Source organism: Lissotriton vulgaris, chromosome 1_1, assembly GCF_964263255.1.
Source record: "Lissotriton vulgaris chromosome 1_1, aLisVul1.2, whole genome shotgun sequence".
NCBI classification, from domain to species: domain Eukaryota; kingdom Metazoa; phylum Chordata; class Amphibia; order Caudata; family Salamandridae; genus Lissotriton; species Lissotriton vulgaris.
Genome location: NC_141685.1, coordinates 263,989,204 through 264,061,292, shown reverse-complemented (window position 1 = coordinate 264,061,292; position 72,089 = coordinate 263,989,204). Strand labels below are relative to the sequence as shown.

Here is a 72,089-nt window from a genome sequence, read left to right as displayed (position 1 = left end):
GCCCCCCCTGGGTCCAGATGCGGCCCCATAAAAGGCCAATCTGCCCCCAGGGGGGGCAGAAAAGTCTAAAAAAATATTAGGGCCACTAGGAAGCGACCCTTCCCCAAGGGGTCGCTTCCTTTTCAAATCAAAACAAATCCCTGGTGACTAGTGGGCTTTTCTGCTCCCCCTGGGTGCAGATCGGCCGAAAAAACGGCCGATCTGCCCCAGGGGGGGCAGAAAAGTCTGAAAAATATTGTATGCCCCTAAGGAAGCGACCCTTGCCCAAGGGGTCGCTTCCTTTATAAATAAAAATCAATCCCTGGTGTCTAGTGGGCTTTTCTGCCCCCCCTGGGTCCAGATGTGGCCCAAAAAAAGGCCGTTCTGCCCCAGGGGGGGGCAGAAAAGTCTGAAACATTATTTGCCCCCAAAAGGAAGCGACCCTTGCCCAAGGGGTCGCTTCCGATTTCAAACACAAAGTAATCCCTGGCTCTAGTGGGCTTTTCTGCCCACCCTGGGTGTAGATCGGCCAAAAAAACGGCCGATCTGCCCCAGGGGGGGCAGAAAAGTCTAAAACATAATTTGGCCCCCAAAGGAAGCGACCCTTGCCCAAGGGGTCGCTTCCTGCACATAAATAAACACACACACACAATCCCTGGTGTCTAGTGGGGCATTCCTGGTGCACGATCGCGACGCTGTGCGCGATCGTGCACCAGGAATGCCCTGCATTGGGACATCAGGGGAGAGGAAACACAGTTTCCTCTCCCCCGATGCCTCAAGGCACCGAAAACCGGCCCCCCCGCCCCACCGGAGCACCAAACACGCACCTTGCTCCTGGACGCGCTGGAAACAAATGGCTTCCAGCGCATCCAGCGCTTCCTGATGACGTTGGCGCGCGCTGTGCGCGCTTCCGCTGCCACCCCTGCACAAATAACTAACATCGCTGCACAGGGGTGGGAGCGCCAGCGCTCCCCCCCAGGGCTGTACTGATGACGGAGCGGTTTCGTCATCAGCAGAGCCCAACTGATGCTGATGACGGAACCGCTCCGTCATCAGCATCGAAGGGGTTAATAACTGTGGGTAGGAGAGTTCCGTGAGTGGGGAAGCAGGTGAGATCAGGGGAGGGAGGGGTGAGGGGGGAAGGGGAGAGCGGAGATCGTTATGGGTTCCGTTTGGGGGCGGCTGGAGTGGGGTAAGATGAAGTTGGTTGTCTCGTAATGTAGGATATTGGGCACGGGGGGCACTCAGTCATGACTTTTGTGGTAGTCTATGTGCGTCTACGTGGTGGCAACAGGACTTGTCGCCTCAGGTTATCCCTCGCTCTAGTCAGGCGCGCTGGTATGTCTTGAGAAGGTCATCCCAGAGCGGGGCGATGGGGAATTTCCGAAGCCCTGCAGTTTCCTCCCGGAGAAGGACTGTGCTTTCCGCGCGCGCCCAATTGGTGAAGGAGGTGTACCAGTGTCGGATATGCGGGGAGGTCGCAGCTTTCCAATGTTTAGTGAGCAGGCGTTTCGCCGTTATGAGACCCATGTCCCAGAAGCGCGCTTGTACCTTGTTAAGTTTCGTGCGTCTACGTAAACCCAGGATGTGGGGTAGTTCGTCAGCGTCCTGGTTGAGTAGCGCTGTGACGCCGTCCCAGTACGGTCGAATATTTGGACAGTGCCACAGCATATGTAGGAGGTCAGCTTTGCGTTGGGAGCAGCGTTGGCAAGTAGCAGTCATGGTCGTGTAGTATCTGTTAATTTTGTTGGGAGTGAGGTAAGCGCGGTGCACAATGTAAAATTTAATGATTTTAAAACGGGGGTTGCGCGGGATGTATGTAGGTCCAGCCAGGATCATTTCCCATTCTTTGTCGGTCCAGTCCCGTCCTCTGTCTGTCGCCCACTTCGCCCGTAACGGTGTCGTCAGTGGTTGTGAGTGTGTCTGCAGGGCTTGCGCTAGTCAGTGGATGATGTGTGAGCCGTTACCCATGACGTGCAAGTATTGCACAAAGGTGTGCATCGGCAGCTCCACTGTCATGTCGCCCCAGGAAGCGGTGAGCGTACGCAAAAGGGATGCATGTAACAGGAACTGGCCAGCTGGGAGGCCTGTGTCAGCCGCCAGGGTCGCAAAGGGGAGCAACTCTCCATCTGCATACAGGTCGCTGAGTGTGTCGACGCCAGCTTGCGTCCAAGCTGCTAGGCGTGTCTCCGTCAGCGCGCCTGTCGGGCTCGGAGTGCCCAGTAGGGGCAGTATCGGGGCATATGGTGTCGTTGTACGTGTGAGTTTCAGACACCTCAGAAAGCACTTACGTGCTACTGCAAGGTGCAACTGGGAGGGGCAGGGAGTCTTGGTGAATGGGTGGAACAGTGTGGTTGGGGTTGCGTCCAGGCAGCGGTGTCTGAGGCAGTGTCATCCAGATGGTTACCGCTTAGCCATCCCGTCACCCATTGTAGTTGCGCCGAGAGGTAGTACAGTTCCATGTTGGGGACCGCTAGGCCCCCCGAGTCAGTTGGCATATACAACTTGGTCAGCGCCACCCGAGGGCAGCCCGAGTTCCAAATGAGGCTCCTCTGCAGGACCTCCAGGTCTCGGAATACTCTGCAAGGCACGTACGTGGGAAGATTAGCAAAGTAATATAGCAGTCTGGGCAGTACAATCATTTTGGTCAGCGCTATTCGGCTAGGAACATTGAGGGGCAAGGTGCTCCAGAAGGTGATTTGTGCCCTGATTGAGGCGATCGTCCGCCGAAGGTTCCCTTCCAGGACGGCTGTCAGATCCCGATAGATTCGTATACCCAGTTACCGAAAGGTGGTAGGGTACCATTGCAGTCTCCCCCCGCCTAGGCGGATGTCGGACTCGAGTGTGTCAGAACTGAAGGGGTAGGCCCCAGACTTGGCCCAGTTGACTCGCAGACCTGAAATCTCCTCAAAAGTCCGGAAGACGTCAGTAAGGGAGGTCGGGATGTCAGTGATGTCTCTGACATACAGTAGCAAGTCATCTGCATAGAGTGACACTGCATGCAGGCCATCCGCCAGCGGTATCCCCCATTCAGGTCCCTGCGTCCTGAGAATCGTGGCCAGGGGTTCCATTGCCAGCAAGAACAGTATGGGCGATAAGGGGCAGCCTTGTCTGGTGCCCCTCCGTACCCGGATCACGTCCGAGAGCAGCGCGCCTGTGCGGACCCGAACTGTCGGTCTATCATATAGGAGGCCCACCATAGCCACGTAGTCATCTCCCAGCTGGCACTTCTCGGTAACTGCTCTTAGGAACGGCCACTCAACCGAGTCAAAGGCCTTTTCCAGGTCCAATATCAGGCACCCTGCTCTGGGCCATTGTTGAACAGCGTACTTTTGTACCCGGAAGAGGCGACGGATGTTGTGGGAGGTGTGCGGTGTCGGAACAAAGCCATTTTGATCTGGGTGAACCAGATGGGGTATGTGCGGAGCCAGTCTACGGGCTAGTATGGAGGCCAGAATTTTGTAGTCCGTATTCAGGAGCGCTAGGGAGCGGTACGAGCCCATCTGTGTGCTGTCTTTGTTCGGTTTAAGGATGGAGATTAGAAAGGCCTCATTTAACGTTGGAGGTAAGGCCGCGTCCTCCACGGCAGCGGCGTACATTTTCAACAGTTCCGGGACAAGGTTATCAGAGTTAGCCTTGTAGAATTCGGCCGGAAGTCCGTCCGGACCCGGGGATTTACCGTTGGACAAGTGAAATAGTGCTTCACGGAGTTCATCTGAGGCAAGTGTGACCCCCAAGTCTGTCTGTTGGGCAGGTGTGAGCTGTGACATGGGAAGGGGGGAGAGGTAGCCAGTGATGTCAGGGCAAGGGTTTGCTAGCCGGGCGCGGTATAGTGCTGTGTAGTGGGTGGTGAACGCATCGTGAATGTGACGCTGAGTATACTGGAGGCCTTGCACCTCCGCATGTATAGCTGTTACAGGGGTCACGCGATTTTCCTGCGATATCAGCCAAGCTAGGAGCTTGCCTGGTCTGTCGCCCAGGTGATGTGTTCTTGCCGAGTGTGCTGCATAATTAATGTTGCGCAGACGTTCCAGCAGTCGCGCGTGTTCCGTTTGTGCTTCCCCTAGCGAATCAGCATCCCCCTCAACGGCCTCCTCCTCCCTGTCAAGCAAGTCAGTTTCCAGTCTGGTTAGATCGCCCTCCAGTTGGTGCCCTATGCATCCCTGTGTTCTCAAGCAGTGGCCCCTAATCACCACTTTGAATGCGTCCCATTCCACCTGGGGGAAGGACGCCATGCCTGTGTTTTCCTCGAAGTATTGGGCAGTGCGGAAGGCCGCATCAAGCAGTAGTGCAGGTTGTAGCTGCCAGGTGGGTACATGGGGGCGCGGGCGTTCCCAGGACAGAGACAGGAAATGTGGGTTGTGGTCCGAGTGTGTGCGGCCCATGTATCGAGCATCAGTCACTAGAGGCAAGAGTGCGGCGGACGCCATGAACCTGTCAAGGCGGACATGTAGGTCGTGGGCGCCAGAGTGGTAGGAGTAGAGTCGCGCGCCGGGGTAGCGCGATCTCCAAACATCCTGAAAGTCCCATTGTGCAGCCCATCCGAGTAATGCTTTTGTGGCGGCTCGTGTGGGCGCATGGAGTGCGGGTGGGGAGGAGCAGTCCAGTGTCATGTCCAGAATGCAATTGTAGTCTCCACCCAGTATCCATGGGATCGCATGCCAGGTCGCCAATGCGGTGGAAAGGCGCGTCAGGAAGATACCCTGATCGACATTAGGGGAGTATAGAGAGACTAGAACCACCTGCTGCCCATCCAATCTGCCCTGTACAGCAACAAATCTACCTTCCCGGTCTATTATGGTATCGGTGGCTGTCCAAGGGGTGCCAGGGCGAACCCACACAAGCGCGCCACGAGCGTAGGAGGAGTAGTCTGTGGCATAGAGCTGGCCGCGCCATTTACGGTGTAGTGCGTGTACCTCTGCCTTGTTCAGGTGCGATTCTTGGAGTAGTGCAATGTTGATCCTGTGACGTTTCAGATAGGAGTAGATTTGATAGTGCCTAGCCGTGGTATGCATCCCCCTGACGTCCAGGTGCATAATCGTATATCAATGTAAACAACAAGGACCCCCTGTTCAAATACTGAATTTGTAATGCAGGGAAATAACAATATGTGAACATAATCGTATATCAGCCATATCTATCAAGTATGTGGTCTACCCTATCCCCTCCGCGCCTCAGCGTCTCGCGTGTAGCCCCCCGCCAAAGCCAGCGCCCCACTCGGAATACAAAGAGATTACCAGTCTTAAGTACATTGCGAATCAGTCTCCAGCAATTTGAAAGGGGGAGGTAGGGAGGGAAAACATATGGCCTCAACATGGCAATAAAGTCTAAAATACCAAAAGGTCGGCTGCACAACATGTCGCCGTCCAAACACTCTAATGAGCTCGTAAACTATACAGTCCTGGAGGGTTTCGTGTGGCTTATTCGTGCAGGAGCAATAGTCACAGCTTGGTTCGTGGGGAGTGCAGGGTCCCTCCCGGGCGTGTGAAAAGGCCGTCGGTAGAATGTCAATGGCATGCTTCAAGTGTCATTGGTGAGGGGGTTAGGGCCCCCGGGGAGAACCCTTTTCTCCGGCAACCAGGGCTGCGATGTCTGGTATGAGCAACACTGTAAATCTAACTCCAGTGCCCGCCAGTGAGCGGCCGGGCCAGGTGTAAAAAAAACCAAAAGAGAGTACTCACAGTGATTGGTGCAGCCCTGGTCCTTCGGGCCGGCTAGGCTGGGTCCATGGGTGAGCGCACAGGTTACCTGCGTGGGGGAGGGCATCCATATAGGGGTTTAGGTGCGCCAGTGCTGCATTCTGGAGGCGCATCATTTGTCTGGCCCCCTGGTTTAGCCAAAGAGGTCTGCTGTCTGTGGCGTGATGTCCCTCGGAGCCCTGTGTGTCCGGTATTCCGTACACTGCCTCATCGTCTGTCAGGGATGCAGTCGGGCTGGCGTTCGGGTGTGGCGATTGGGATGGTGAGTTGCTGATTTCCACCACCTTGCGTAGAGCGTCTCGTTGGTCCTGTAGGATTTGGTCCATGGGTGGAGAGTGTGTGGGTGTTTCACGGTTCCGTGGTGATGAGGGAGTCCTGCGACGGCGCCGTCTTCTCGATCCTCGAGTCCGTTCCGCGGTGGCAGTTCCTTGTGCTTTCCTGGGTGCGTCCGGTTTTCCCGCATCGAGCCAGGCCTCCGCTTCCTCCGGGCTTGTGAAGAAGTGTGTTTTATCTTGTGCAATAACTCTGAGTTTGGCCGGGAAGAGCAATGAATATTTGAGATCCGCTTGGCGTAGGCGTCTCTTCACCGCCAGGAATGAGTGTCTCTGTCTTTGCACTTGTACAGTGTAGTCAGGGAAGAACATCACTGTGGTATTGTCTATTTTAACTTCTCCCAGCTTCCTGGACTTGCGTAGTATTGCATCACGGTCCCTGTAATTCAGGACCCGGAGAAGGAATGGCCTGGGGTTCGAGCCAGGTGGCAGTGGTCTTGTGGGCACGCGGTGGGCCCGTTCCACCATGAAGAAGGGCGATAGCGTGTCCTCCGGCAACAGATCGCGCAGCTAGTCCTCCACGCGCGAGCAGGATCTGCCCCTTCCCATTTCTCCGGAATGCCCACCAGACGTATGTTGTTCCTTCGCGCCCGTCCTTCCGCATCCTCGGCACGGTCTTCCAGGAACTCCACTCAGTTTAGGAGATCCCGTATGTGTTTGTCCGCCTGGGTAATCTTCGGTTCGATGGTCGTTACCGTGCTCTCCAGCGTCGTGGTCCGGTCTTGGAGTTTTTTGTGGTCGGCTCGAAGGTGCGTCAGGTCGATGGCCACACCATCGATCCTGGTCTCCAGGGAAGTGCGTGTCTGTTGGAGGGATTCTTCCATCCCTTCCATGGCACGCTGTCCAGTTTCGACGCCACCTGTTCCGCGTCCATCTTGGGTGTTGCTTTCGACTGCTTCTCCTTCGTTGACGCGGTCCCTAATCCAGAGCGCGATCTCACCCCCGCAGACATGGGCCAGGCAGGGCGTGCAAGTGGTCTCCGCTATCAGGAGGAGGATAAGCGGCAACACGGAATATGTAGGCGGTGAGAAAGGATAATTTCCGTAGGCTTCAGGCTGTCTCTGCGGGTAGCCACTCAGTAGCCTCAGTCTCAGGCTTCCGAGCGATGTGTAGTGGGCACCTTCTGCCGCAGTGGCAGTCACTTCAGGCCTCAGGGAGCAAGTATCTTACAGGCGGGCGCGAGGCCTGCCCGTAGCTCAGTCCGTGCTTCTCAGGTGGCAGGACCTGGGGTGGGCAGGTGCGTAGGGTAAATCTCTCATCAGGCAGTAGGAGCAGGTCGGTGATTTATTCGAGGTAGGCAGGAGGGCTCTTTAATTCATACCTCACATCGTGCGAAGTTGTGAATTATAGCGTGGTCCGGTCATTTCTGCAGGGGGAGAGAACGTATGGGTGTCCCCAGCAATCATCGCGCCTTCCCAGCATTTTCTTTCGCGCCCAGGCACCGTCTATGGCAGTCTGTGGTGTTCCAGCGTGTGTAGCATGCAGAAGGGGAGGGACCCCCAGGTTCGGGGGGCGCTCGTACGACCTCAGGCGCCTTGTGGTCGCTGCGTCCTCCGCGTGGGTCCTCGTTCCTGGGCGTGCGCAGTGTGGATAGCGCGGGGCTTGGGCAGCCTAGGGTGGCGTCGATTCCTCGTCGCTGTGCCCCCGGTATGGGGTCCCCGCTTACCTCCGCCGTCAGGATGGGTTGCAGGGCCGCCGCCGGACAAGGCCGCCACTCTCAACTGCCTCCTGCCGCCTTAATGGTGGTCCCAGGTGTCGCTGCTATGGCTGAGGTGGGGTGCAGGGTTGGGAATGAGCCTCGACAAAGGCCGCTCAGTCCTTCCCGTAGGATCGCGGCGGTTCCGGCGCAGGCTGCACGCCAAGGCCTTAGTCGACCGTCAGGATCCTCGGTCTCGCCCAGCAGCACCTACCGGCTAGGTCGCAAGCAGGTCGGCTTCAATCCAGTCAGCCTTGTCGGAGCGGAGTCCCCGCACCGATCCTTCCCAAAGTCAGGCCACCGGCGGGGAACAAGTGCGGGCGGGTCCGCCAGCAGTTTCAGGCTGGTAGGAGAAGTGTGGACGGAGAAAGGACCCGGGGTAGGGGAGCTTATGCAGGAGCTCTACCCGGGTGCGACCATCTTCGTTCCGTGTCAAGCCATTTCGGTATTCACAGAAGTTAGGACTCCTAACTTTAGGCCTCCTAAATGCCTTCTGTGAATACCGAAAATATTCAAAATTAGGATTTTTCTAAATTTAGTAGTAGTAAAGTTAGGACTCCTAACTTTAGGACTATTAAATGCCTTCTGGGAATACCGAAAGCCTTAAAATTAGGATTTTTCTAAATTTAGTAGTAGTAAAGTTAGGACTCCTAACTGTAGGACTCCTAAACTGAGAAAAATCCTAATTTTAAGACTTTCGGTATTCACAGAAGGCATTTAGGAGTCCTAAAGTTAGGAGTCCTAACTTCTGTGAATACCGAAATGAGTAAGTGCCTTCTGTGAATACCAAAATGAGACAGTGCCATCTGTGAATACCAAAATGGTAGTAAGTTTAGGATTTTGTCTTAAGTTAGTTCTGTGAATCAGGCCCATGTATTTTATCATAACTGCCACTGTACAGGATGTCATTTGCAATTATTTTGCAATTTTTTTTCACAGTCCAGACAAGAACACAATGTCATCAGCTACACTACCAAACTATGCCCAGGCATAATAATTAAGGAAGTGATGAAGTCAATGGGGGTGCTGGTGCAGTTTTCAGCTCCATACAGGCCTGGGGGCAATTCTATAGTGGAACAAATGAACCATGACTTAATGCAATCTTTGACAGCTAGGGTCTTAGGTACTGGCAGGCTTATTTGTATGGAGTTCAATGTGCACTAAATATTCTCTCTAGAAGATCTCTGGGTGGGCGGACCGTCCCATGTGAAATGCTCTTAGACAGTTCTAGACCATGATGGTCTAGACGTTGTGGCAGCAGCCGCAACCTTTGACTTATTTTATTTATTTTATTTTGAAAGTTTTATATAGCGCGAACAAGATCTTTGCAGATATCAGAGCACTTTACAGACAAAGGAAGAGCGTGTGAGTGAATAACAAATGGGGTGGGGAAGGTACATGTGGGAACATAGTCAACCAAATACATCAATAATGAAACAAATACAAATAATTGATAGCGTAAACACTCAGACAGGTCAGTAACATCATTTTACTATGTTACAGGACCTACAAAAGATGTGTGACAGCTACGCAACTGAACATTTGCACTCTTCCAATGATTCAGCACTGCTGATTCCAGTTGCCGGCCCGATTTCTAAGATTGGAAATATGGTATGAGAAAAGCTGAAGAACAAAAAAGAATTTGGTCCCTCTTATCGTTCACCGGTTGCGGTACTTGGACTTAAGGGTACACGTACAGTGATTCTACCACCTTTGCCTGATCGCAAAGACAACAGATACATTTCAGTGGACAATGGCAAACTACACCGTCTAGCGGATTCTGAATAGTGTAACACCTTCAGTTTCATGCAAAGCTATCTTTTTGAATCCAGAGATTTCATCCTCTTTGACTAATCCCCATATCCTTGAGGGTAAGATAAGAAACTATTATTCACCATTTGCCTGTTCTGCCTCCATCCTCATCCAACGACGAAGTCGAGTATACTTACCCTGCAGATGAGTCCCACAGTGAAGTGCTTACCAGTCCTTGACTACATCAAGCTGATGCTGCCCTACCACCTTTAATGAACATGGGTGCAAGCGGTTATTTTGGGGACCGTTCAATCTTCTCTTATGACTCTTCCTCCTCGTCTTCCACTTTGGCACTTCCACCGACAAAAATAAGTATTTTCATCTCTTGGTTCAAAAAGACTTACCTGGTCCAGCCCTGGACCTACATCTGGTTTTTAATTCTCCTGATTTTCCTCTTAATGTCATTTGGATTTGTGACAGTATTTTTCGTGCACATCAATGATCATTATTTGTCAAATCGCTCTGCTGTGAAGTTAGTTGATGGAATTTGGGCCCCTCATACATCATCCCATATCATGAAACGTGATGATACTCTTGTAAATATTTCAGTTTTCCCGGTTGCAGATGGCATCGTTTGGGATAAGGTAGAATTCGGAATTCACGGCCCAACAGAAGTACTCAAGATACCATACATGTTTCGCGTTTCTTTGGGAGATGTGGTAACACCGGACATACATTCCGATGATTGGGATGTACAAGCAGTACATTCATTCTTTTCTGATTTCAAGTATTATGCTGCTTTTGCTGCTGTAGATTTATACTTAAATTCTGCCAATTATGCTGATTTATTCTGTTATCAACACTATGGGCATGATTTCTTACATAAAACAAACAAGTTAAGACTTGTTTTTAACTACGCGCAATGGGAACATTGTCCTACTCACATACAGGGGAGTTCTAAAACCCTTAGGAATAAGTTCACCTATTTCACAGATTATAACACGTCCAATCCTGAATCCTATTTTTTTAATTCTAATTGTCATCTCAGACCAAATTTATTCTAACCCACACTAAATTAATCTATTCCAATTCATTTAGAACTGAATTGGCCATGTAGGTTTATGATCACTGGAGAGATACTATTGATTTGAAATCAGTTTGGGGCACCATGGCTTGGCAGGTTCAGGGAACTGAACCTTTGCATCGGGCCTGTCTCACCCCGGCTCAGATATTATTTTTAAATTAAACAGTGCTCCAAACTACTTGCTTTGGCTTTGCCACGGCCAAGAATGTGAATATCCCATCCATTCCGTCCTTAGCAGAATATGACCATTGGCGTATGCAAACGCTTTATACGATAGTTCTATAACAAACTTTGTTTCGAAATGACACTTGCAATGTCTCTGATGCTGTTGACCCGTCTGGATGGTTGGTGAGGCAAACCAATTCAAATGCATGCCAACTGCGTTTTTATAATGTAACGCATGGTTTCACACAGACTAGACTGGATCCTTGTTTTCCACATTCACATTCGGTCACCACCATACTCGGTGGGTAAATTGTGCCAACAATGGTTGGAACCCTCCACTTTTGTATCAGTAAAACAACGCTTGTCACTCTTGTCGAGCGACATCAATTTAGCTGATTTTACCTTAAGTCCTAGGTTTCCTAGAACAAAGAGGTTTATCTATGCAGCTTACAATGAAGCATGGAAACTTTTGCAGATTTAGGCAGCGCTCCGTCTGTGCCAAATTGACAAAGCAAATTTAGAAAAAGTCCTTACAGTGGTCTTCAATAGTATCAATACACTGTCTACACAATTGTATACCTTGGAAAATATTGTTTCCTCTGTTATTGATATTGTTCAGAATTATATATCTGTGTTATATCATGGGCAAAATCAATTACGATCATTGATGCAGTTTTCATGGACGTTACATACTCGCAAAATGGGAAAAGTCCCTTGGGATTATTTGAATGCTTCTGATTTGTTTTTACCATTTAATCTAATTGATAAACAGAGCTTTATGTCCATGAAAGATGCTACATACACGCTAGTTCACATTGAATGATTAGAACACTTGTCATTCTCTGTGGTGGAGACAGATTCAGCTGTATGGTTAATTCATGTGGTTATCTCTCTATCTTTTTGCTGTTTCAGTTTAAATCTTGTATGAAAATTTTCCCTATGGCCCCTTTGAACCCTTAGGTAGTACATTTCTCAATGAATTATGGTCCCTACCTTTCACTTACAGATGTCAATAGGAGGATAAGAAAGTTTTCATAACAGGGGAGGATTCCACAGTGGGACATTCCCCAGTTTTTTTTTTTTTAACTTTATTTTTTCGTTATGCAATAAAGAGAACACAAACATTCCCCCCAATTGCGGCATCATATAAGAACTGTTGCTTACAGAGCGACAACCTCATTAAGGCGCAGTAGGGAAACAATATCACTAGACAAAAATCAGACCTTAGGGTTATAAAAAAGAATCATACATTACAATCAGGACATAGCGACAGTGAACGTGAGGTTGCGGCTGAGCGCAGACGACAACCCAGATCTACTCATCACCGTTACCCCCTCCCTCCCCATCAGTTCCGGACCCCTCTGGCGTAAACAGTTCAGCACTAGTCCCCTCAGAATCACTCAGGGACAGACCAGCGGCACACATTGCTCTCCATGCCAACAGGTCTTCCTGCAGTCTCCCATCCCTGCGCGCATATGAGTCTCCTCTGCCAGAGACCACCCTCGGACATCCCAAAGCCATGTAGAAATCTCTGGGGCCCTCCGCCCCATCCAGGTAATGGCTACTCTCTGCCGCGCCAGAACCAACATGAGTTGCAGTGGTTTATAAGGGATTTTCTTTTTCCTAGGCCGGGGAACCAGCGCCAGCAAGCAGTGGAGCGGTGTTAAGTCTATCGCAAGGCCGGTAGCAGCGGCTATACGTCCCACCACCACTGACCAAAAACTACGCACCAGGGCGCACTCCCAGGCCAAGTGTAGGAACCCAGCCCTCTCAGCTCCGCATCTGGGGCAGGTGTCCTCCCTATCTGGCGAGAAGCGCTGCAATGAGACCGTGTCATATAAGTGCGGTGCATAAAATTAAAATGTGTAAGCTTGAATCGTGCATTACATGACTCTTTACGTGTAAGACCCTCTATACGCTTGCGCTGCCCGGCCCCCAGGTCCTCCCCGAGATCCGTTTCCCACACGCTCCACGCAGGCTGGACCGGCGGCTCCGTGTCCCGACGCAGTGCAGAGTAAAGCAAAGAAATCAACCTACGGCCCCTACCACATGAGAGAATGATGTTTAATGTATGGGACGTATGAGGCGCCTCCGGTAACTGAGGCCACAACTCCCTGACCACCTCCTGAATGCCGCGATAATGTATAAAATGTCCACCCTAACTCAAAGGCTTCTGCAGCCTCCTCGTAGGAGACAAACGAGTCGCCCGGATAGAGGTCAGCCAGGGTTTCGCAGCCCCCATCGCTCCAGTCCCTAAAGGACATATGCTCCTCCATAGCCCCAATGGGCGCTAAGATCCAGGCAGACAATTCTCTGTGAAAGGGGGCCCGTCTCAGGACTCGTTCCACACACCTCTGCCAGACTGCAGCAGTGTGGCGCACTACATATGGTAGGGTCGCATCCGCTCCCCTCCCCTTCAATAAGGCCACCTGTAGGGCCCGACATTGGCAATTCCAAACAAAAGCTGCATCTCCCACCCGTCCGCCTCCGCGAACCACCTAGCCGCCGGCAGCAATTGTGCTGCATAATAATACAGATCAAACCTCGGAGCCTCCAGACCACCTTCCTCCCAGCTCCGAACCAGTGTGTGTAGCGCAACTCGGCTACGTCGACCCACCCAAAGCAGTGACGTTAGCAAAGTATTAAGGGTACGAAATATTCGCGGTGGGATAGGGCAGAGCGAGTTCTGGAGGACATATAATAACCTGGGAAGCATCACCGTTTTTGCAACAGCGAGCCGTCGCATAAGGGAGAGTGGCAACGTATTCCAGAAGACTACTGAAGACTTTAAGGACGTAAGTATCTGACCAACATTTCGAGCCAGTGGCTGTGTGTCCGACGGGGCCACCTCAATCCCTAGATACTGAAAAGCCTCCCGTTCCCATCGCAGTCCCAGGTCTGGGAGACCCACCGCCGGTCCCCCCTCGTATCCCGCCAGAGGGAATATCAAGGACTTGTTGCCATTAATTTGCAAACCTGAGGCCTCTCCAAAGCGGTCAAGGTGGTGCAACAATTACGGGTAGTGATTCCTCCGGTGCCCTCAGGTAGAAAAGAACGTCGTCCGCATACAGGGAGACCACGTTACACGTATCCCCTACCAGAATACCCCATTGTGCCTGATCTGGACCGCAAAGGGCTCGATAGCCAGCGCAAAGAGGAGCGGCGAGAGGGGGCACCCCTGCCGCGTCCCCCGACCCAGCCACCACTCCGCAGAACGCCCCGCGCCCAAACGTACTCTGGCACTGGGAGCGGTATACAACAGGCGGACCCAACGGCGGAAACTGAGGCCAATGCCCACCACTCGGAGGACCTCCAGGAGGTATCCCCAATCAACCGTGTCGAACGCCTCGCCAATGTCAATAGACACCACAACCAATGGCTCCACTCGATCACGCACTTCATGCAGAATATGGTTCAACCGCCGCAAGTTCATGGCGGTATTACGTCCCGGGATAAAACCTCATTGATTCGAATGGATCAAATGGTTCATGTGCGGTGCTAGTCGGGCCGCCAACAATTTTGTCAGAATCTTAAAGTCCGTATTGATCATAGCAATGGGCCTGTACGCCGCCGGGTCACATTTGTCGCCTCCTGGCTTCAAAATCATGCATATCTCGCCTTGGTTCATGGTAGGTGGTAGGCCCCCGCTCTCAAATGCCTCAACATACACCTGCAACAGGCTAGGGGCAACTTTATCAGCGTACTCTTGATAAAATTCCGGGGGGAAACCGTCACTCCCCAGAGCCTTGGCTCTCAGGAGACCAGCCATAGCAAGGCGCACCTCCCCCAACGTCAATGCTGCATCTAAGTCCTCCACTGGGTCCCTAGACAGGGACTGCAGGTGTAATTCCTGCAAATACGGCATGTATGTATGTTCAGTAACTGCAGGGTCGGCCGCATACACCATTTGTAGATGGGACTGGAGGACCCGGAGTATAGCCTCTTCAGAGTGTACCATGTGCCCCACCACGTCTCGCAGCGCCACTATCCTCTCCGGCGCGAATTCTCGCCTCAAAACCCAGGCCAGCATCCGGCCCGCCTTGTCGCCCTCCCTATGAAGCCACTGTCTAAATTGCCCCAAAGAGTACTTATCGAGCCTACCCAGAATGTCATGTACACAGGCTCGGGCTGCCCTTTCTGTCTCCTGTTGCGTCTCGTCCGGGTCCGGCACTGTTTGCTGTTGCAATAGGGCACCCTCAGCGTTTATGCAGCTCCCATAGGAGCTGTCTCCTGACCCCATAAGTGAGGCCCATACACTCCACTCACCTCTTACGACCGCCTTCAGGGCTTCCCACTTGGTGGCGTAAGCCATGGATCCCTCCCTCCAATTCAACTCTAGGTAGCTGGTGAGAGCATTCTGGACCGAGTCCTTCGCTATCGGATCCTGTAACAGATACCCCGGCATCCGCCAGGTTTGAGGGCGGGCAGGTCGCCCCTCCCACTGCACCACGCACGTCACAGGGGAGTGGTCAGACAGAAAGCGAGCCTGATGTGTGATCACCAGTGATATGGAGGTATCAACGTTGGCGACTAAAATCATGCCCAGCCTGCTATGCGTGTTATGAGTGGGGGAAAAACATGTGTAGAGCTGCAAGGTCGGGTGTCGCTGGCGCCATATATCCACCACCCCTAGGTTTCCCATTACCTCGTCGAGCTGTTTTGTCATACACGGTTTCGTGCCAGTGCGGGGGCGATATCGATCCAGTACAGGGTCTAGGATGCAGTTATAATCCCCCACTCAAAACAGAGGGGCCTCCAGATCCGGGACCAGAACCTCCTGAAGCGTTAGGAAGAATCCAGGGTCATCCACATTAGGAGCATAGGAATTCAAAAGCGTGAGGTCCCTCCCATCCAGCTTCGCCCTCAAGAGCAAGTACCTGCCTTGTATATCCGCCTCCATGTATTGAATAGCAAAGGGGATCCCGGGATCTACCCAGACAAGTACCCTCCTAGCATAGGAGGAGAAGGAAGAGTGAAACAGTTGGCCTCGCCATTTCCTCCCCAATTTACGGGCACCTTCATCATCTAAGTGCGTCTCCTGGAGGCATGCAATGGAGACGCCGTGTCTACGGAGGAATGAAATAACTCTAAGTCGCTTAGCACACGTACCCAGCCCTCTCACGTTCCACGTTAAAAACTTATAACCCATGACCTGTTGCCGGCCCCCACCAGGGCCCATCAGCACTTCCTGTAAGTTTCCCATTTCATGCCCGCACTGTAATACAACTGATGCCTGAAACAAACCCCCCAACCAACCTCCCCAACACCCCCCTTCCACCCTCCCACGAGCAATATTCCTGCAACAACTGAACTTGCTGAAATGCCCTTCCCCCGCTGGTGCCAGGACGTACACAGCAACCCCATCCCAAAAACCCTAGCAATCACCCCAACAATACTAAGGAACACACCCCCCTTTCCCCCCCCAAGCAACCCCCGGCACAGCTAGCCCCCTGAATATACTCTGCGCCCTTCAACTTTTCCGATTACAAAGGGCTCACCGCCCATGCACTCTCCCCCTCCCCCGGAGCCCGCCCCCCACACACACCTTATAAACAAGACAGGAGTATAACCCATAGACCAAGTCAGGACTGGGTAGGTAAGATGCAACTAGAACACAATGTCCTGAAAGTCAGTAGACAATTATAGATAGCATGCACATAGCATTACTTGGGTGGACAAGAAGGAGATTACTCATTTTTTAAGTCAAAAGGTAATTATTCATCTTAATGTGGTAGCCACCGCCGGCCTGGCGGGGACAATCCGCCCACCATCCTCAGATAAATACCCCCCACGCCCTATTAGTATAACTGGGGTGACCACGGCGGACGGAAAGACCGTCTGCCGCTTTTCTGCCCCGGTCGCCTTGCGAACGGGGCCGAAAATGTCTAACATGGTGGCGGTGTCTATTTGACACCACCAGCCATATTAGGATGGCCCAGGATAGATGCCGCCAGAGAAAGGCATGCGGTCTTCACTTCGGGGGCCCCCTGCGGGCCCCTGGAGTGAAGGAGAGGTGGGGGGTTCACAGGGGGGTACCTGTGGTACCCCCCTGCATTTGCAGTAACAAAGTGGCAGGCACTGCGCGGTGCCTGCCGCTTTGTTAATGCAAATGCATTCGTTCATGTTTAGCATTGTGGTGGGCGGTGCTGAGAGCCCCGCCGTCCACAATACTAAACAAGCAGGATGCGCCCGCCACAGTGGCGGGTGCATCCTAATGCCCCCCACGGGACCCCCGCCCTTATGGCGGGCGTTCCCAAAGACCGCTAGGATGGCGGGCGGACTAAGTCCGCCCGCCATCCTAATGACCCCCCAGTTACAATATTTACAACAAGGGGTGGTGAGGGACAGAGTCTCTGAATTAAGCAGAAAACTCTCACCCAGGCAAGAGATCAGGGCTAGATCCAACACCGTTTTTTAGCTTACTGCACCATCCCAGTTTCAGAACCTGGCTGTATGCAAATTAGTCTGTTCCTGTCCCAGTGCATGATGGGAACAGGGCAAACCAAACTACAAAAGCCAATTCTTACACTGGGAAGGAAACAAGCTCCCGGGGACCGGTTTCTGGCATTACAGCCGTCTTCGGCCCGGTTTGCTTGAATCCTGATGGTGCAATGAGCAAGGAACTCATGTCTGAGTATACCCTTCCACGCTTAGGGTGGACAAAAATATTTACAACAAGGGGTGGTGAGGGACAGAGTCTCTGAATTAAGCAGAAAACTCTCACCCAGTCAAGAGATCAGGGCTAGATCCAACACCGTTTTTTAGCTCACTGCACCATCCCAGTTTCAGAACCTGGCTGTATGCAATTTAGTCTGTTCCTGTCCCAGTGCATGATGGGAACAGGGCAAACCAAACTACAAAAGCCAATTCTTACACTGGGAAGGAAACAAGCTCCCGGGGACCGGTTTCTGGCATTACAGCCGTCTTCGGGCCGGTTTGCTTGAATCCTGATGGTGCAATGAGCAAGGGACTCATGTCTGAGTATACCCTTCCACGCTTAGGGTGGACAAAAATATGTACAACAAGGGGTGGTGAGGGACAGAGTCTCTGAATTAAGCAGAAAACTCTCACCCAGTCAAGAAATCAGGGCTAGATCCAACACCGTTTTTTAGCTCACTGCACCATCCCAGTTTCAGAACCTGGCTGTATGCAAATTAGTCTGTTCCTCTCCCAGTGCATGATGGAAACAGGGCAAACCAAACTACAAAAGCCAATTCTTACACTGGGAAGGAAACAAGCTCCCGGGGACCGGTTTCTGGCATTACAGCCGTCTTCAGCCCGGTTTGCTCGAATCCTGATGGTGCAATGAGCAAGGGACTCATGTCTGAGTATACCCTTCCACGCTTAGGGTGGACAAAAATATTTACAACAAGGGGTGGTGAGGGACAGAGTCTCTGAATTAAGCAGAAAACTCTCACCCAGTCAAGAGATCAGGGCTAGATCCAACACCGTTTTTTAGCTCACTGCACCATCCCAGTTTCAGAACCTGGCTGTATGCAAAATAGTCTGTTCCTGTCCAAGTGCATGATGGGAACAGGGCAAACCCCAGTTACAAGGCGCTTGTAAGGTATCCGCGCCTAATCTTGCTTGTAAGGAACACCCGTACTGGCAATAATTCCAGCTTTTAAAACACTTACTAATGGCAGTTATCTTATTTTGAATAACCACGACTGCTGTGGTTTAGGTTCGGGGATCTCGTATATAGTAACAGTTTCACAACATGTTACTTGTTGTAGCAATGTGCTCTTTCCGCCCCCGCATGGGAAAGTAGATAGTTCCATTTGGCCTTCCATTCCGACTTTGAAAACAGATTTCAACATGTTAAGCATACTCAAAGCGGTATTGTTTCAACAAGAAGTGGCTCTCAATTCGGCTCGAGAGACCTTCGAATTGCAGGTGGCTAGAACATCCAGCGAGATTCAGTGACTTCTGAACACGAACTTCCCACTTCACTTTGCGGAGCTTATACATCAAATATTGAATGCGTCTGATACCAAAGGCCTTGCTCATTTTTTTAAACTTGTGGGATACAGCCTTGTGACTTCTTTTCAGACGATATTTGGAGTAATACCAGCTTTTATTCATCCTATTTTTTCCAGCGTTTTTGGAGGGTTCCTTTTGTAACTGTTGCTAGATGCTGGAATCTTGATTCTTCTGCTACTGGTACGCAATGGCTGCTCTTCTTGTGGTAATGCACAGACCAGGCAACTTGCAACTGTACTGTGACCAAATGCAACGACTTTTTGGATGCCTGCCATTAGCAACGCTTAGCGTGAGTTATGGATTAACTTTTAGCTTTGCCTACTTCACTTGCGTGCAACCACTGTTCTACTGTCAGCGGTGCCCCTTCTATTGGGCTTTGGATTTATGCATCTCCAATACATCATGTTCAGACCCAGTTAATGGGTCCATTAGTAGCCCATGAGCAGGCCTGTTCTGTGAATAGCAGTATGGTGCGTGCTGCTATACTTGGAGTCTTGGCTGAGTGGAATATCTGTGCGGCTGCGCAGCACCTCTTGCGACGGAGTTTAATTGAATATCACACAAATTGCCCGGAAAGGCTCTTGGAAGCATTGGATTACAAGGAGCACGGCTGTTCCTTTAGCCTATTTGACTTGATGGCATCTCTTTTTTCTACTAACGATAGGGATAGAAATAAATGGCCAATGATAATAGGCCTGTGTCGGAGCGACTTATACAAGTAAGAAGTGGCAACGGTGAAAGTTTCAACCCCGACCATCATTGTACTCATGGAAGCTGTGGGGTAGGGAAAAGGGATAATTTTTACTTGTCCTCGGACACAAGGCAAGTATCATTCCTACATCTCAAACTATGGCAGTAAACACGACGACTGCCGTGACCCCATCCCGGCACACATTAAAGGATGGGGTCGGAACAGCCAATGCACACCAATCAGAGGGGAGGAGATCTATGTAGCTAACTGGCAATAACATTAACAGCACCAACCCCCTGACCCTCTTAAATCCATACAGTCACCCAGGCCTCCTCTCATACCCACACCAGACAGTCTGACTGGAGCCTGCAAACATTCCTCAAAGCACAACAATGTCCAGAAGAAGGTCGCGGAAAGAGAGCGATGAGGCAAAAGAGAAGGAAAATAGGAGACAAGAGTGATGAGAAGACTGTTTTGAATAGGGTCTAGGTATGCAAAGTGAGGTGGGGCAGAGAAGAGGAGGAAAAGAAACAAAGGGGTGTGGAATAGGAAGAGGAACAAGAAAGCAAATACCAAATAATACAGAAACGAGATGAGGCTGGTGGAAAGGGAGCCAGTGGAAAGGTGGGTGCGACAGATGTTAAGGCAGAGCATGGCTGGAAACAGGGACACAAATGGCAAGGGATACGCACAAGGGAGCACAGAGACAGAAGCGGGGAGTGGGAAGAATGGGAGTCAAAACGAAGTAAGAAGCGAAGAGGTTAGATGAGGCAAGTGTAGGTAAAGTAAGAAAACGACACATTAAGGTAAATAAATGTGGGCTATACATGTAGGTCATGGAAAAAGTAAAGGAAAATAAGGCGATGAGAAGAGTGGATTGGTGAGAGACGAGGCAGTAAGAGACCAAGGGCCAGATGTAGGTAATCCCAGATTACCGATTCTTAAATACCGAATCATACCGATTCGGTATTTAAGAACTGGCAATCGGGATTTAGGTAAAGTTACCGATTTCATTACCGAATCGGTATGATTTGGTAATCACCGAATCGGTATTTACCGATTCGGTAATTGCAATTCATTCCTATGGGCCTGGAGGACCATAGAGATGTATGTCAATTACCGAATCGGTAAATACCGATTCGGTAATTGGGGGAAACATTGAAGGGTGGCAGGGTGTCACTTTGACACCCTGTTGCACCCCTCAATTGTGCATGGGTGCACATGTTGAAGACATACATGCCCTTAGGGCATGTATGTCTGCAACATGGCACTGTTTAAAAAGCAAAAAAAATGCTTTTTAAAGGGTTTTCATTATTTACCACCAACTTCTAGGCCTAGATGTAGGTAATTTCATTTTACCACTTCTTAAATACCGAATTTTACCGATTCGGTATTTAAGAAGTGGTAAAATAGAGGGGGGGGGGGTTGTAGGTATTACAGAATCGGTAAATACCGATTCGTTAAGATTCGGTATTTACCGATTCTGTAAATACCGATTCGGTAATGCCCATTGATTCCTATGGGCATTGAAGCCCATAGGAATCAATGGGCATTGAAGCCCATAGGAATCAATGGGCATTACCGAATCGGTATTTACCGATTCGGTAAATACCGATTCCAGCAAGGGTGCAGGGGGTGTCACTTTGACACCCTCTAGCACCCCAAATACAGGCTTGTGTGCAATGTGGCACACATACATGCCCTAAGGGCATGTCTGTGTGTCACATTGCACAGGTGTGCATGCACACATGTGCATGCACACCTGAATTCGGTATTTTACCACACACTAGGATTGTGTGGTAAAATACCGACTCTTAAGGGCCTGTGGCACTGTAAACTGTGCCACCTACATTTGTAATTACAGAATCGGTATATTTACCGATTCGGTAATTGACCGAATCAGTAATTTTACTGAATCGGTAAATATACCGATTCTGTATTTTTCAGCCTCCTACATCTGAAAACCCTAATACCGGTCAGAAACGGCCGAAATCGGCCGTTTCCGACCGGTATTAGGGCTCCTACATCTGGCCCCTAGTTGGTGGTAAATAACGAATTCTTAAACCCCTGTAGCACTGATTGCAGTGCTACCTACATATCAAAATACAGAATCGGTAAAATTACTGATTCTGTATTTTAACATGCCCCTACATCTCCATCTTCAAATACCGGTTGGTAACGGCCGAAATCGTCCGTTACCGACCGGTATTTGCCTTCCTACATCTGGCCCCAAGTGGTATTGTACGGACGAGAATCACTCAAATGAGCAGCACCGAAGAGAGCATGGAGTGGGGAAGCCAAACAGAAGGTAGTTGTAATGATCATATATATAAAACAGGAAAAACAGCGATCCAGTCTGGGTACAGAGATGGCAGAGGGAAGAGGATCCACCTAGCAAGATCGAACAAAGAGAGGAAGTGGGAGGGGAAGAGGAGGTGCCGTGCAGAGAGAGGAAGAGGAGGTGCAAGAAGAGGCAACGATAGTCAGAGGTAGTCACCGAAGTCGAGAACATGGACAAAGTAGGCAAGAGATATGTAGGAAGAGGAAAGTAGTAGCAGAAGGCATGGTAACAGTCAGGCGACGGAGGATGCAGGGAGAGAGTAGTAGTGGATTGAAGGTGGGGACAGGGTGGAAGAGAGCAAGAAATGGGACTGAAGCACAGACGAGAACACAGGAGAGGGGCAGAAAGAAGGCAGGTAAGTAAAGGCTTTGAAGGGAGTGTCAGTGGATGAGCCAGAAGGAGGTAGCAAGATGGGAGAGAGGGGGAGACAAGACAGGGAGAGTGAAGGAGAGAGGCAGGGAGTCACCCGGAGAGGGAGTATGAAGCAGAGATGAATTAGAGAAAGAACGACGCTAAGGATAAGGCAAAGTGGCCGGTTACTGCTTGTGATACAGGCGGTGCTCAGAAAGACACTGATCCGCTCCTACCTGAACAAGCTCTTGGCATTGCTGTGGGGTTGGGGTTGGGGGGAGCGGCAGCCTTTGAAGTCTGATGCCGAGGCACAGACAAATGGTGGTGCGTGATGTGCACGCGGGGGCGGGAGAGCGGCAACCTTTGAAGTCTGATGCCTAGGCACAGACAAATGGTGGTGTTATGTGGCTGGCGAAGGCGTGCACGCGCATAGATCACATGAACCGAACGTGATCCGCAGTTTGATAGAGTTTTTGAACTGCTTACTATAATCTCACCTATCTATCCCTGTTGGATAGAATAGTCAAGACCTAATAAGGCAGAAGGCGTCTATGCACCCATGATCTGGAACAACATGAGGACCACCCCAACGCTGCTCTAATGTAGGAGAGTTGCAGCCCCATCTCTTTGAAGGGTGGTACATTACAGCGCTCTGCTGCCCCTTGCAAGGTTCACGCTATACTAGTGCCACATAAGTAGATGTGTGGCCCTGTCACTGAACGCTATTTTCCTTCCTGCTTCCTTCCTGCTGGTTTTGTGTTGTGCTCGAGTGTGTACACCCGACCCCGGGCCCTGCATTCCTTCTGTGCATGGAAGCCCCAGGGTGATCAGTAAACAAGCAGCCCCTCCTGGCCGGGCCCTGTGTTTACTTTGGTTTCAGGGGCACCGGTGGGGGAGGGTGGGAGTTGTTGCCAGGCCTGTCAGGGGCCAGGACACTGATAAGCAGATCTAATATTGACTGAGAGTGAACATTTACCAGCCCCGTGGAGGCCTCGTTCACCTCCCCGATTGTTGTGCACTCCCAGGCGCGCACCCCCCACGAAGAGGCCACCATTGGCTGCACCGCCTCGGGATGGGGCCACTTTTCACCACAAGGGAGGGATATGTACCCTCAGGGGGAGAAGAGGGCGCGGTACCTTGAGCGGGGAGGAGCCCTGAAGGGACAATTAATGCCCTGTGCGTCCTTCCAGCCACCCCAACCCGTTGAAACACCCCGCGGCCCCCGCCAGCCCCGGGAGGAGCATGGCGCAGATAAAATGCAGGGTTTCACGGGTGAGGCAATGCATACACAGACAGGCCGGCTCTTCACCAGAGGACAAAGGAGACAGCAGGCTCCAGGCAGCGCCAGGCGAGTGGTGAGTCGGGCATTGATGCCGGGGCACGTCTTGGGGGGGGGCAGGGGGGGCACACACCTCCCTTTGCCAGAGCAGAAGGGGAATAGAGCTATGCACAGTACAGACCCAGCCTGCTAATGCTCCCACTCTGCCGGTTTGGAGTATTAAAGCGCCTTTTTTCGCTATTTTTACTTGTTTAGGCAGATAATTTGATAGACGGAAAAGAGAAAATTACGAGTCATGCGATTGGCATAAGTAAAGGAAACGTACAGTTAGGGAAACTTAAAAGAACGCATTTGATCAAAGATTACAGCGGGCGCCCGTCATCTGCGTCCCTTTCAGCATTTAGAGGGCGGGCGAAAGTTTGATTTGCAGAAGATCACACGATGCTTCAGTGGAAACGCATCCTTTGAAATGTCTCTCTAGGCAAGTTTTAGCCTCACATATACCACCACGGCACTATCTGCGGAACAATTCATTGAGTTAAAAACTTGGCGGTGGGTGATCCCAAAATCGAGGGTGCTCCTGAGGAGAATTAAACCTCGGCCAGTGTCTGCGTGAAGGATGCAATATAAAATAAGGGAGGCTGTACACAGAGTTCAGAGTGTAAGGTATAAACCAATAAGATACAATATAAAGTAGCGTGAATGACAGCTTCATAATAATTCTCTTATGATACTCGTCTTTTTTCTAGTTGTAATGCTTTAACTTCCTTCTTGAAAGGCCCGAGTAAGGTAATTGCTCTCGTTGATAGTGGAGGGGAGTTACATATTCTTGGGGCTGAACCGGCAAAAGTGCGGCCATGAGTTTTCCTTTTTTTTGAATCTAGGTGGTTCTAGAATGAGGGATTTAGCACTTCTAGAATCCCTTACACCTCCTGAAATCTTGAACCTATTGGCCATGCATTTGGGACGAGAATTGTGCCTAGCTGTGTGTGTTATGCATGCCACCTTCATTTGGATCCTAGCTTCACCTGGAGCCAGTTGAGGGCTCTGAGTGATGGGGAGATGCTATTGTAACGACATTTACCTGTTAAAACTCTTGCTCCTGCATTGATTGTCACTTTCATTGGGGCTGGTCAGGCTTGGGGTAACACCTATGTGTCGGGCATTCCTATAGTCCAGTCTGGAGAGCAAAAGAGATTGAACGGCTGGTTTAGGGTCCCAAAGCGGTATGACGGATTTTAGTTTTATTCTGTACTGGAAGACTAATCCTTCCAGTACAAATCCTATGCTTGACAGAAGGCGCACGCTCTTGCACTCTGGTGCAAGGGTCTGTGTGTTGGCACATAGCAGCCACAAGTGTGTCAGCGTTGTGGCGGGTGGGGGAATGCTATATATCTTAGTAGATATGGCACATTTTTCTCTCCTACTTTGATGTAAGGTGGTGCCGCAATCAAAGTTGCTGCGCTTCATTGCGACGTCTATTAGTAAAACTGCGGCTTATTGTAATAGGCAAATAATGGCATGTTGCATCTTTAAAAAAATATTTCTCTTCAAATAGAAGTTCAGTACCATGTTGTTTTTCCTTATGAAAACAACACTAATGCATGGTATCCCTCATTCCAAGCAGTAACCTCTGAATTGCGAGGTAAAAAATGTCCAGAGGAAAAATTGCATGGAGCAGAAACGGTAATCCCTTACAGGTCTCCCTACAAAAACTCGCAGCAACACAAAACAAGTGTCCTGGTATTTTATAGGTGGGTCCTGGCACACTAATGCCGTAGTTCTAATGATGAAGTTGCAAGTCGGCCTTGCTTTTTTAGGTGCAGCCTACCAGAGATCTCAGCTGTCCTGTTTGCTAGACATCTTGGGGACTTTCAGAAAATTGACCTAGGAATGTATTCCGTCTGTTGATTACAATTGGCCTTGTAGTTTGTAACTCACACTTTCCGGCTTTCTATTTGCTGACCTTATTTGTTTTCGGCTCTCCAGGTTCAGCGCGTGCTTCCAGTTGGCTAAACCATATTTGTATTATTCCACAAACTCTCTTTCTGAAAAACAGGCCATTAAATATTGTTCTTATCTTGTTTGGTGTGCATTCAAAGACAGAGGACAAATGTCAAATTGTGTCTTCGAGGGAACCTGGTGTTTAATTTGCTTTATGCTGACTTCAAAGTAAGAGCATTTATAGGAAAGAGGAATGCAGATTTCTCTCCCCATGGAACTACACTCGTGTCCCTCCAAAGCTCCATTTACAAGGCTGTAACATAACCCTTAAATAGTACATCATGTAACATGCAGATGACAGATTTTAATTTTAGCTGGATAGGTAATATGTATGTTATGTAAAGCGCTCTGACACCATGCTCTAGAATTAGTAGCTCTATAAAATAATTGAAATTGTGATACTTACATTGTTATTTTTGCAGAGGATGAGAGAGACCGCTGCATCAAACATTCTTAAAGTGCATGCCTTTCTCTTACAAAAAAGGATGTGTGAAGTGATAACAAGCTGTGAGCCTATCCTTCCCCTCTTTCCATGTGCATCTAAGTGTGAGCCTCCATACCACACCCAGCCAGGATCAGGTTGGAGCAACAGGAGGCCTGGTGTCTCCTTAAATTTTTCTTTCTCTAAAATTGATTTGGTATATTTGCATTTTCACCTATAACCTAGGCCAACGTGTTCTTTCAAAACAACAAATCCTCATCAGTAATATTTCATAACACTTAAGCGGACGTCTCTTTCTACCTTTCCTACTTTTTGCACACAAATTTATGTTACTCTTTCAATTTGTACAACAGGTGCAGTCGCACAAGGGCAATCTGGCATCAAGGACATATTGAAAACAAAGTACTGCTTCTGCTTGAGTTTATTTGACAGGACATAAGGATATTCATGCACATGCATCAATGTTGGCTTTTGCGATTCCTTAATTGCGATTTTTAAGGAATCGCAAAAGCCTATGCATGTAGAAATCACTTTAAAAATATTCATTTCTAAACATTCCTTAATTGCGACTCGCAAATTGCGAATCTCAATTAAGGAATACCTCCCCATTCATTCCTATGGGCCTAGATATGAATAAACGGGAAGACATTCTCAATTTGCGATTCTCAATTCGAGAATCACAAATTGAGAATGCAATTTCAAGGGTGCCAGGGTGTCAAAAGGACACCCTGTTGCACCCCTGAAATTGATCTGTGCACATATGTTGCGCACACACATGCCCTAAGGGCGTGTGTGAGCAACATGAAACTTAGAAGAAAGCACAAAAGTGCATTTTTTACATTTTTTGCAAATTACCATGAAGTTCAACTTCATGGTAATTTTCTCCCCCTATTTGGGAAATCGCAGATTTTTTAACTTTAATGCATTGCATTTAAGGAATCGCAAAATGCGATTTCTTAAATGCAATCGCAATTTGAGAACTGGCAATTAATTGCGAATTCTCAAATTGCGAGGGCCTTGACCCTTGATGCATCGCAAAAGCTAATTTTGCGATCGCAAACGGCCGTTTTTTGCGATTCGCACCGTTTGCGATCGCAAAAGGCTTTGTTGCATGTGCCTGATTATTTCTTCTGTCTTTATGCCACTGCTCTCTGCACCACTTAACTGTACGTCACTGCACTCTACAACACTCTACTCTGCAACACTGCACTCTCCGTCACTGAACTCTCCTCCACTCTTCTATCCGCCACTCGACTCTGCTCTCCTGCACTCTATGCCAGTGGACCACTCTACCCTATGGCACTCTATGCCACTGCACTCTACTCTGCAACATTGCACTCTCCGTCACTGAACTCTCCTCCACTCTACTCTACTGCATTCTATGCCACTGACCACTGTACTCCACAGCACTCTATGCCACTGCACTCTACCACACTCTAATCTCCTGTGCACAACTGCATTGTATGCCACCGCACTCAACATCACTTTCCTCTACACCTGTGTACTCCATTCTGCACCATTGTATTCTTTGCCAATGCACTCCACTTTACTAAGTGCCACTGCACTCTTTGTCACTGCATTCTACACCACCCTAGTCTAGGCTGCTCCACTCGACTCTGCACCAATCCACTATACGCCAATGCACTCTACGCCACTACTCTTTGCCACTCCACTCTACCTTCCAGCACCTCACTCTACTCTGAAACAATCTATGCTCCAGCACGGCACTCTAGGCCACTGTACTCTATGCTGCGCCACTCTATACCACTCTATGCCACTGCGCTGTACGCCAGTCTACTATAAACCACTGCTCTCTGCCCAATGTACTCTACACAATTTTTCTCAACACCAATGCACTCTACACAATTGCACTCTATGCCAACTATTCTGCACCACTGCCCTCCACGCCTCCATGCTCTACACTACGACATTTTACATTACTGCACTCTACACCACTGTATTCTACGCCACTCTACACGATTGTGCTCTACGTCATTGAACTCAACGCCACTCTGTTCTACTCATCACCACTGTACTGTATGCCACTGCTCTCTACAACACTCTACTGTACCGTACTCCACGCCACTGCAGTCTGTGTCAATGCAGTCTACGCCACTGCACTCTAAGACACTCTACTCTGCAATACTTCACTTTCCGCCACTGACCTATACAATACTCTGCACCACTGGACTTTATGCCATTGCACTCTACTCTGCACCACTCACCTTTACACCAATGCACTCTATCCCACTGTCATTTACTCTGCATCACTGCACTCCATGCCACTTCACTCTACACAACTCTATGCTACACCTATGTGCTCTATCTTGCGCCACTCAATTTTACCCTGCACAGCTTCAATCTACTTAATGCTACTGCACTCTACACCACTCTACTCCACTTTGCCCACTCCACTCTACGCCACTCCAGTCTACGCCACTCCAGTCTACTCTGCACCATAACTCTTTACCATGCTCCCTACTCTACACCACTGCCATCTATGGCAATGCTCTCTACACCACTTTACTCAAAACCAGAGCACTTTACACCACTGCACTCTATACTTTGCACCACTTCACTCTAGGCCACTATACTCCACTCTACAACACTCCATTGTGTCACTCTCTACTCCATTAAACTGTACTTTACTCTATGGCACTCTACTCCAGTCTGTGCCACTTACAACACTTCTCCACTCTACGATGCTCTACACAACCACCGCTACACCACTCCATGCCTCTTTACTCCACTTTATTCTAAGGCACACTACTCCATTCTACTCCCCCCACTAATCCACTCTACGCCACTTCAGTATTCCACTCTACACGACTCCACTCCATAACACTCCACTCTGGCACTCTATCACACTCCACTATACAACACTGTTCACAACCTTGCGCCACTCTATGCCATTCCACTCTTCTACACTACTTCACTCAGTGCCACTCCACTCTACTCTACTTCATTCTACGGAACACCTTCTATGCCACTCCACTCTGCTCTATACCACTCAACACTCTATGCCACTCCACTCTATGACACACTACTCAACTCTATCCCACTCTACTCCACTCAACTCTAAAACCCTGTATGCCCTTACACTTTACCACACTCTCCTTTATGACACTTTTAGCCATGCTGAACAGCTGTCAAGCTGGTGTATAACGTGGCTAAATCATATCGGCACAGCCAATATCTCTGGAATAGGCGATACCTATTGCCAATGCTTGTTTTCTGGGGAAAGAAGTGAGCTAGTTTGCTTTAAGCACAGTGTGGAGGTCTGCACTGCAGACTCTGCCCTGCTCCTGCCACTTTGCCACTTCTGTATTAATGACTACATTTGTGAATATCTAGCGGCCTCCTGTGACAACACGCCCACGTCACACCGAAGGAGTGAGTGTGTGGTTTCTACAGGTACATTCTCCAGTTGTATTTTTACTGGGCTGTAAAGGCACACCGAGTCGAAGAGGGGCTTCGCTGCACAATAGAGACATTATAGTACAGAGAGTAAATCATGTCATCATATTCTTTGACCAAATTAAGCCTAGGGTGGCGTAATCCATGCCAGATTTTCCGGATATCAACTTGCGCTAAATGTACACACAGTAGGCAGATTCCCAAATATCTTGCTATGAGTAGGTGTGATTTACCCTTTTAGAACTCCTACGTCAATGTTGAATTCCAGGGCTGGGCCATAAGTTGGAGTAAACCAGGAAGGAATGCAGAAAGAGTAAGTCACAGCCAGATCTGTGTGAATCAGGCCTAATGCAAGTAAGTGGGACCCATGTACACAGCGCGTGGATACCCTGTGTTATGCAATAGGTACCACGTGAAGGAAATGAGACAAGGCCAGTGCATGGCACCGCTCTTGCATAATAGATCTTGGCACTGTGCCACAAACCTTTGTCCTTTAGGTACAGGAGGCCGGCCCAGGGTGGAGACTTTCTCTTTAATTGTATGAAAGAGTTTTGGTTGTCCCAGCCCATTTTTGGTGCCCGTGCTACGTCAGATTTTAGAATCGCTGTGTGCGTTACTCTGACCCAGGTAGGTGTTCCATGGATGCAGCATGGGTGATCCCGCTCCTTCACCTATAGATTTTGGTAATTCCCAGATTAACCATTACTGGTAGACCTGGGAATACATTAAAGTGCTACGCCTCCCCAGGTGAGCCTTATCGAGGAGAAATATTTGTATTTCTCCTCGGGTATGCATTCTGCAGCACACATGGAAAAAGGAAACTGCCTCAGGGGATTGTTTTTGTGCAGGAAGGTCTATTGCACAAAACAATTCTGCCCGCAATGAGTCAAGGGTGCCTGCATCGGTGCTAGGCAACCAAAAGTACGCCGGCACCAGGAAAAGACAGGAATGTGCGGCATAATGGTAACTCCGGTGAATTCCTGCATTTTCCCTTTCACTCAGCGCAGCACACCAAGGTGGCTTGCTGTGTTGCGCTGCATGAAATAATGATACATCTGCCTCTTAGTTCTGATACTCATTGTACATTTTCACTCTTTTTAACAATGTGTGGGGATCCATGGTCAGAATAGTGTTGACAGTCAAGTCGCTCACAGGCATGGGATGTTATGTTATTGTCCTTTTCATTGGACTAACTACCATCATTACGTCATCGTGGCACAGTCGCAAGATGGGCGCCCTTTCATGGAATCTAGCAGGGCCTACAATCTGGTGTGTCTTGTTTACTGCCATCTCTTTGCGTAAGGTTAGTAGAGGTTGTTCCATGTGTTTTTTAGAAGTGCTTTGTTTAGGTTAGTGTGAACGTAAAGTGTATTTGCTCTTGGGAAGATAGCTAAGCGAATGTGCGTTGTGTAACTGCAAACTCAGCATCGGGACATTTGAGTACTCATTTGTGGGCATTTGTCATAGGGCAAGTCACCTTGCTGCCCTGCCCTGCATCACAGTGCAAGGGCAAGAATGCACCATATTTATACAATGTGGTTTATTTCTGTCCTTTCCCCCTACGCTGGCGCCGTTTCAACAGCCTAGCACCCTCACAGACACCCTTGCTCCATGGTGCAAGGGTGCCTGTGTTGTCGGCAAGATTGTGTAAGTGTAGGAAGGTACACCTTCCTGCAAACAAACAATCCACTGAGGATTGTTCCTCTTTTTATGTGTGCTGCATAATGTACAACACGTAGAAAGGAGAAACAACACTTACAACACAACTTTTACAACGCACTACCTTTACATCGAAATATTTACAACACAACATCCATTACAATGCATGCCATTACAACGCAACCATTACAATGCATGTCACTACAACGCATACCACTACAACGCATGTCATTACAACGCAGTCATTACAACGCATACCATTACATAACATACCTACACTATCCAACACTTACCCTACTGTTGCACCCCCTGGAGTTAGAGTAGTAATTTTTACCCCTATGCTATCCAACACTTACCCTACTGTTGCACCCCCTGGAGTTAGAATAGTAATTTTTACCCCTACACTATCCAACACTTACCCTACTGTTGCCCTCTCTGGAGTGGGAATAGTAATTTTTACCCTTTACACTATCCAACACTTACCCTACTGTTGCACCCCCTGGAGTTAGAATAGTAATTTTTACCCCTACGCTATCCAACACTTACCCTACTGTTGCACCCCCTGGAGTTAGAATAGTAATTTTTACCCCAACACTATCCAACACTTACCCTACTGTTGCACCCCCCTGGATTTAGAATAGTAATTTTTATCCCTACACTATCCAATACTTACCTTACATGCAATGTGATGGTATGCGTTGTAAATGTAGTATGCGTTGTAGTGGAATGCGTTGTAAAGGTAGTTTCAAAGAATTTGTTGTAATGGCATGCGTTGTAATGGAATGCGTTGTAATGGATGTTGCGGTGTAAAAAATGCGTTGTAAAGGTATGCATTGTAAAAGTATGCGTTTTAACGACATCCATCCCATAGAAAGATGCCTTAACAACAAGAAATAAAGTTAGGTCTCCTCGTTACGCCTCACCTTGAGAGGCGGAAGGTTTCGGCACACCCCCAGGTTTACATGGTTTTGTAAATCTGGAAAAGCTTCAAAATCCATGGATGTTGCGTGGTAAGACCCAGCTCAATACCCCTGGATCGCCTCCCTAGCGCAGAAAAAGGCAACGCAGCGTTTTGCGCTGCCTTGCCTTACTCCACATCTAAGACCCCATTCAAAGCCACGCAAAGTGGCTTCGCAGGCCCTCATAGAAATGATTTCAAGGCTTGCCCTGCCAGAGCGCCACAAAAACTGATGCTACGGCAGCACAAGGGGGTCATAGATATGCTCCCGGAGACTGCTGATTGGTTATGGGTTTCTGTGTGTGCTCCATGCAAAAATGCAGAATTAGTCAGAGTTCAGGAGGCCCCTCAGGATTCTCAGCCCCTGTGCCACTGATCCTGACGCATCTTTCATATTTACACCCATGCCTGCCTCCGTCTTTTAGCGTCTGTGTTTGAGGCTCCCTGTCCCAGTGGATATATTTATTAATGGTTTGTGCTGGCACTTATGAGGCCAAACACACAGCAAAATGTAGCATCTATTTACCATAAATTCAGGAGGCCTGCAAGAGCATAGCGAAAATGTGTTACACCTCCAAAAGCACCTGTGCACTGTTAGCAAATATACCCTTCTCTGTTACTCGTTTCCTCTGTGTCACTGCTTCAACCTTCCTGTCAGCTTCTTTCAATTCCAGTGTCAGTTCCTTCCTGTTCCAATGTCACTTTCTTCCTGTTCCAATGTAATTTTTCCTTGTTCCAGTGTCATTTTATCTCTGTTCCAGTGTCAGTTTCTTCCTGATCCAGTGTCGTTTTCTCTCTATTCCAGTGTCAGTTTCTTCCTGCTCCAGTGTCATTTTCTCTCTGTTCCAATGTCAGTTTCTTCCTGCTCCAGTGTAATTTTTCCTTGTTCCAGTGTCATTTTATCTCTGTTCCAGTGTCAGTTTCTTCTTGTTCCAGTGTCATTTTCTCTCTATTCCAGTGTCAGTTTCTTCCTGCTCCAGTGTCATTTTATCTCTGTTCCAGTGTCAGTTTCTTCCTGATCCAGTGTCGTTTTCTCTCTATTCCAGTGTCAGTTTCTTCCTGCTCCAGTGTCATTTTCTCTCTGTTCCAATGTCAGTTTCTTCCTGCTCCAGTGTAATTTTTCCTTGTTCCAGTGTCATTTTCTCCTTGCTCCAGTGCAAGTGTTTCCCTGTCCGAGTGTCAGTATTTCACAGCCACAGAGTGTGCACTGATGCATAAATATTCAAGGCTGAGCTATTGATTATTCTGACAGGAATATTTAGGGATAGCGATGACTTTATTGTCTTCCATCTTTCACAAAAGATTGCACCAGAGTTTTCTAAAAGTGTGTTACCCTCTTCTAGCTGTGCACTAGAAAATCTCCCAGGAGGTAAGATGACCTTGTTAGGACTTGTGCAATCCTTACCAATCCTTCACCCAGTTCAAGCACGCAGAGGTAAATAAATAGGAAGCGCGTCTTGCGCGGATACTGCGAGATGCACCCCCACCCACCCAAGTACACTAAATAATCACACCCGATGGAATCACTGTGAACACAACACTCACCAGGACATAAATGAGGCATTCTATGAATACTATAAGGAACTATACCGCGCCCCTAGAGCCATAATCTCCAGGGGCGCGTGCAGGGCCACATGCAGCCATAATCCGGTATCGGCACTGGGCAACAGGAGGGGAGGAGCCCCCGACACACGAGCCAATACATGTGGGGGCAGATTTACAAGTCCCTTTACGCCACCGTTGCGTCACTTTTGTGACGCAGTGGCGGCGCAAATGATGCGCCATGGTGCGGGGTATTTACAACATGACGCATCTGGGAGATGTGTCACGTTGTAAAGCCCTGCGCCATAAAGAGGCGTTCCGACGCAGGGGGTGGCGTTTTGTCGCAGGAACGCCTCCTAAAAGTGGCTGAGTGAAATATACAAGATTTCACTCAGTCACTTTCAGGCCAATGCTGCGTCAAAACCCTGCGCCTGCTTGAGGCAGGCGTAAGGATTGACGCAGCATTGGACAGATAGGGCCCCCCCAGAGCATTGCTGGAGCTGCGTCACGCACCTGTGCCGTTTTTGCCCCATAGTGTGCCGCATTGTAAATGCGGCACGCCATGGGTGGCGGAGCTGCGGTGCACAATAACTGGCGCATCCCTGGGGATGTGCCAGTTATTGTAAATCTGCCCCGTGGTATACCTGATGTGCGAAGGCCGTCGCCTCATAAGATGCCTATGCAGGGTAGCCCGGGCACAGACGGGGACCTCCCTCACTACACTTAGGGATAAGTTGTCCAGAGACCTGGGGAAGGAACTAGCAGATAAGGAATGGTCCTCTCACCTGGAGTACCCAAAAAAGATGTACCGTAACGCCAAATTCAAGTTAATACAATATATGATTCTTCACAGGGCCTGCTTCACCCCGCAGTGCCTTAATGGCATGTACCCAAATGCGCAAGTCTGTTTGCCCAGATGCCAGGCAGAAGAGACGGACATGCTACACATGCTATGGTCATGTCCACGTTTGAGTGGGCTCCGGTCTGAAGTCGCACCTATAACAGGAAACATACTGGGGCTATATGCTGCTCTAAATCGCAGAAAATGCAGCTTCACTTCGCCGACGTGGCCCTACTTTTAGCGGAGCGCTCCATCACAATGAGATGGAAATTTGCCCAGCCCCACCAACAGTGTTCACGTGGCATGGGGACACTGCCCGCTGGAGTGGAGCAGAGAGCACAGTCATCAGGAGGGAGGAGTACAGGGGGTTGCAAAACACGCTAATCTCCATGGAGTGGGACCTCATGCTGGAAACATTCAAATCCACAGAACTCCCTACAACCCACCGGGGCTGATTCACAGAACTAACTTAAGACAACATCCTAAACTTACTACTTTTGGTATTCACAGAAGTTAGGATTTTGTCTTAAGACAGACTTAAGAGCGACTTAAATTAGTTCTGTGAATCGGGCCCTCTATAGATAAGTTGTGCCCCATCACCCACCACAGAGCAGAGATCCCCCGCCTAACATGATGACCAACGAGCAGACTCACACCCTTATCATTGAAGATCCCCAGAGTATGAAAACAGTCGAACGAGGCTGAATCTCAAGCCCAAACTCTTAGCTGGGGTTGAGCCAGACCAGAGGAAGCTGGGGCGGACTGGTTTGGACTGTTTTGTTTCTACTATGATTTTTTAAATAAACAAATTAGCCAGCAAAATTGATATTACAATTGACTGACATTAAATTGCCAATTTCTGGTATGGGTTAGCATCTAGCCACTGACTGTACCCTGTTGGTAGTCATACAGTCATGTCCATTTACATGTCATCTAATTATCTATGTACCAACTGCAATAATGCCTGCATGCGGCTCACCAATCTTTAAAATCAATAAAATATGCTGAAAAAAAAGGACTTGTGCAATCCTTGCAGCCTTGTGACTCATTTGTGCTTTTTCTAGGGTTCAGCCAGATGGAGGTGATGGGCCTTCTGGCCCTCACCGTCACCATCCTCCTGAGGGTGGTGACAGCAGAAGACGCAGGATCTCAAATCTGCTTGCCCGCCCCGCTGTGGCAGACGGATGGAGAGGCACCAATGAACAGCAGCGTGGGGCAGGTCGCGGTGGTGGTGCTGCTGAAAGCAAGCTGACAGTTCTGTCTCACACAGGCAGCCAGGTGAGTGCTGAATGTTCTGCCTTCTTCAGGGCCTAGCTGTCTATTAACTGTAACCATCTATTTTGATTAACTCCCCGAGTACAGCAGTCTCAACGGTCTGCTGGACTGAGTGGACCAGCCAGGATTAAAAACTCAGGGCCACATTTACAAAAAAAATGATGCGCCGTAAGCCATTTTGCTGCGCCAAGCTACATCATTTTTAAAGTTCTGGGATGCGTTGTATTAACAACAATATTAAGCATCCGTGTGCTTTCCCAAGCACTGGCGCACAATTGGCTGCCAATGCCCCAGCGCAGGCCCTCTTGCTTCATGTTGCAAGGGTGCCTGGATTTCGGGGATGATTGATTTGGACAGTAATGGATACCTTCATGCACAAAACAATGATTGATGTACTTTTACTCTTTCTATGCGTGCTGCATTCTGCAAATAAAAGTATTTCTCCTCGTTGCACCACTCCTATGCCTCCCCTGAGGAGGCATAGGATTCTGAAGCATTCCCATCTTTACAGAAATTTGTAATTCTGGGAATGTGTCAGGTTCTATGCATGTTCAGTGGGAACACCAACAGCAACACCCATGGAACGCCCCTTTCACTCAGAGTAATGTGTGAAAGGGGCCCATAATTACAAGGCCATGAAAAGTCACGCAGGGTGACTTTACCTGGCCTTGTAAATATGTGGGAGCCCATTACACCAATAAAAGTGACGCACCAGCAGCGTAATGCCCCTGTAAATTAGGCCCTCAGATTGTAGAGTGTATATATATCCAACAATGTGGCATTGTCTCTTCTGCCTCCATCCCTAACACATATGAATGACTGAAAGGGTTTTTTATACAGCGCAATGTTCACTCCAAGGAGCATCTTGGCGCTTAGCGGAAATAAAAGAGACAACTGGTGATATATTCTAGAGGACGGGGTGATGAAGGAGAGACTTTAAATCTAAGATAGCGCTAAGTGATCTGGGAAAGCAGAGATCCATGTTTTGAGAAGGCTCCTAAAAGTTAATTCCGTTTGTGTCTGCCTCATCTGAGAGGGTAGGGCATTCCATGCTTTTGTCCCGTAGTACCGCCAAAGTCTCCCCCCGTGTGGTCAATTTGAAGTTGGGGACAGTTAGCAGATTTTCTGATGTCGACCACAGAGTTTGTTTGGTTCTATAAGGCTTGATGTTGGATCTTAGATATTCTGGCCCAGTTTCGTTTAGGGCTTTGTATGTGGTGGTTAGGATCTTAAAGAGAATCCTTTTGTGAACCGGTAGCCAGTGAAGCTTTTTGAGTGCTGCAGCTGAGGAGTCCCTGCTGGGGAGCTTCAGTACCAGTCTCGCCGCTGAATTTTGGACCGCTTGTAGCCTTTTCACAACTATCTTTTTTGCTCCTGCATAGAGACTGTTGCAGTAGTCCAAGCGAGATAGAATTAGGGCCACTGCAACAGTCTTCCTAGCAGCTAGTGGAAGTAGGTCAAAGAATTTCCGGAGTGTTTTGATGATTTGGAAACACATGTCTGCAGTTACGAGTGCATGCTTTTGTATCTGCCATTGTGGGTGGGGCATCGGAGTCCGAGGGCCACCATTAATGGGGTCTGAAAACATTTGATTTTCCAAACAGCATGATTTCGGTTTTGGAGCTATTACATTTTAGGTGATTTTGTCTCATCCAATTCATTACTGCCGTGAGGCAGTAATGGAACTTTTCCTCTGCCGCGGAGGAGTTTTTGTCCAGAGTGGGGATTAGTTGTGTGTCATCGGCGTATGCAATCGACTCAATGTCAAAGTGGCTATCAGAGAGAGAAGTGGTGTCATATAAAGGTTAAACAGGGTAGGGCTCAGGGAAGAACCCTGGGGGACCCCTGATGATAACCATTTCTCTCCTGATTTGTAACTGCCCAGTGTGACGATCTGATGCCGTTTGTCTAGGAAAGATGTAATCCAGGCCAAAGCCTTGTCTTTTATTCCGCTGCATTGTAATCTGTCTCCCAGGATATTGTGTGATACGGTGTCGAACGCCGCCGACTGGTCCAACAGAATCAGTACAGCCTCCTTGCCTTGATCAAGGGCAAACTTTAAGGTGTCTGTGGTGTGGAGCAGCACTGATTCTGTATGATCTCAGCAATGGGCAAGTTTCTTTTTCCTCATTCTTTGCACACATTCCTGTCTTATGTGCACTTATCTGTCCTGCCCCCATTTCTTTTCCCACATGATTTCAGCATTGGACATATGTTTCTTTTTTCCTCTATCCAACGGGTACTCATAGTACGACGCATGGGCCGCCAGGCCCGGCAAGCCTTCCTTGGTGGCCCGCAGACCTTGCAGGCATTGTACCTGTGTTTTTAAAAAAAATGTAAAGATTGTAAGCAAACACCCCTGCAGCAGCGTGGACTCCGAGACACTCTGCTCTATGGGGGCCGGGCGATTCACAACAAAGCCTCATTAACAAGCGAATGGTCTTCTAACGTCCTGTGAAGTACTCGTGTGCAGCTGTGTGTGTGCCCGGGAAGCTGGGGTGAGGTGACAGAGGGTGACAGACAGAGGGAGACAGACACAGGGAGATAGAGGGAGGAAGACAGAGGGAGGGAGACAGAGGGGGAGGGAGACAGAGGAAGGGAGACAGGGCGACAGACAGAGGGAGAAGGGCCACAGAGGGAGGGAGGCAAACAGAGCGAGGGAGACAGAGGGAGGGAGACAGACAGGGGGAGACAGAGAGAGGGAGGGAGAGAGAGGGAGGGAGGGAGAGGGAGGGAGACAGAGAGAGAGAGAAACAGGGAGACAGAGAGAGAGGTAGACAGCGGGAGGGAGGAAGAGGGAGACAGAGGGAGTGAGAGAGAGACAGACAGATGTAGACAGAGGGAGACAGAGGAAGAGAGGGAGACAGACAGAGGGAGAGAGAGAGAGAGAGTGGGAGACAGAGGTAGGGAGACAGAGGGACAGAGACAGAGAGAGGGAGACTAGGGCGACAGACAGAGGGAGGGAGACAGACAGAGGGAGACAGAGCGAGAGACTGGGAGGGACACAGAGAGAGGGAGACAGTGCGAGAGATAGAGGGAGACAGACAGAGTGAGTGAGGGAGAGAGAGATAGAGAGAGGGAGGGAGACCGAGAGAGAGGGAGGCAGAGGGAGATAGAGAGAGAGAGAGAGAGGGAGAGAGGGAGACAGGGTCAGACAGAGATAGAGACAGAGACAGGGACAGACAGAGGCAGGGATGGGGCAGACAGATAGCGGCAGAGACAGACAGAAGCGGAGAGGGAGACAGAGGGAGAGAGGGAGATAGGGACAGACAGACAGATAGAGACAGGGACAGAGAGATAGAGGCAGAGACTGAGACAGACAGAGACAGAGAAGCAGAGAGACGGAGAGGGAGATGGAGGGAGACAGAGGTAGAGAGGGGGGGAGAGGGAGGGAGACAGAGGGTGACAGAGGGAGGGAGACAGAGAGGGAGTGGGGCAGAGGGAGACAGGGTCGGAGTCAATGGGAGACCGAAGGAGACAGACAGCGGGAGACAGACAGATGGAGGGAGATATAAATAGAAAGGAGACAGAGGGAGGGAGAGAGGGAGACATAGAGAGGGAGACAGAGGGCGACCGACAGAGGGAGGGAGACAGACAGAGGGAGGGAGACAGACAGAGGGATGGAGACAGATAGAGGGAGACAGACAGAGGGAGCGAGACAGAGGGAGGGAGACAGAGGAAGGGAGACAGACCGAGGGAGGAAGGCGACAGAGGGAGGGAGACAGAGGGAGCGAGACAGATAAAGGGAGACAGAGGGAGGTAAACAGACAGAGGGAGCGAGTCAGAAGGAGCGAGACATATAGACGGAGACAGAGGGACGTAGACAGGCAGGGTGACAGACAGAGGGAGAGAGAGGGAGAGAGACAGAGGGAGAGAGAGATAGAGACAAGGAGGGAGAGAGGGAGGGAGAGAGAGAGAGAGAGAGATGTGTGTATGCCAGATCGGTGGCTCAGTGGACAAATGCGTTCGCTGCAGGGGCCTGTGTTCAAACTCATGGTCACAGTTTTTTTGGTTCTAGCCCCGTCCACTCCCCCACTGACCCCGCCCCACCGGTACGGCCTTCGCCCACAAACCACACTGTAAATTTGGCACCCGAGAGAATATTTGTGAGTACCTGTGCTCTATCCTTTTGCAAACATAGCTCCTCTGGGCATTTGTCTTTCTTCATCCAAGTGATTGAAATCCTCAGCAGCATGTTCTTATTATTCCCTGTCTCTATCCCTCTGCACATAGATCACAGTTTTACTGTCTTGTACCTTGTGTCTCAATCCTTTTGCAAACATATCCTGTCAGTCCATCCTTTTACATATAGATTCTAACATTGGGTGCTTGTCCCTCCTGCCTCTAATACTTTCCACACAGATCTCAGCACAGTGGGTGCTTGTCTCTCCTGCAAAGTCCTTTCTACACAGATCTCAGCACAGAAGGTGCTTGGATCTTTAGCATCTAATTATTTGCACAGAGAGCTCAGCACAGTTGGTGATTATCTCCCCTGCCTCCATCCTTTGCACAGGGAGCTCAGCACAGAAGGCGCTTGTCTCCCCTGCTTCAATCCTTAGCACTGAGATCTTATCACAGTAGGTACCTGTCTCTCTTCCCTCCATCCTTTCTATACAGATCCGAGCACAGTAGGTGCTTGTGTCTCCTGCTCTCATGCCCCTGGTTACAAAACTCAGCACAGTTAGTGCTTGTCTCTCCTGCTCCCATGCCTCTGCTTACAAAGCTCAGCACAATCGGTGCTTGTCTCTCCTGCTTCCATGCCCCTGGTTACAAAACTCAGCACAGTAGGTGTTTGTCTCTCCTGCTTCCACACCTCCGCTTCCAGATCTCAGCAGTGGGTGCTTGCTTCTCTTCTTTTGCCTCCATACTTTTGCATACAGACCCCAGCAGAGGATGCAGTGGCGTGCGTTGCCCCTCAACAGTGGAGGGGGGTCGACTCCGTCGAGAGCCAAACCCTGTGACTGCTTAATGGATATTGATGCGATTCAAAAAGAAAAAAAAACTTTTCAGTTTCATTTTTCAAGAGTAGGCAGTGCGTACACATTCGCAAAGGGGAAAGGGACCCTTAGGGACCCCTTTCCCATGGGTGACTGTTCTACCACCAACTTTCAATTGAGGGTAAAATCTGAATGTTTTGCGACTGCATTTCAGTTGCAAAACATTCATACATGGCAATGCGAGTTGGTATTAGGAAAAGACGCCCTTGATAAGCCCTTTCCTAGTAGTGAGTCGCAAACCTTATTTTGCGAGTCGGTAATAGGTTACCAACTTGCAAAATAGTGTGTGAAATGCCACGGACCTATTTAGTGGTTGCCAACTGCTCAGTTGGCATTTGCGACTGCTACAGATGGTCGTACATCTGGCCCCACATGTTTGTGAATTTATGCCAAAATGTCACATTTGAAGTGTAGTAATCTCTGATTGCCCCATAGCCACAAACCGGTTCTGATACAAACTATTATGGTGCGCAACAGTTCTTGCTTTACGAAGCTGTCACACCTTTAGGGGAACGCCGAATGGGGCATCACTATGCCCCAAACCGATAGCTGTGCTGTGCTATCGGTTTCGGGCATAGTGATGCCCCATTCGGCGTTTTGTTAAATTGAGGTGCAGTTTGGGCATGGCATCCTACCGATATGCACGCACTCTTGGATAAACATTTGATAAACACGGAGTGCAAAAAAAGAAGGTGTGCATCCCACCATCATAATGTACACCTTTAGGGGAAGGCATTGTGCTCTATTAAACCTCATCATATATAAAAAATTAACAAATAAATAATTATGAACTTTTCATGTTGAAGAATGAGTATGAGAACTGATTGACAATATTCAACGACTCTTAGAAAAATATATTAAATTATATCACTGGTGTAGCCTCCTTCATGCTGGCTTTTTAACTGAAATTCTATGTGTGCTAAATGTCGCCCCCCTACCTTCTGTAGCCTTGGCAGCCTGCGTGATAAGCTGTCCAATCAGCAACTAGAAAACATCAGCTACTTCATCGTCAACGAAAAGGACCCTCTTTCCAGGTACCTATACCCCGAGCTGAAACGGCGTGCCCCTGAGGGAGTGCCCGTCTACCAGCAAAAGCATGAAGAGCCAGACATCTGGGAGATCCTGGGAGGAGAGAAGGATGATTTTCTAATTTACGACAGGTGAGATCCTTTTGCTACTGTAAGAAGTCTCCAAAACCAAGGGATCAGTGTCTTATAGAGAAACACTTGACTTTCCTTTACGCACAGGTCTGAAATGGCATGTTTGTAAGGCTGGTGTGATTGGCCACAGAGGATGCTTAGTTGCGTTTATCATATCTCCTGAGTACGCTTTGACTCCCACGTTTCCTTAACTTGCACGTCTCACTGGCATCGTAGTGAAATATATGTGGCTAAGCTGCTACGCAAAAGAAGTCCCTGGCACAGTGGGTTCCACAGTCGCACATCGTGGAAACTTCAGATGTAAACAAGATATCTCTACAGCAGGGGTCTCCAACCCAGGATATGCGTACATCAGGGGTCTCCAACCTTTGCTGTAGTAAGAGCTACTTATGTTCTGTGAAATTCCTCCTGAGCTACTTATAATGTCATAGTAACCATACAAGACAAGATTGCATTTGCGGCTACCATAGGCAGGATTACCAGCAGTGATCACCTCAGTGCATCAGGCATAGTTGCAGCAGTAATGCCAAAATGCTTTGCCAGTGTAGAATGCATCTGCATGGGTAACACATAACAGCCATAGCGGCAATGTCCCTTGCATACAGTTAATAATATTAGTAATACGTTTCCCCAACACCATTTGATATTTAGCCGCTTTAAATATATTTTTGTAATTCAACCATCTTTCCCCAAACATCAACAAATGCATCCTGAAAACACACACATTTTCTTCTTGAAAATACACTTTTCAATTATGGTATACATATATTAACTCAACCAAGCAAAAATTCGAATTAAGTTCCCTGGGCTACAGACAAGAGAGTTACTTACAGGTACCTGGAGAACTACACAGTCGCTCACAAGCTAATTGTTCGAGAAGCCTGGTCTACCGGATAATAAGGCTTACTTTCTAGAAACAAATGTTTGTGTGACGGCACAATGCAAGTAAAAACATTGAATACATTTTCAACACATTTTTCATCTTGCATTTTACTAGTACGCATATGCTTTTATTGCATAACCATTACCATGCATTATTAATCTAACTAAAGTAAGTATTAGTAAGATACATTTAAATATATTTGTACATATCTCTGTGTATATATATATATATATATATATATATATATATATATATATATATATAAATATATATATATATATATATATATATATACTAGCAGCCCGTCCCGACGTTGTCCGGGTATGAATTGCTGCCGGCCAGTAGTATATTGTTTCGTAGGATTTCATTTTGATTGCATTTCCTATCTGTGACAGGCCTTTGAAACGCTCCGATTCACAGTGCACTGCTGATGCACTTAGTAGTGCGCGTTCAGTAGTGTGTGAACTCGAGTTTCCCTACTTTATTTTCCTTGCAATATTATATAGCGCGAACTCGACAACATGGCATGAGCACAATTTACATTACAGAAGAACACATTGATTTGTGGTAGGCACGGGGAGACAAAGCGATTTGCCTGGAATCACAGGATGTTGAGCTGATGCTGAGATTCTAACGTAGCTCCCTATCTCTAAAGTTCGCAATTCTAGAACTTGTGGTGGGAGGTGTGTCTAAAAGTGTAGTTCGGTGCTGGGCATCAATAAGAGAGACCTGTGCATTTTTCCAATTGGTGGTGAAAAAATATGAGTATGTTGCTGGAGATGTGGGCTGCCGTGCCGTCAATGTACTTACGGGGGGGGGGGGGGGGGTAAACACCCATTATTCTGCAAATTTCTTTCCGCATACCATCACTCTGCATACTTTCATTACGCAAGTACCATGACTCCACAATGCCATTATAACGCATGGCATTACATTTTATATGCTTTTATCACGCATACATTTACAACGAAATTCGTTGTAAATGCATGAATGGTAAAAGCATGTTTTTTTTAATGTTTGGATAAGGTAAGTTTGGGTATAGGGGTATATGTTTTGGGGTACTGAGGTATATGTTTTGGGGTGTTTGGGTATTTTAATGGTTCAGATATAGTTTTGGGTTATGGGGTACAGGGATATATTTAGGGTTCAGGGCTAGGTTTGGGTTTTGGGGTATAGGGGTATTTTTAGGGTTCAGGGGTAGGTTTGGGTTTTGGGGTACAGGGGTATTTTAAGGGTTCAGGGTTAGGTTTGGGTTTTGGGGTACAGGGGTATTTTAAGGGTTATGGGCTAGGTTTGGGTTTTGGGGTACAGGGGTATTTTAGGGTTCAGGGGTAGGTTTGGGTTTTGGGGTACAGGGGTATTTTTAGGGTTCAGGGGTATGTTTGGGTTTTGAGGTACAGGGGTATTTATAGGGTTCAGGGCTAGGTTTTGGTTTTGGGGTACAGGGGTATTTTTAGGGTTTAGGGATAGGTTTGGGTTTTGGGGTACAGGATAGATTTATAGGGTTAAGATGGGTTAGTGTTTAAGGGTGTTGGGGTATTTTATAGAGTAAGGGTGGGTTATGAATATAGGGTGCAGGGGTATTTAAAGTAAGGGTGGGCAGAATTGGCGCGAACTTGGTACAATAAATCTGCAATATTTTGTTCCGTCAGATTTCCAATTATTAAAACAGAAACCTCATATATTCAAGGTAAAATAACAAGTATTTCTACATGCTAAAATGCATATAGTCATTTCACAAAACTGAAATTAGCTTCCAGCAAGCAGTGAGAGAGGTGATGATTTTGAGATCAAGCCCCTGCAAACCATTATGGGACGAGATTAGCAGTGGGAAGTGAATATTATAGTATCCAAATAATTCTAAAAGAGCTGCAGTTCACCTCCTTCTCCCCAGTTGTCCCCAAGAGGCAAATGCAATAGCATTTAAAATATTATACATCAAGCTGCAGTTCACCTCATGTCCCTGATGATGCAAATGCAATAGCATTTAAAATATTATTTATCAAGCTGCAGTTCACCTCGCCGTCCCTAGATGTCCCTGATGAGGCAAATGCATTAGCATTTAAAATATTATACATCAAGCTGCAGTTCACCTCGTCAACCCAAGATGTCCCTGATGAGTAAAATTCAAAAACATTGAAACCCTTTCATGAATGCTAAAAATTATGCTAAGCTTATCCCATAATGCTTTGCAGGGCCTTTTAGTTGTATTTTTGCCCATAACTGTGCTTGGGGTGGTTCTAAGAGAATGAGACCTCCACTGAATTACTATTTAAAGGGAGCAGGAATGTATAGAACCTGGGAAGAAAAAACAACACTCGTGACGGAATGCCCCCTCCTCCCCGCGATTGTCACGCCCCCAGCACACACCCGCAGCACAATGCAGAGACGCCCACAAGGGACTACTTTGCTGGCACGGTTCTTTTACATTTTAAATGTATATGGTGGGCGTCTGCATAGCCTATGTCCTTCTGCTGCAACTGCCCTTTCCAACGCTGTATTGGGTGTTGTGATTGGTGCTGTGGTTCCCGAGTTTACCTGGCCAAAAGGTGCAAGTTCTCTCTTTATAATAGTAGTATAGATATATATATATAGATATATTTCATTTTTATCTTTTTGAGAGGAGACCCCCAAGCCTCTATACTTATCTTAAATGCATGTTAACGTCATGTGGTAAAAACCTGCATGGTAATAAATGTTTGGTAAAGGTATTGCAATCTAAAAATCACAGGGCATATTACCAAAGGCCTTATCCCCGCTTTAGCCCTATCAGCAAGCTGTCACTACCAAGCGTTAGCGACAGCTTTCTGGCGATAGCAGCTGGTTTTCCTGTTGCATTGCATGCCAGTGATAATTATCGCAAATGACATGCAAGGTAGGAATTCCCAACTAAAAGCGACTGAAAACAGTTGCTAACACAACTTCCCTCTATTGGCAACGCAGGCGAAGCGATGATAAAAGTCGCACTAAGCGTGATTATCGCTAGAATTTGACACCTGCTAAAAACATGACTTACCTGTTTCTTCAATGGGAGGTGGATTGTCAGGCTAAGTCCACCATGGCGTTAATGCGTGAATATCGCTGGATTTCCAGCGCTATTCATGCATTTTGCCACTATCGCCAGATAGTTTATCGCATTGGAGATAAACGTTGCTAATAGCGTGTTATCGCCGCAATAATATCCAGCGATAGGAGGCGATAAAAAAAATTGCGCTAAGCAAGGTTTGCGATATTTATCGCAAGTTGTTGCTAATATACCCCATGTTCTTTACGACTATTTTCCGAAACAAAACTAGTTGTACAGCTCCTTATAGCACAATATTAATATGATAAAATAATTTTTTTAATGCCTCGCTTGAAAACAGTTATATCTTGTGAACTCCTAATGTTTGCAGTAGGAAAGCCCTAACCCTTTGCCTCCGTTGTGTGAAATTGAGCAGGATCACTTATAAGAGAAATGGGTGGTGTGCGGTGTCCACAGCAGCATGGGTGTGCAAGGAAAAGCCACCCATCTCTAGATAACCAGAGAAATATACAAGGACACAGCGATACGTGTGTGTTTTGGGTGGAATTCAGCTAAGATTTTTATTATGATCCCCCACAGAAGATTATCCTCAATTTTAAACACCTTAGGGGCTTATTTAAAAGCCCCTTGCGCCACTGGTACTTCACTTCTTCCCATATTAAAAGTGACGCGCTGGTGGCGCAAGGGGCTTGTAAATTAGCCCCTTAGCATGGAAGATGTTTGAGGGTCCTGGCTAAGCGAGCAAGTTTGATGGTAAAATTACCTCTTTTTATAGGCTGAAGGGGGGAAAATATGTAGGGTGACACATGTTTAAGCCACAAACCTGTTTTTTCTATGCATTTGTAAGTGGAATAGGAGAGGTGATGGTAAGTAAGGAATATCTATGTGTCGATGATAGAGGAGTCTGTCTCAAAGAGAGGTAAAACCAACAAAATACAAGAAAACTGACTACCAAGCTTAAATTACCTTCCTTAATGACCCTCACAAGATGAAGTGCCTGATAATTTAGAAGTGGAATCAACCTTTTTTAATTGTAAGCTTGTCTGTGGTAAATTGTGGTGGAAGATGGCTCAAATACCAATAAAAGGGAGTTGTGAGTTAAAACGTTTGCCAAGTATATTCACCTTCAAGTTCAAGCCCTAGATCGCTTACCTGGACTCATGTTCGTCAGTTTCCTTTAAAAACATTCAGAGCACTTCCTTTCATAAATTGAGAAAAAAATCATCTTAAGCGTTGAATGCCTTGAGTTCCACAAGATGGATGTGTTTATAGCCAATGGATATCTTTTGCAGATGTCCTTAATAAGCGCTTCAATACCTCATCAGGGGTAGCAAGCACAATATAAATGCAAACCTTTTTTCCCTTTTCTATCCTTCCCCTACCCTTCTCTATCCAAATAACTGAATAAAATATCCACCTCTCAAATTACTTTCATATTTTACTATACTAATTCAACTCTAATCCATTGTGGGTTCCGGAATAGCGTGCTACTCGCCAAAAAAGTGCTTTAACACCCCATCAAGGGAAACAAAGTCTATATCAGGGGTCTTCAAACAGTGGGGCACGACCCCCAGGGGAGGCATGGAGTGATACAAAGGGGGTCGTGCATTCCCAGTCAAACTTCTGCCCAGGCCCATAGAACTACAATGGTTTCAGCCCCCTTCTCCTCGCCTGTGTCTCAGCCCGGGCTTTTCCCATGTTATAGTGGTGCAAGGGGCTTATAAATCAGCCCCAAAATGTTTTTCACTTTTGCCAATTTCTATCATAAGAATAATTTATCTTATAAAAACATTATATACAAGTCCCATTGCATCTCGGCACTCGTGAGAATTCGGTCCTGTGGATGTGCTGGAGTTGAAATTTTTTTAAAGCACTTTAGGGCAGATTTACAACAAGTAACACAGCATGGTGCCGCAAGTCATTTTGCTGCGCCGTGCTCTGTTAGTTTGGAAAGCACAGAGAAGCGACATATTTACAAGAATATGTCGCATCTCTGTCCTTCCCCTGCGCTGGCGCACAAGCTTCAGCCATGCGCCGGTGCAGGAACCCTTGCACCAGTGTGCAAGGATGCATGCGTCGTGGGGAGATTGTTTTTGTGCAGGAAGGGGCACCTTCCTGCACAAAAACAATCACTACAGGCATTTTCCTCTTTCAATGCCTGCTGTAGAATGCAGAAAGCATTGAAAGAGGAAAAAATGAGGAGAAATGAAAACATTTCTCCTCGTTGCGCCTTGCTACGCTACCTCTAGGGTGGCGTAGCATTCACACGCATCTCCAGATTTACGATTTCTCGTAAATATGGAGATGTGTCTTGTTCAATGGTTGTTGCGTGGGAACACCGACAGCAACACCCATGGAGCTCCCCTTCCACGCACAGTGCTGCATGTGAAGGGGACATATTTACGAGGAGAGGAAAAGTCACGCAGGGTGGCTTTTCCTCTCCTTGTAAATATGCAGGGGCCCCCTGCACCACCAATATGTCACAAAAAGTGATGTAGTGGTGGCGCAGGGGGCTTGTAAATCTGCCCCTGAGTATGTAGGCTTAGGAAACCGTTTGTTAACCTGCGGCACTGGCAGAGCCATGAATCCAGGCTTTTTGCCCACTGCTCCTCTGGGACCAAAACTTGTTGTGCTGCCTGGACCAGAGCTGGAGTTTGATGCATGTGCAGATTCTGCCTACAGGTTTGGAAATGTTTGTCATGAGGGGGTCCTCACACGTGAAAATGTTGACAGGGGGGGTCTCAGCATCCAAAAGTTTGAAGACCTCTGCTCTATATAAATGCAAACCCTTTTCCCTCTTCTATCCCTCCGCTATCCTTCTCAATCTAAATAACTGACTAATATCCACCACTCAAATTACTTTCACATGTCACGATAATAATTCACCACTTGTCCTTTATGGGTCCTGGAGTAGCGTGCTACTCGCCTTAAAAGCACATCAACAGCCCTTCAGGGTAACAAGCGCTATATAAATGCAATCCTTTTTCCCTCTTCTATCCCTCCACTATCCTTCAGAATCCAAATAATTGACTAACCTATCCACCACTCAAATTAATTTTCATATTTCACTATACTAATTCAACACTAATCCTTTATGGATTCCGGAGTAGCGTGCTACTCGACGAAAAAGTGCTTTAATGCCTCTTCAGGGATAGTAAGTGCTATATAAATGCAATTACAATTATAACAATTACAATTAATGGAGCTCCCAGATGTTTATGTGTATATTATAACTCCGGAACTGCTAAAACTGAAAAAGCTTTCTAACCTGCAAAAAAGTAAGAATATTTCCACTTGCCTCAAAAGGGTAGGTTATTCTCTTGAACCTACAGGGAGTGTCCCTTCTGCTCTTGCAATAAAGGGAATATGAAACGTTTGTGTTGTTTTTCTTGACTGCTGTTGATCAGTGTTGCTTTTGTTTTCCAGGTGTGGCCGGTTAACCTTCCATATCAGATTGCCATACAGCTATCTCCACTTTCCATATGTGGAGGCAGCAATCCGGTCTACTTACCTCAAGGACCACTGTGGGAACTGTACTTTTTATGAACTCAACACCACTTTGGAGGTGAGAAGGATGCCAAATGGTCAACTTTTAAGTCAAGTTAGTCAAGTTTAACATTTGTATAGCGTACTACTCACCCAGAGGGTCTCAAGGCGCTTGAGGGAGGGGGTTACTTTACTTATCGAATATCCAAGTTTTTAGTTGTTTTCTGAAGGAGAGGTGGTTCTGTGTAAGGTGGAGGTGGGCAGGGAGAGAATTCCAGGTTTTGACCGCTAAGTAGGAGAAGGATCTTCCCCCCATCTGGATCTATGGATGTGTGGGATTGCGGCGAGGGCTTGATTGGATGATCGTAGTTGACGGGTGAGGGTGTAAAAGGCATTCGGGTCCTAGGTCGTAGAGGGCTTTGTGTGCTTGGGTGAGGAGACGGAACATTATTCTCTTGTTGACGGGGAGCCAGTGGAGGTCTTTCAGGTGACTGGAAATGTGAGCTTGGCGGGGGATGTCTAGTATGAGTCTGGCTGAGGCGTTTTGGATGCGTTGGAGTTTTTTCTGTAGTTTGGCTGTGGTTCCGGCGTAAAGGGTGTTTCCGTAGTCCAGTCGGCTTGTGACCAGTGCGTGGGTGACAGTTTTTCTTGTTTCGGTGGGGATCCAATGGAAGATTTTTTTGAGCATGCGTAAGATGTTGAAGCATGATGATGAGACGGCGTTGACTTGTCTGGTCATCGAGAGGGAGGAGTCCAGGATGAAGCCCAGGTTACGTGCGTGGTCCGTAGGTGTAGGTGAGTTTCCCAGGGCCGGTGGCCACCATGAGTCATCCCAGGCGGAGGGGGATGAACCTAAGATGAGGACTTCCGTTTTGTCCGAGTTCAGTTTTAAACAGCTGTTCTTCATCCACTCGGCTACTTCTTTCATCCCTTCGTGTAGGTTGGATTTGGCGGTGTTTGGGTCTTTGGTGAAGGAGAGGATCAGTTGGGTCGTCTGCGTAGGAGATGATGTTGAGGTTGTGTTGGCGTGCGATGGATGCAAGGGGACTCATGTATACGTTGAAGAGGGTGGGACTGAGTGATGATCCTTGTGGTACGCCGCAGATGACTTCGGTGGCCTCTGATCTGAAAGGGTGAAGGCGGACTCTCTGGGTTCTTCCAGCGAGGAGCGAGATGATCCAGTCCAATGCTTTTCCTTGTATTCCGACGTTGCTGAGGCGTTGTATAAGGGTGCTATGACAGACTGTGTCGAAGGCTGCGGAGAGGTCAAGTAGGATGAGGGCAGCTGTTTCTCCGTTGTCCAGTAGAGTTCGAATGTCGTCTGTTGCTGCGATGAGGGCGGTCTCGGTGCTGTGTTTGGCTCGGAAGCCGGACTGTGAGGGGTCGAGGGATTTGTTGGATTCGAGGAAGGCGGCGAGCTGACTGTTGACGGCTTTCTCAATGACTTTGGCAGGGAATGGGAGGAGCGAGATGGGGCGGTCGTTTCTTAAGTTCAGTGGGGTCTGCGGTAGGTTTCTTCAGGAGGGCACTGAGTTCGGCATGTTTCCAGCTTTCCGGGAAGGTAGCGGAGTTGAGGGAGCAGTTGATGACATCTCGGAGATGGGGTGCGATAATGGAGTCTGCTTTGTTGAAAATGTGGTGGGGACATGGGTCGGTTGGCGATCCTGAGTGGATGGAGTTCATCAGGCGGATGGTGTCTTCAGTGGTGATTGGGTTCCAGGTGCCGAGGTTGTTGGAGGGGGTTTTAGTTCGGAGGTGGGTGGGGTGGACTGGTCTCCGGACTGGTTGTCAAAGCTATTTATGTATGTCAGCGATTTTGTTGTGGAAGAGGTCTTGGGAGGGAGTGATGTCGTTGGTGCCAGCGGTGGGGTTGGTAAATTCTTTGACAATGTTGAATAGTTCCTTGCTGTTGTGGGCGTTGTTGTCAAGTCGATCCTTGAATGCTGACTTCTTGGTGGATCGGATCAGTTGGTGGTGTTTGCGGGTGGCGTTCTTGAAGGTGGCCAGGTTGTCGGTGTTTGGGTTTTTTCTCCATGTTTTCTCGATGGTGCGACAGAACTTCTTGGATTTCTTAAGGTCATTGTTGAACCAGGGGGCTTTTTTGCTACCTTGCTTGATTTGATGTTTTTTTAAGGGTGCTAATTCGTCAGCGCTGTGGGTGATCCATTGTGTGAGGTTGGTGGCTGCAAGGTTTGGGTTTAATGATTTTGCAGGAGGGTTTTGGTTAAGCGTTGCAACACACATAGAAAGAGAAAAACACCTCTCATAATTGTTTTTGTGGAGGAAGGTGTTCCTTCCTGCACAAAAACAATCACCCCTCCAACGCAGACACCCGTGCACCGTAGCATAAGGGTGCCTGTGTTGGGGCATGGCAGCCCATTGTGCACTGGTTCAGGGGAAAGGACAGGAATGCACCGTATCTTATCGATACGGCACATTCCTGCCCTTTTCTTCTGACACACGGCAGCAGGAAGGCTTGCTGAACTGCAGTGCATCAAAATATTGTACATATGCCCGTGGGGGCTTATTTATAAGCCCCTTGCGCGTCACTTTTAATATGGGAGAGAGTGACGTACCTGTGGCGTAAGGGGATTGTAAATAAGCTCCTTAGTGATGTAACGAAACGCCAGGGGGTCCCCCCCAGCTAAGTGCATGGAGGACCCCCACCCAGTCAGGAGCTCTCAGGCCGGACGCCCATGCACAGTGCCGGCTGCGCTGAGGGGTTCCCGTGGAGCTCGGTACCCCCCTGCACCACAGGGCCTGCCTGCGGTAATATTACACCAATGTGGAGATGAGTCTGTAGAGGAAATGTCACACCAAGAAATCTGACCCGCTGCAACTCAATGGGAAGAAACCATTAACATACTCTATTTTACACTCCCATCACAGGTTACCAGGAATGGAACTTCTTTTCTAGAAAATGCAACAGTGTGGATGAAGGTGGACCAACAGTCAACTACTATGCCTCCAAAAGAAGAAAATCAGTCACCCCATGGGCAAAATGCAGTCAGACATAAACTGCACATCAGTGGTGAAGAGGAGCACCAGAACCACAACCAGAAGCCTCCTAGCATAGAACAAAATCAAGAGCAAATCAATCAACATGGTAAAGACCAACTTGATTCACCTCACCCGAATACCAACGAAGAGCAACATAGCCATCACCACCACCACCACAACCATCAGCTGAACAAAGAGCAAGAACAAGAGCCACTAAGTAGCCATACTAGGGACCAAACTCACAAAGCACACACTCACCAACACCATGGAGATGAGCACCAAAATCACAACTAGATCAAACATTAGTGACACATTTCTCAAAATGTCCCTCAGTGCAACAAGTCATCGTGCGTCACTGTGTGACAGAGAAATGGCAGGATTGTGTTGCATCTAACAATTGTTGATGCACTCCTGCCTTTTCCCAGCACTGGCTCGCAATGTGCTGCCTAGCGCCAATGCAGGCACTCGTGCACCATGGTGCAAGGATGCCTGCTTTGTAAGTAGGATTGTTTTTGTGCAGGAAGAGGCACCTTCCCACATAAAAACAATCCCCCTGGGGCATTTTTCTCTTTTAATGTGTGCTGCAGAATGAAGGTAAGCATCGTGGCTAAAAAGAGTTTCGGGAGAGAGCCAAGAATTAGCGATGTAAAGAGCTGTAAGAGATGAAAGTGGTAAGGTAAGAAGCTTGGGGGCATATGTACAAGGCCCGATCGCCACGGGAACGTCAGTTTTTGTCACGTTTCTGTGGAGATAGAGGTTTCGCCCTAATTTCAAGGCATTGTTAAGCACACTTAACGTGGCTTAACGCTGCTTTGTAAATAAGGCCCCCTATCACACTATGCTTAGCGTTAAAGGGGTGGGCAGCGGGTGTTGGGGTGGGCGTTCCACTGCAACACCCATTCATTTAGATTCTTCCCCCTATTTACAAGAACTGCATAAATAGGAGGCAGTGCCAGAATTTAGACAAGGTGAACCTGGTCTTAACTTGGCAAAACGAGGAGAAATGCTTTATTTCCCCTCGTTTTTGCCTTTTCCATGTGTGCTGCCTTTGGTTGTTTATGTTCAGGAAGGTAACCCTTCCTGCACCTAAACAATCCTTAAATTCTTTTTACATTTTGTCACTTCTATGTTTACTGTATTAAGCAGCACACAAAGAAGTGACAAAATGGCATTTCAAGGTTGTCTATGTGCAGAAAGGGGGACCTTCCTGTACATAAACAATCCCCCCCTGTACGCAAACATCCTTGCACTATGGTGCAATGGTGCCTACATTGCCGCTATCCTGCTAATTGTAGTGCCAGGACAGGCGCAAATGCAAGGCTGCGCCATATTGTTGTAAATAAGGCGCAGCTTTGCATTTCTGAAGTGGCACAGTGAGGCGTTCAGCCATGACAGATAACGCCTCACTCCGCCACTTCTTTGTAAATATGCCCCATAACGAGGTGACAGTGAAAAAGGAAGGAAAGACAGACATCTATAAGGAGGAAGGAATAGAGGACAATATTATGACAAGAGGAGTGGTAGTACCATGGGAAGAGTTCAAGAGGGATGATAATTTGTGCACATTTTATTGGTTAGAAAAAAGATGAATAACAAAGATGATCCTTGGAAGGAAACCAAAGTCTGAAATAATTGTTGGTGGAAGGGTTGACCAGATCTAACCCAGAACCTCTAAGCTGGCTTTATTGACAGACACCCTCAAGAGTGCATTCATCTGACTCTCTGGGTTCTTGAGGTGACGTTGCTCTGCCTCGTGCCTCTCCTTGCACTCTATGACACCTGGGCTACAAACTGGAGACCCGGTCGGCACGGGTTGAATCCGTGAAGGGTTGGGCAGGGGTAAGAGCAGTCACTCTGCAGAGAATCCTAAATAAAACAGCAAGAGGTGAGTTAGAGGAACCAGTGGCTAGTGAGAAAGGGAGTAACAAATTGTTTTACGCCTCTCAAAAATTCCTCTGAAAGAATTTAGTGGGAATGTTCCCAAATGTACCAACATTTTTCGACCATCCTTCTGAACAAGAACAAAATATCTTTTATGTTCGATATCGAATGTGCTATTTTTCTCTGTATATGTAACTTCTTTCTGATCTGTCTACTCTACATGATGAACATACTCCGAGAACTGTTGGGTGAAGACCTCATTAAAAGAGTAAACAATACTTGATGGTTCAGTGTGTTTCACCCACAAAATGTGAACTGCTATTCCAGGAAAAGGGATCATTCCTTCACTTGTTGTTAATTACACTGTTTGTTTTCCTCGTTGCTTAATTCGACATGTGGGCGCACAAATAACCAAATTAAGGACCAAGGGGCATATTACCAAGCAATAGCGATAATTATCTTGGTTAGAGACAAAAATTTACCGCTGAGCTGCGGCTCAGGGCAGGTGTTAGCTTTTGGACATAATCGCGCTTAGCGCGAATATCTCCAAAAGTTGGTAATAGGAGATAACGATGTTAGCGACTGTTTTCAGTCGCTAACATCTTGGCACGCCCACTTTGCATGTCATTAGTGATAAATATCACTGAGATGCAAAGTGGGGCCCAAGATGGTTGCTATCTCCTACTAGCTGTCGCTTACTGGTGTTAGCGACAGCTTGGTAATAGGGAGATAATTTTATCTCCGCTTTCTTGGCTTTTAATGCCAAAAAAGCGGAGATAAACCCCCTTGATAATATGCCCCCTGATTTTGGGCTCAGAGGACGGGTTACTGCATCGCCAATGTGCATTATATCCAATGGCACTTGTAATATGTATGTCGGACGCGATAACCTTCACGCTTGTGACAGAGTAACCCGTGTGCTGAACTCTCAATAAAACCCTAAATCTAGGAAGAATAAAATGGTACAAATGGCAATATTTGGATCATATTCAGTGAGGTACTTTCTATTCTCAGCACCAAGCACCTTTGTGAGCACTCGGGGGTCTTTTGAATGAATACTAAACAAATGCTGCATTGCATCATGTTATGTTATGTAAAGTTGCTGTTAAAAAAAATGAATACCCTCATAAAACTCAAATCCAACAAATGTTCTGCCTATGATACAAAATCTAAAAACCAATTAAATTCGCCAGTTGTCTTGAGCTTTATACACATTCCTTCCCACTATGTACTGCTCACAGCTTCTCAGTGGGAATGTATGGCTCCAGTAAATATTGGCGTAGTGGCTGAACCAGCAGTAGCATTGGAAAGAGCTTTCTACTCAGTATTTAACTGAAGGCTCCCAGAGGCATCCATTAAAATATCAGAGAGACTTATGCATGTTTCCCAAACAAAGTGTGAACAGCCATGCAAGGGGGTCGAGAAATCACTCCTATTACCCCATTGCATTCTACAGCACACATGCAAAGAGGAAAACTCCTCCATGGCTACTTTTTGTGCCCAGAGGTGCCCCTTCCTGCACAAAAGCTATCCTGGCCAGAACGCAGGCACCTTTGCAAGCAGGCACAAGGGTGCCTGTGTTGGTGCGAGGCAGCCCAAAGTGCACCAGTGCAGGCAGAGAGCAGAACTGCGCCATTTCTTTGAGAATATGGTGCAGTTCTGCTCTCTCCTTTCCACGCAGTGCAGCAACCTCAAATGCAGCCCTGCATTATATGAAATGTTGGCAAATTTGGGCTCTAGTTTATATATGGGATGCACGTGACAACTGACTTGCCTTAGTTCACGAATAGCATGGTTATAAGTGTGGTGGCAGAAATGTTTCTCAGGACAAGTTTAAAAACTCCTACTTTTAATAAATACTTTTGAAATAATTTGATGTACTAAAGTGAAACTCCTCCGTCTGAAATACACAATTCTGAACTCACCGTATGATAATTTGACACATGATGTCTGCTGCATTATTTGCATGCAAGACATTTTCAGGGCTCGGCTCATACGTGGAATCTTAACCTCTTGCGCGCTAGCGGAATTCCGCTCGCACGCTGAGATTTTTTAAATCGCACTTTACGTGATGAGCTGGGCTCGTCATCAGCGTGCAAGGAGGCTACGCCATGACGAGCCCAGCTCGTCATCAGCCTGGAAGGGGTTAAAGCCAGAGCCTACCTTTGGCATGGCGCTGACTCGGCTCTCCCTGCTTATTGGTTGACTCACCCACCTGTTTTCACAAGTCATTAAACTCAATGATGGACGGAGCTCTGGGCCCGATTCACAGAACTAACTTAAGACAAAATCCTAAACTTACTACTTTTGGTATTCACAGAAGTTAGGATTTTGTCTTAAGACAGACTTAAGTTAGGATTCTGTCTTAAGTCTGTCTTAAGTCTGTCTTAAGACAAAATCCTAACTTCTGTGAATACCATAAGTAGTAAGTTTAGGTTTTTGTCTTAAGTTAGTTCTGTGAATCAGCCCCAGTATTATCAATCTTTTGCCTGCGCAGGTATCATACTAAAACTGAGTCTGGGCACATAAGAATTTTTTGTTGTGGAATTGTGTGGCGTAGAATTGTGTGGCGAGATGTTGTGTACAGGAAATATGCAGCACTTTAGCCTTGGTGCTACAACATCTTCTGTTGCTTCACGTGGCACCTGTAGTGACTACACACACCCATGGATGGGCTTTCATGCTATTTAATGAAAGTATAATAAATTATCTTCTAAATTCCAAAAGTGTATTTTTTCAACAAAGAAGCGTTGATACTAATAGGCACCCTATAGCGCTGGATTCTTAAAAAGTAGTCTGACAATAGTGGGAGCTTCCATAAACTTTTGCTTGAAGTTTGTCAGCGTCATCATTCATGACACTGCACCAAAACTCACAGCTGGAAAGAAGCCCAACCAAAGGTCCCGCCAATGATCTGGTTAATGCCCAGTATTTTTAAAAGTCCAGTAACTCATACTGGTATATGGCCACAAACCGGCTTGCGATTGGACAAGTTTATAACTATGCACTTAACTCTGTATAGTGAAGTAGTGTGGCTCACTGGTTAGAGGCGGCAGACCCGAGAGCAGAGGACGGCCCGGGACCAGGGTTCGATTCCCGACGCGGCAGGTTTCTGGACCAGGGTCAGCGGACTCGATAATTCTCTCGCCTCGGTGCCCACTCTGATCAGCGATCACACTCGGCAACTCTGGGCACTAGCTTGCCTCATCTTCACTAACGGCCGCACCAGACCGCCGGGGATGCCTGGTCTCACGCTGGAGATACCCATTAAGGGACCATCTCTCAGGGAAGCCAGGAAGGGTTTCGCAGCGGTCGAAGCGCCTTGGGACCCTCCGGGTAAGTAGTGCGCTATATAAATGCCTATACATACATACATACATACATGTTCCTGTCTAATACTGAATGTCCAACGAGTATGCTGGGCCTTTCGTAGGACATCTGGGCAAGGAACGGGAATATTTTCTTGAACTTTTTTCCTACGCAAAAGTAGTGCCTAGAGAAATGTTGGACTAAACTTTGCTATGAACGTCACATGCTCCAAAGGCCGTAGTGGAGGCATATTTGTTGAAGCAGAATCCTGGCAACTGGAGCTCAGAAGCCTGCATTCCTGAAAAAGACACTTTTTCAAGATTTACAGGCCCCTTGCGCTGCCGGTACGTCACTTTTTGTGTCGCACTGGCAGCCATCACACTGGCCCATATTTACAAGGACAGGAAAAGCGCCACCCTGCGTGGCTTTTCCTGTCCTTGTAAATACGGCCCCTTTACATGCAGCACTTTGCGTGAAAGGGGGCGTTTCATGGGTGTTTCTGTGGGTGTTCCCACGTAACACCCATGGAACCAAACACATTTCTAGATTCACGAGGATTCGTAAACATGGAAATGCGTCAGTCTGCTACGCCACCCTAGGGGTAGCGTAGAGCACAACGAGGAGAAATGTTTTAATTTCTCCTCGTTTTTTTCCTCTTCCAATGCCTGCTGCATTCTACAGCACGCATTGAAAGAGGAAAATGCCTGTAGTGATTGTTTTTGTGCAGGAAGGTGCCCCTTCCTGCACAAAAAAAAATTCTCCCCGTGACACAGGCATCCTTGCACCATGGTGCAAGGGTGGCTGCGCTGGCACATGGCAGCTGTTTGTGCACCAGCGCAGGGGAGAGCACAGGAATGCAACATATCATTATAAATATGTTGCATTCCTGTGCTCTGAAAATGCAGCAGCGTGGCGCAGCCAAAGGGCTTGCAGTGCAGCCCCGCAGCACTTTCTTGTAAATCTGCCCCATGGTATTTATTTTACTGACCAAATAAGAATAAAAGGCTGTCTAAGCCCCAATGGTTTTCAACCTGTCACCCAAAGATGACGTAAATGCAATCACTCTAAGGGGCTGATTCACAGAACTAACTTAAGACAAAATCCTAAACTTACTACTTTTGGTATTCACAGAAGTTAGGATTTTGTCTTAAGACAGACTTAAGACAGACTTAAGACAGAATCCTAACTTAAGTCTGTCTTAAGACAAAATCCTAACTTCTGTGAATACCAAAAGAAGTACGTTTAGGATTTTGTCTTAAGTTAGTTCTGTGAATCGGGCCCTTATACACTGGTTGTTAGAGGAAACCCTGCTCACTAAAAGTTAGGGGTACTCAGAGTTATTACATGGCTCCCGAAAGAGCCCCCCCCTTTTAAATGCACCTCTCATTTCTAAGCTAGGTTCTATTATACATCATAGTGCTGTTGACCTATTCATCACTAGAACTCACGCCACAAATAAACTATTGATGTCTGTGCAAGGCTAGAAAGCTACTCACAAATATCTTATGATTCTGTGTTACTACTCAATATTAGAACCACCTATGTGTAGCTAAATCTGACAGCTAAGCACACCAGAGGAGCTCTGCAAAGATAAATCATGGTGCTGCTGTTCTATTCACCATCAGAATTGGAAATAGTATAATAGTGATACTGCTAATCCGAATGCACATCTCACACATTCTGTTCTTTGCAAGCTGTTCTACTCTGTGACAGCTCACACTTCAAAACTACGAAATCTTCAAGCGAAACAAGGCATTTGCAGGACGTACATTCAGTCTAGTAGTAAATTCATTCTGTGAATGCCAAAAGTAGTAAGTGCATTCTGTGATTACCAAAATAGTAGAACGTTTAGGATTGAGTCTTAAATTCATTCTGTGAATCGGGCCCTTTGTGTTCAAGGCATCTGCTTGGTCCTCTCCGTAGGTTAGGAAGGACCTCAAAATCATCACGTCGCTCACTGCTTGCTATTTTTCATGTTTACTTTAGTGTGATGACTATATGCATATTAACATGGAATTATTTATTGTTCACTTAAAGGCACAGCTTGCTATATTTTCATTTTTCATTTTGTGGGATGGATATATGTATTTCAACATGTTAAGCTAATGTTCTTTTTGGCGAAGGTATGTTAGATTTCGGTTTAAAACCTTTATTCATACACAACAATGAGTTCAAGCACAAACTCTGGAATATGATACTGCATCCACAGTCTATGGATAAAACAATTTTACCCTTACATGCTACAAAGCATGCAGCCAGGTCTGGTGGCTCGGTGGACTCATGCGTTCAGTGCAGGGGCTTGTGATCAACCTCATGATCACAGGTTCAAATCCCAGTGGGTGCACCCAGCCTTTCATCCATCTGTAATAGATAAAACGAGTACCGTTGAATTGGATAACAATGAACATCTGTTACTCAGCGGCAAGAGACCTCTGGGGTAACATGCACTTTACAAATACACTTGTTATGTAACCAATTCTCAAAAGTGAGCTTTGACAAATATCAGTCAATGAGAGAGATGATGATTTTGGGGTCCCCCATAACCTAGGGGGAGGACCAAGCAGGTGCCTTGAACACAAAGAGCATATCATGCTCAATGATTGTAGTGGTCCCATCCTCCTAGGACCACCCCAAGCAAAGTTATGGGCAAAAATACAATGCCAAGCAAAGCATTATGGGACAAGATTCTAAAGGTTTTTTTTTAAATTCTTTTTATTGGCATTTTCGAGACATAACATGTCCAAAGTGAACAAACATACAGACCATCATGCTACCGCATCCCGCATCTCGTAACAATAATCATTTGCATTCTTAGTACTGACAAGATACCACTCAGTACACATAAGCAGATAAAACAGTATAAAGAAAGAGGTGCGGTACACAGTTAATCAAGTGGATTATTGTGTAAATATTCAACCAGATATGTCCAGTAGTCTCTCTGACATGATCCAGGCGGCAGCTCCTCTTCGTAGGTGGTAAGAGTGTCATGACAATATGCCATGTCACTAAGCCATTGGCGGGTTGTAGGTGTGTTTTTACTAACCCAACATAATGAGACTCTGCGCTTAGCTGGAAGCAATGCAATCATACAAAATTTGCGTTTTGTAGCCCGTACATTGCACAATAGTCCCAGGATACATGTGCGAATTGAACAGTGAATTGACACCCCTACCAAGTCACTCAGTATTTGTGTAATCTGTTCCCAATATTCCTGTATTAACAAACAGTGCCATGTAAAAAGTCTGCAGAGTCGATTCCGCAGCGTTTGCATCGCGCATCTGGGCGGAGACCATATTTGTGGAGCCTGGCCGGTGTGTAATAAGTTTGGTGCAGATATTTATAATGTAATATTCTTAGATTACCGTTAGGCGTCAACATTTCAGTGAGAGAACAAGCTACCCTCCACTCCTCTTCCGTAAGCGGAATGTCGAGAGCCTCATTCCATCTTGTCCATGCCTTATGTGTCGTGTCTGCTATTTCCTCTTGGATTGTGGTATATAGACTTGATACTAATCGCTTATTATTAGAGGAGGTTATAATCAGTTGAAGCGCGTGTAGTTGCGGAGGTTCTGCCGGGTATGTAGGGTAATGTTGTTTGATCGCCCCTTGGAGCCTGTGATATGTAAAACGGAATAGTAGTGTTTGATTACTGACATAATCAAAATCCCGTAGTTGTTTAACTATCCCATCATGATAAAGATCTTTCATCGTGTCAATCCCTACCTGCCGTAACAGCCCCATGCCCACCTCTTCTTGTGTAGCAGATAGGCTTGGATGGTGATGTAATGGGAGGGCAGGTGCATACAGTGGGAGCTTATGTGCCAACCTGCCTATTTGATGCCACTCAGCATTGGTTACGTGCACCGTGTTAATATCTTTGCCATGTAGTGGAGGCCTTTGATGGGTTATTATTGCATTCAGTGGGATAGGTAAAGTGTCACCTTCCTCAATTGCCATATGTGCGAGATAGGGGGTTCGGTGGTACCAGTGGTGAGCATGCTGCGCCTGCGCACATAAATAGTAGAGACGGAAATCTGGGACCTTGAAGCCACCTCTGGAATATGGTAGCGTTAGAGCTCGTAGTTCAATTCTGGCTTGCCTGCCTCCCTGCCCAAATAAGTTTGGTCAGTAATGAGTATAGTTGACGCAATACTTCCGGCGGGGGTGTAATGGGGATGTTGTTAAAAAAATAAAGGAACTTTGGCAGCACTACCATTTTTACGATAGATAATCTATCAGCCAATGATAGGGGCAATTGGATCTAACGATCAATTTTGTCGTTTATAGTGCTTATTGCTCTGCCATAGTTTGCACGAATGACAATCTCCGGGTCCCGGTGGTACCACACTCCCAAGTACCTCACTGGCTCGGATTGCCACTCTAGAGGAATTTCTGTGGTGTGCGGACGTGTGGAATATGTGAGGGGGATAATGATAGATTTGAAGGCCAGAGTGTCTCCTGCATTTGATGCATTCTCGCAACTGGGGGGCTAAATGGGTTTCCGGGTCACGTACATATAATAACATATCATCCGCGTACATGGAGATATGAAAAGGTCGCTCCAGAAATTGTAGAGCAGAATAGTGATGACCCTGTCTGATTTTGCAACCTAAAGGTTCTTGCGCCATTTACCATCCGGCTCCCTTCCTCTCCCGTTAGGCGCTGCTTGTTTTCTGGCCGCGTTACTCCTGCGGTTGAGCCCAACCGCTAACAATTTCCACAAGGTTCCCCGATCTCGGGGAGGTGTGGAGTCGCAAAAAATTGGAATCGTTCGCTTATTTTCGTGAAAGTATTTCTTTTATTCCATCGATCCATTCTTGCGCCAGTGCAAATAACAATGGGGACAGTGGCCACCCCTGCCTTGTCCCGCGCGCTATGGGCATACTATCCGAGATATAATTATTTATGCGAATACGGGCCACAGGCTTAGTATACAGCAACTGAACCCACTGCATGAATATTGGTGGGAAGCCCATTCTTTCAAGGACTGTCAATAGGTATGGCCATTCTATTGAATCGAATGCTTTGGCCGCATCTAACATAACTGCGGCCGCTTTGGTGGTAGGTACTATGTAGTGAGATAGTGCAAACAGTGTCCTGGTATTGTGTGCTGTTGACCTAGTTGGTATGAATCCTGACTGGTCTGGCAGGACCAGGTTGGTCATGAGGGGCTGTAACCTCACTGCCAACAGTTTGGCTAGGATTTTTGGGCCCAATTCACAGAACTAACTTAAGACAAAATCCTAAACTTACCACCATTTTCGTATTCACAGAAGGCACTTACTCATTTTGGTATTCACAGAAGTTAGGAGTCCTAACTTTAGGACTCCTAAATGCCTTCTGTGAATACCAAAAGTCTTAAAATTAGGATTTTTCTCAATTTAGTAGTAGTAAAGTTAGAACTCCTAACTTTAGGACTCCTAAATGCCTTCTGTGAATACCGAAAGTCTTAAAATTAGGATTTTTCTCAGTTTAGTAGTGGTAAAGTTGAGAAAAATCCTAATTTTAAGACTTTCGGTATTCACAGAAGGTATTTTGGAGTCCTAAAGTTAGGAGTCCTAACTTCTGTCATACCGAAATGAGTAAGTGCCTTCTGTGAATACCAAAATGAGTAAGTGCCTTCTGAGAATACCAAAATGGTAGTAAGTTTAGGATTTTGTCTTAAGTTAGTTCTGTGAATCGGGCCCAAATTTGAGTCTACATTTATGAGTGACAGTGGCCTATAAGATTCACAGTATTTGGGGTCCTTCGCGTGCTTTAGGAGGGCCACCAACACTGCTTCTCGTAAGGTGGGAGGAAGAATTGATTTATCAAAGGCATCACCATACATAGCAACCAGGTGAGGTGCTATTAGATCTGCGAAGGTCTTGTGAAACTCACAGGTGAACCCATCAGGGCCTGGAGCCTTCCCATTAGGGAGTGATTTAATGATCTCTGTAACTTCTTCTACCATAATCTTCAGGGAGAGATACTCCCTTTGTGTATTCGAAAGCCAGGCGATGGCCACATTCTCCAGGTACTGCATAATCTCCGCTGGGGGTGCAGTGTTACGGGATTCGTATAGTGCGCCATACGTGCTCACGAATTCCTGCAGTATACCCTGTGCAGTAGTCTGCACTTCCCCGTTGGCACCTCGGATCTGTAGGACATATTGTGGAGCACGACCTTCACAAATTTTAGACGCCAATATGCTCCCAGGTCTACCTCCCTCACCAAAGGCCCTGGCTTCAGTGCGTTTTGTTCTGTATTTGAGCTCATCTTCAGCTAGGGAGTGGTATTCGTACATGACAGTCCTGATGTCTCCCAGCCTCGGCGGGTTCTGTGTCCGCTCATATTCACGCTCTAGGGATTTTAACTGACTCTCGCACATGGATAATTGTCTGCGGATATCTTTCAAAATACCCGCAGAGGTACTTAAACATACCCCACGCAATTTGGCTTTGAAAGCCTCCTACAACAGACAGGGATCATCGGTTGTAGGTTCATTAAAGAGGAAGAAGTCCGAAATGGCTCTGGTGATCGTGTCCGTGTATACTGTGTCAGATAACACTTTTGCATTGAAGCGCCAGCTATAAGGGGGTGGTGTATAATAGGGTAGCTCAACAGACAGTAGTATGGGGTTATGATCTGACAATGTTCTTGGGAGGTGTTTGATAGTTTTAGTCCAGAGCAATGTATCTTTTGAACCTATCCAATAATCAATACGGGACCAGCTATTATGCGCAGCTGATGTGTGTGTCGCTTCCCGACATTTTGGATGCTTAGCCCGCCAAATATCAATCAATTGTAGTTTCGACATAATATCAATCATTTTATTCATGGCTTTCCGGTGTGGATCTGTGGTGGACCCTGATCTGTCGAGATTTTCATGCAATACTAAATTAAAGTCCCCTCCCCACAGCAGTGTCCTATCTGCCACATCGTGCAGTTTCTGCCAAACCTCATGAAAAAAATCAAGGACATCTGTGTTCGGACTGTACGCATTTATGAGTACAATCCGCTGCCCTCGGAGTATGCCTACGACAATGATGTACCTTCCTAGAGGGTCTGTTATAGTAGTGTCAATTGAAAAATGTGTATCCTTTTTGATCAATATTGTAACCCCCCTGGAATATGATGAGTACATCGAACTGTGGATTGCTTCGGCCCATTATTGACCCAATATGCAACCAGAAAGTGGGGCAATGTGTGTTTCCTGGAGCAATGCAATGTCAATATGCAGCCGATCCAAATAAGCGAACATGTACCGAATTCTTTCATTCCAGGTGAGTAACTATAGAGTTGTGGGCCTCAATTTATCCGGAACCATGGTGCCAATGAGGAAGCATATCCCAGCACGATATAGAAGTCAGAAATTGCACCTCCCTTTCATAAGACAGTATATTTTGAGTCGTATCTGTCAGGCATTGTATAGCATATTTATCATGGTGTGCGGCGTTGCATCTCAAGCACTTTGGTCTCTAGAACAATGTGCCACCCTCACCCTCCCACCCCCCACCGACTTTAGCATCCCAAACATGCCAAAGACAAATCCCCTCATAAAACCACAAACAAACCATGAACAACATGGGGAATACCCGCTGGAGGGTCCGCCATGGGCACACAACACCATCCACCGTAGTGGATGTGGTCAGGTTAACACTGTGAATGCAGTGCGAGTTTAATCTATACTACTATTATAAAGAGAGAACTTGCACCTTTTGGCCAGGTAAACTCGGGAACCACAGCACCAATCACAACACCCAATACAGCGTTGGAAAGGGCAGTTACAGCAGAAGGACATAGGCTATGCAGACGCCCACCATATACATTTAAAATGTAAAAAAACAGTGCCAACAAAATAGTCCCTTGTGGGCGTGTCTACATTGTGCTGTGGGTGTGTGCTGGGGGCGTGACAATCGCTGGGGGCATTCCGTCACGAGTGTTGTTTTTCCTTCCCAGGTTCTATACATTCCTGCTCCCTTCAAATAGTAATTCAGTGGAGGTCCCATTCTCTTAGAACCACCCCAAGCACAGTTATGGGCAAAAGTACAACTAAAAGGCCCTGCAAAGCATTATGGGATAAGCTTAGCATAGATTTTAGCATTCATGAAAGGGTTTCAATGTTTTGGAATTTTACTCATCAGGGACATCTTGGGACGACGAGGTGAACTGCAGCTTGATGTATAATATTTTAAATGCTATTGCATTTGCCTCATCAGGGACATCTAGGGACGGCGAGGTGAACTGCAGCTTGATATATAATATTTTAAATGCTATCGCATTTGCATCATCAGGGACATCTAGGGACATGAGGTGAACTGCAGCTTAATGTGTACAATTTTAAATGCTATTGCATTTGCCTCATCGGGGACATCTAGGGACCATGAGGTGAACTGCAGCTTGATGTATAATATTTTAAATGCTATTGCATTTGCCTCTTGGGGACAACTGGGGAGAACGAGGTGAACTGCAGCTCTTTGTAGAATTATTTGGAACTATAATATTCACTTCCCACTGCTAATTTCGTCCCATAATGGTTTGCAGGGGCTTGATCTCAAAATCATTACCTCTCTCACTGCTTGCTGGAAGCTAATTTCACTTTTGTGAAATGACTATATGCATTTTAGCATGTAGAAATACTTGTTATTTTACCTTGAATATATGAGGTTTCTGTTTTAATAATTGGAAATCTGACGGAACAAAATATTGCGGATTTATTGTACCAAGTTCGCGCCAATTCCGCCCACCCCTACTTTAAATACCCCTGCACCCCATAATCATAACCCACCCTTACTCTATAAAATACCCCAACACCCTTAAACACTAACCCATCTTAACCCTATAAATCTACCCTGTACCCCAAAACCCAAACCTATCCCTAAACCCTAAAAATACCCCTGTACCCCAAAACCAAAACCTAGACCTGAACCCTATAAATACCCCTGTACCTCAAAACCCAAACATACCCCTGAACCCTAAAAATACCCCTGTACCCCAAAACCCAAACCTACCCCTGAACCCTAAAATACCCCTGTACCCCAAAACCCAAACCTAGCCCGTAACCCTTAAAATACCCCTGTACCCCAAAACCCAAACCTACCCCTGAACCCTAAAAATACCCCTGTACCCCAAAACCCAAACCTAGCACAGAACCCTAAAATACCCCTGTATCCCAAAACCCAAACCTAGCCCTGAACCCTAAAAATACCCCTGTACCCCAAAACCCAAACCTAGCCCTGAACCCTTAAAATACCCCTGTACCCCAAAACCCAAACCTAGCCCTGAACCCTAAAAATACCCCTGTACCCCATAACCCAAAACTATATCTGAACCATTAAAATACCCAAACACCCCAAACATATACCTCAGTACCCCAAAACATATACCCCTATACTCATACTTGCCTTATCCAAACATTTTTAAAAAACATGCTTTTACCATTCATGCATTTACAACGAAATTTGTTGTAAATGTATGCGTGGTAAAAGCATAAAAAATGTAATGCCATGCGTTATAATGGCATTGCAGAGTCATGGTACTTTCATAATGAAAGTATGCGGAGTGATGGTCTGCGGAAAGAAAGTTGCGGAATAATGGGTGTTTACCCTACCCCGGTAAGTACATTGGTGGCACGGCGGCCCACATCTCCAGCAACATACTCATATTTTTTCACCACCGATTTGAAAAATGCACAGGTCTCTCTCATTGATGGCCAGCACCGACATACACTTTTAGACACACCTCCCGCCACAAGTTCTAGAATTGCGAACTTTAGAGCTGGGGAGCTACGTTCGAATCTCGGCATCAGGTCAACATCCTGTGATTCCAGGCAAATTGCTTTGTCTCCCCGTGCCTACCACAAATGAATGTGTTCTTCTGTAATGTAAATTGTGCTCATGCCATGTTGTCGAGTTCGCGCTATATAATATTGCAAGGAGAAATAAGTAGGGAAACTGGAGTAAACATACTACTGAATGCGCACTCTTAAGTGTATCAGCAGTGCACTGTGAATCGGAGCGTTTCACAGGCCTGTCACAGTTAAGAAATGCTATCAAAACGAAATCCTATAAAACAATATACTACTGGCCGGCAGCAATTCATACCCGGACAACGTCGGGACGGGCTGCTAGTCAAACATAAAATTAAGAAAATTGGCTATAGTTCAAGCAGGGTGTGGGATAACACGATTTATGACAGCTAACAGTCACCATCATATTTATACCGCTAGATTAACGTCAGGTAGGTCCGGAAGTGTCTTGCAACCCATGACAGGGCGCCCCAACACTCACATCCCCCTACGCTGTATTACTGAGATTAAGCCCACCACTCGTACCAGGGCTAGCCCTCTCATTCGTCACCCCCCCCCCCTCAGCCTTAATTCGATGCCAGACCATCTCGAGACATTGAAGTCCCCTCATCACATACATATAAACTGAGCATAATTAGAGCTCAACATATACCTCATAGTGGGTCAAAGACACATTCAGCAATGATCGCGATCCCATGCATCCAATCATTCAGAAATAGTACCACCGTACATTCAGCCTGTAATCATGCGTTTCACTCTGCAGGCGGAGGGTACATTCAGGCATTGAAACCCACTGGTGAGAGTCAAGGAGGACTCCCCTGCGACTACATAGTATGGACCCTTGGAGAGGGAAGAACAACACTATACTTGCATCATGATATGTCTGGTCTGTTAACCTGCGGTAACCAGATACCTGAAAATAAACACATTCGTATTGACCTCAGCATACCGCAATAATGGATGTAGAAATGAACCCATGAATCCTTAATACTACACAAGAGTTCCTGCAGCCAAAGTACAGCGGAGTAGGATCAATCCCCAGGCCAGTTCCCTGCAGAGATTCACCATACTGCTCCTCCATCCAGTGTCAATTTACAAGTGTGCCCCATGACCCATGTGACACGACTAACCGTCACCCACTGCCTGACCAGTGGGATGGTGGAGCAGCGCAGATCCAAACCGTAATGCATAGATTCCATATTGCAGTTTCACGAACATAAAGAGGCGGATTTACAAGCCCCTTGCGCCTCTTTTACGCCGACGTTGCGTCACTTTTGTGACGCAGCGGCGGCACAAAAGATGCTCCATGGTGCGGGGTATTTACAACGTGACGCATCTGGGAGATGCGTCACGTTGTGAAGCCCTGCGCCATAAGCAGGCGTTCCTGCACAGGGGGGGCGTTCCTGAGCAGGAACGCCTCCTAAAAGTGGCTGAGTGAAATCTACAAGATTTCACTCAGTCACTTTTAGGCCAATGCTGCGTCAAAACCCTGCACCTGCTTGAAGCAGGCGTAAGGCTTGATGCAGCATTGGACAGATAGGGCCCCCCAGAGCATTGCTGGAGCTGCATCGCGCTTGCGACGCAACTCCAGCAATGCGCCGCCTTTACGGCACAGATGCGTCACGCATCTGTGCCGTTTTTGCCCCATGGTGCGCAGCATTGTAAATGCGGTGCACCATGGGTGGCGGAGCTGCGATGCACAATAACTGGTGCATCCCTGGGGATGCGCCAGTTATTGTAAATCTGCCCCAAAGTGTGAGCGGGTCCTGTATTGTCCTCTTTGTCCATCCACACTATTGCATAAATAAGACATCTTATTCAGAGTCCTGGGGTTGCTCATCACGCCAATGGTCTTTACGTTTTGAGGTGAGCTTCTTGAGGAATTCCTGAGCAGCTTTCGGGGTCTGTAGGATCGTCGATCGTCCCACCCACATTACCTTCAGCCTAGCGGGATAGAGCATGGCATATTCCACTTTTAGTTCACGTAATTTCGCTTTGGCCTGAGCAAATTTTCTACGAGCCTGTTGGACCGCCATAGTAAAGTCAGGGTAGAATTCCAGCTTATTACCCTGGTATGTTATGTGCGGCTTCTCTCTGGCCAGCCTCAGCGCAGCATCTCTATCCCTATGATTTAATAATCGAGCAATGATGGGGCATGGGGCCGCCCCTGGGGACGACGTGGCGCAAGGGACCTATGCGCACGTTCCACAATGAGGACTGCTGAGAAGTGTTCCGCCCCAAACACTGACCCGAGCATCTCCTCCACATACGTCTCCAGTCAGCCAGTATTTGTAGATTCTGGAACGCCTGCGATTTGAATATTATTCCGGCGAGATCTGCCTTCTAAGTCCTCAGCTTTACTCTTTATAACTTCTAGCACCTTCTCCATCCCAGTGCATTTACTAGTTGAGGCGTGTGCTTCATCCTCGACAGCCGCAATGAGAGTTTCCACGCTGTCCAGCCACTCGCCTTGTTTGTCCAATTTTGCGGCCAAGCTGTCCACTCGCTGATTGAGGTGGTCCAACCTCCCATTAATGTCCTATAGGCTCGATTGAATCGCTTTAAGGACAGCCTCCATTGCCTCATCAGTTGCCGATTCCGTTTCCAACTAGTTGTCTGATTGCGATGCCGCGCCTTTTGGTTGCTTTTTTGATTCAAATGTGAGTTTAGGTTGTTGTTTGTCCGGCTTGCCCATGTTGTTGTTGAGTGTTGCAGCCAGAGATAGAACAAGTTCTACCACAATGCGGGTCTCTCGATTCGTATCTATATGGTGGTGGTTTCTGGAATAGCTCCTCAATCTCTATGTTATAATGACGGGTGCCCAGTTGCACACTTAACAATGACAGAGGAGGAGGCACATAAAGAGGCGCTGAAAGTGTTGAGGAACTGAATGGCCCCTAGGGACCAATGTGGCAATATCCTGAAATAATGCCATGGCGCCGCCAGGTACATGGGGGTGACGAACCGCCTTCTGGGTCTATTGCCTGGACTGGACGAGCCTTCACTGTTTCATGAGCCCATATGTTGAAAAGGTTCACAGATGGCTATAGATGCAGTGGACTTATGCAGGCCGTCCTTCACCATGAAGACCTTGCTCCGGTAATCGCCGCCATTTAGCACTTAATTCGAGTTGACAACATGGCGCTCCATGGTGGTGCCAATATTCCTGTTAGGTATTGGTAGAGGAATGAAAAAGACGTTGTATGACGCGTATTGTACTCCTCATTAGCGCTGTATAAAGTCTTTCTGAACTGCACTAAAAGTTAGCCGGTGCATGGGGCGCTGCCATTTTGTGCCCAGGGGATATGCGTGATATCGCCAATTGTTTCCCTGACCTTGCCGCTACACTGATAGCACCCTCCTGCCGCGTTAACAAAGTGGCGATCCCCAAGTCCGATGTGCTGTGCTCCGATCCCGGTGCACCTGCCCTCCTCCGCTTACCGCAACATCGCTGTTGTTCGTCCCGGCAGCAGGAGGATTACCGCTGTGTAGTCCGCCGCCGCAATGGTGCACACAGACCGACACCTTCGTCCTTGTGCTTGACGTCAATTGCAGCAGAGTGCCCGCATATTCCTTCAGCAGCTGTAGTTCCTCCAGCCGGGCGCCACCAGTCACAGCTCACAAACGATCCTTCAGGCAGTCTCACGAGGATCCGTTACCTGGCGGCCGCCATGTTATGGGAGTCCGCGATAGTGGGGACGCTCAGAACAATAAGCGATCTACCACCTCCCACACCGTGTCACGGCACGCAGCTTCTCCCCAGCTAGGCAACACCACTTCCGAAGTTCATTTCAGCCAAAAGTCTAAGGTTAGCAGTACTGCAACAGCTCCATTAACGCCAATTTGTGTGCCTGACCGGCAGAGCTGTCTTAGTAGGCAGCCTTCCCGCAGTGCGCCCTCTAGCGCCCTCCAAGATTCTAGAGTTTAGTGAATATTATAGTATTAGCTCTCAGCTGACCCCAGATCCTGCCCCTGGAGGAATGATTCGATATTGGTTACTATAATATTCACTGCACCATAGAATATTGTCCCATAATGCTTTGCAGGTCCTTTGGTTGGGATTGTATTTTTTGCCCATTACTGTGCTTGGGGTGGTCCTAGGAGGATGGGACCACCACCACTCAGTCAGCATGAGGTGCTCTGTGTGTTCAAGGCACCTGCTTGGTTCTCTCCATAGGTTAGGGGGACATCAAAATCATCACCTCTCTCACTGCTTGCTTTATTTGCATATTTGCTTTTGAGATATGTTTTTATGTAATTCAGCATGCAATAATGGAGTTACTTGTCCAAGGGATTGTGAAATTGTTGTTTTGTTACTTGTGGTAAAATGAAATGTGTAGTGGTACTGTGCCAGCTACACCCTTCCTTAGTTGTTAGCATTCCACAGCCACTTTCTAATGGCTGGTTTGCACCCACGCCACACCCATCCGGCACACACACCTGGATGTATGCTTGTGGTCATTATTTATGCATGGGGGCCTAGGGCATTATCACATCACATTCCCCACTGGCGGAGGTAACATTATGGTGTCTGCACCACAAGACTCACTGCGGCCAGCACGGCCTACCACCAAGGGTTGGTGACTTTCGGTGCACTTAGGTAGGAGCACCCGAAGTGCTGAGCGGGTGTGCGGCCTGCGATGATGCGCCGTCCTGGCGCAGCATCATCGCAGGACTGGTAAGGATTTGTGTATGCCCTGCTGGACCGCAGTGTAGGCCTGAGCCAGCGGGTTGTGCATGCCGATTGTCACGTGGCGTGGCCTCAAGGTTCACAGAGTTAGTGGCACCTATAGGGCCGAGGAGCTGTGCAGCCTGGGATGATGCTGTGTGCACTGATATGTTCTCTGCCATTGCGAAATCAAGACCCAGAATCACATGTGTGACCTTGTGGCCTGCTTTGCGGGGCTGCATGATGTGGAGGGTGCCAAGGTCGCGGGCCCTTGGCTTGGCGCTTTCACCCTCTTGGAGACACGCCGGTGGCGGGAGGTGAGAAGTGAGGCCTGTGTGCGCAGGGGCGGTCAATCACTGCTGGGCGGCTGGAGGGGCTGGGGTGCAGCAGCTTGTGTGT

The 72,089-nt window shown here is 47.6% G+C and overlaps 1 pseudogene across 2 annotated transcripts; it reads left to right on the top strand.

Annotated features, from left to right (window-relative positions):
- Window positions 1-23,097: 23,097 nt before the first annotated feature.
- LOC147746885 (selenoprotein Pb-like) lies at window positions 23,098-54,200 on the top strand (annotated as a pseudogene). 2 transcript variants are annotated; one of them, XR_015307496.1, is made up of 6 exons: window positions 23,295-23,428; window positions 35,280-35,493; window positions 41,435-41,647; window positions 48,982-49,120; window positions 51,931-53,111; window positions 53,361-54,200. The product of XR_015307496.1 is annotated as a selenoprotein Pb-like, transcript variant X2 (transcript). The 2 variants fall into 2 exon arrangements; XR_015307495.1 differs by having other exon boundaries at window positions 23,098-23,428; window positions 51,931-54,200.
- The last annotated feature ends 17,889 nt before the right edge of the window (window positions 54,201-72,089 follow it).